Below are 64,659 nucleotides of genomic sequence, written 5' to 3'. Positions count from 1 at the left end.
GTTTAAAAAGATTAAAACACATATGCATAAGAAACCAAAGGGTTGTGTTTTCAACCAAACTGACTCTAAAGTTTCCATGGAAATATAAACTTAGTGAGAAGCTAGGAAACCCCTGAAATTAAGACAATCAACAAAGGGAAATAGCTCTAAGACTGTTATACTGTGATTTACAGTAAGAAATATACATTTGTTTTTCTCCCCAGTTTATGGTGCAGAGCTCCTAAAACCCTTGGAATTTCCTGAGCATAAGAGTGATCAAGGTGTCTTTGTTGTGTCAGTGAGGTGACTTTTGGGAAGGATGGGGGCTGGTTGCCAGGAGAACCAACCACTGATTAGAGGGTTGGAAATTTCAGTCTCAACCCTCGACATCTGGGGACAGGAGAGGAGCTGGATGCTGAATCAAATGCCAAAGGCCAGTGATTAAATCAAATCAATCACGCTTATGTAAGACACCTTCATAAAAATCCAAAAGGATGGGGTTTGGAGAGCTTCCGGTTTGGTGAACCCATGGAGATTAGGGAACAATGGCCAGCTCTGAGGCAGTAGGGAAGCTTTGAGCCCCTTCATCATGCCTTGCTCTATTCATTGCTTCCATTTGGCTGTTCCCGAGTTATATCCTTTTACAATAAACCAGTGAGTAAAATGTTTCTCTTGTAACTAGTAAGTAATGTAACTACTAATGATTCTCTTGAGTTCCATGAGTGGCTCTGGCAAAACATTCAAATCCAAGGAGGGGATCATGGTACCCCAATTTACAGCCAGTTGATCAGAAGCACAGATGACATCTGGACTGTGATTGTCATCTGAATGGGGGGAGGCAGTCTTGTGGGACCTGTGGGTTCTGATGCTATCTCCAGGTAGGTAGTGTCAGACTTGAATCATAGGACACCCAGCTGGTCTTGGAGAATTTCTTGGGGTGGGGGAAAAAGCCCCACACATTGGAATTGGTGTCCCAGAATTATTAATGACATAGATATAAATAATTTAAACTGTGTGACACTGGAACATTGACAGACCAATGGAACAAACAAAAAATTCTGTTTCTGATATTCAGAAATAGATTAATATCTATGTTGGAACATAGTATATATGATAAAGGTAGCATCTCAAAAGGGATGGGAAAAAACAAATGGCTTGGAACAATTATCTCCTCATTAAGAAAAGAACATTGCATCCATACTTCTCCGTTTGAAACATGATGAATTCCCAATATGGGAAAAGATTTACAGGTGTAAAAAAAACATAAAAAACCATAAAAATATAACAAGAAAACTTGGAAAAACTCCTGTATGGCATTGGATAGAGAAGCACCTTTCTGAATATGACTCAGACTTCAGGAGTCACAAAAGAAAAAAAAGTTCTACTACATCAAAACGAAACACAGAGTCACTCAACAAACGTCTGTCTTCCCTCTCCTGGGTGGAGGAGCTGCCTCCTCAGAGCACGAGCCCCAGGCACTGTACCTGACACTTCTAACAGGCTCCACAGATGTCAATTTTTAAAAAATTATGAAATGTATTGAAGTATTTTTCTTTTAACATCTAAAAGATGACAAGAGTCTTTGAAGAATTGTTTAAGTAAAACCCACCCCTAAACTAGTATAATTCTCGAAGGAGATTCACTCATGCCACCTCTGCAGTATGCTTTCCCCATTTTACAGTTTTCCCATGTAAAAGAAAAAAAAAGACAAATATTGCCCATCAGGACTGATGTAGAACCTCTGAGCTATGCCAGTATCTTTCCCCTTGGGTAATTTTTCCAACATTAACTGGTAACAATAGGACTGCAAATAGCCTTCCCCTGGGACTGCAGGGGGAAGCAGGCACCTGACAGACACTGGCAGATGCAGCTTTGGGTGACAGCTACTAAATGCATGATACTTACCTAGGTGGAGTTTACCATCTCTGCAGCTATAAAGAGGTTAGTTCCTTACTTCCAGCTCCACACCCTGACTGATGTTTTGTATGCTTCACTCATTGTATTTCCGTTTTCAAGATGAGGGCATTTCCTTGCACAATAAACAAACATAATGAATAATATCAACACTGCTCCCCGGATCTTATAATCATATACATTAGAAGACTATGTATTAGCTAGACAGACAACAATATGACTACACATTGCATTAGAAAACTCAGTACCACACAGGTTTCTAGAGAGCTCTGGTGACCTCATTCCTTGCCTTCAAAACGTTTGGAAGAAATGTAAGGAAGTAGTGTCAATATATTTAATTATCAATACTGAAATTATTGAATTATTATTTTTTCTAAGAAGCATGCAAAAAGTCCATTTTTATTGATTTATAATGATATTATCGTATGGATTATGACCTTCATAAATAAAGATGGATCCAGGATGGCATGCCTCTCTGAGAGATGGTATGGCACAGAGCAAACCACAGCAAAAAGGTCCAAAAGATTGAAGCAAGACACAGCCTCATTAGTGTAATGAAATTCAACTCAGTTCATTAAGTATGTATTGATTATCAACTAATACCTATAATTAGAGAGATATCAAAATATAGTTTACTTTGGTAAAATTGATCCAAATACATTTATAATCATTTCAAATGCTTTAAGCTTGCCAATTCTCCCTGTACCAAAGACTATTATCTAGTTTCTGGATCACCAATCTTTGCTACTCTTTCAAGAATGGGAACCAAGTAACAATAGCACTTGAGTCCTAATGACAGGCTTAGCCTGAATTATTAATTTGCCAAACCTATTTAAGAAAACTGCAAGAAAACATAAGATTCCTATTATCTTTCAAGAAAAGATCATTTCAACTTAATTTTATATTTGTTGGGTCAAAATCCCCTATATCATTTGGGCCTTTGTGCAGAATGTATACTGACGTATCTTCTTAGGAAGTTTAAAAAAAATCTTTTTTGGTTAATATTGCCAAAGACCTTTAATTTTTTTCCTCTTGAACAAAGCAACTCATCATCCGTGGTTAGACAATTTTCCCCACAACACCCAACACCATTGATGTTGTTATGACTAAACAAATCAGGTTTTTTATTTTATGGCAAAAAAATAAGTGATTTGAAGTAAATATCAATATATTATGAAACATTGTTTACAAAGCTTACTTAGTATTTAATCATATTCATGACCTCCATAGCAACCACCTCATTTAATGATTTATCTATTTTAAAATTAACTTGTGAAGTACTAAAAAGCATGTTTTGTTACTAAAAAATTTAAATGTGACATTAATCACGTTTGGCTTGGCAAACACTTGTAACAATGTAGATTGGAGTCTACCTTGTGTTATAGTCTTAAAATAGGCATAACTGCTTGTAATTTTCATATTTTGCACTTTTAAAAGGATCTGTTATTACTGTTTATCATATCTTGATTCTATACACCAAGGTAAAAACAAGGTTGTAGGTTTCTATTTGCAAAGCACATTAAAAATAAAACATTCTTAACAGGGACAATCTTGTCTCTGAAAAACCAAGTCGGAGACAATTGTTCTATTTCTCGTTTTGTTTTTCAAAATTCTACCATATCATTTATATCATTTGTGCTGTGAGATTTTTTTTTAAAATTAATTAATTTGTGGCTGCGTTGGGTCTTTCTTGCTGCACGGGGGCTTCTCACTGTGGTGGCTTCTCTTGTTGCGGAGCACCAGCTCTAGGTGTGGGGGCTTCAGTAGTTGTGGCACGCGGGCTCAGTAGTTGCAGCACAATGGGCTCCAGGTGCGTGGGCTCAGTAGTTATGGCTCGCAGGCTCTAGAGTGCAGGCTCAGTAGTTATGGTGCACAGGCTTAGTTGCTCTATGGCATGTGGGATCTTCCCGGACTAGGGCTCGAACCCATGGCCCCTGCACTGGCAGGCGGATTCTTAACCACTGAGCCACCAGGAAAGCCCCTCTGCTGTGCGATTTTTTTAACAGGCTCTAGTGAAGTTCATCTAGAGATAAGACTACAAAATTACCACTTAACATCAGTGTTCTTTAAACATCCTGTGTTTTGCACAGTTTAAAAGTTTAGATCTGAAACAATTTCACAGCATCATCCAACGTGGTCCCGCACCGCTGGGGTACTAGTGCGAACGTCTGAGCCGAGGGAGGTTCTAAAGCTCCCCTACCCCAGAGAGGTGTGTATTTAAGCGGTAACTCTACTCAATACTTTATAAATAAGGGATTGATTTTATTTCTCACGTTGTAAAAGAGAATTGGAAACAGGGATCACGGAGGTCAAACTCCAAATCGTCAGAACCACTTCCGGTACCTGCGGGCGGAGGACGCGTCACTTCCGGCAGAGGTTGCGTCACCCAGGGGCGCAACCCGAAAGCCCTCCTCCCCTCAGCGGCTGGCGTCCGGCCGAGCCAGGCGGAACCCAGGCCAGCGGTGGCGTTTCCGGCGGGCAGCGTAAGGTTGGGGTCCCTGGAGTCGGCCGCCTACGGGCGCCCCGCACGGGCTGCGTCCCGCCATGAAGTTTCGGGCTAAGCTCGTGGATGCGGCCTGTCTGAACAACTTCACGCGTGAGTAGGGGCCGTGTCGGCCCAGGGCGGCGGGGAGGAGGGCGGGGGGGGGGGGCGGGAGGCCCGGAAGGGGCAGTGCAAGCGGCCGGGGCCCCGCGAGGAGGATGGGGGCGCGCTGGGCTGGCGGGCCGTTGGAGGATGGGGCGGGCGCAGGTGCCGAGGGTTGTCCCCGCAGTTTGAGTCCTATCTCGTGTCTTTTCTTAACCTGGCCGCTGGCGGCACAGACACCTTTATCTGGCGCAGACCGCCCTTCACAGCCCGGCCCCGTTGGTTCCCCCGCTCCCTGCAGCACCCGGCGGCCCCGAGTGGACGTGGGAGGGATGAAGGTGGCCGGTAGGCGCCAGTTCACTTCCGAATATCGCGGTTTCCTTATTCCAGCCCTGATGGCTGGTGATGTGAACGGCGCAGGGTTTGGTGGGAGGCTGGCGTGACCTCAGCGGCATTAAAGGCTTCCCGGTGGGTACCAGCGTAAACGTGATTTTCCCACCGGCAAGCTCGTCGGGCCGAACTGGGAGTTCTGCGAGCTAAGTTAGCGTCTGGGATACTTGGCGTGCTTCTTAGTAATTCCTTACTCGAATCCTTCGCTGTAGGAGTTAGTAACACGATAGCCAAGCTTGCCAAAACCTGCACTCTGCGTATCAGCCCGGATAAGTTGAACTTCATTCTCTCTGACAAGGTGGCCAATGGAGGGGTGAGCATGTGGTGTGAACTGGAGCAGGTGAGCGGAGGCTCTCTGAGGCCTGCAAACCGCCCCCACCCTCGCCCGCCACGAATGCCAACGGAAAGAGCACAGATGTCCCCCCTTTTTCTTCCCTTAGGAGAACTTCTTCAGCGAATTTCAAATGGAAGGTGTCTCCGCAGAAAACAATGCGATTTATTTAGAGCTAACATCGGAAAATTTATCTCGAGCCTTGAAAACTGCCCAGAATGCCCGAGTCTTGAAAATCAAGCTGACTAATAAACACTTTCCCTGCCTCACAGTTTCTATAGAGCTGGTGAGTACGACGGGAGCGTTTCTGAAACTTCCCAGAGGATTCAAAAGTAGTTATAAGCCTAGGCTTTCTAACAGTATGTGGAAAGCTAATTGGTTTTATTAAAATGAAAGATCTGCACGTCAGTATTTGTTTTCCCTTGGAGTCATGTCCTCCTCATGTTTAAATAGCATTGTGATCCCATAATACTCAACGAGGATACTCCTTTTCCTATGAAATAACACTTCTGCGTCTTTCTTCTCTATCTGCGTATCCCAGCATCTCCATTTCTTTTACTGGTTTTGTCACCTAGTCTAGAAACCATGGTTTCTCTGTTTTCACTTTTGAAGCATTTGTGTGTCCCTCCCGTCTCCCACGCCTCTGTTGCTGACACCTTTAAAATGACCTCTGGTTCTCGAGGAATAATACATCTTTCTTCCATGCTACTACCAGATGAATCCAATGCACAGCTCTCTTCAGGACACGTGTACCCCACAGGCTGTCACTGCTCACAGAATGAAGTTCACGTTTCCAACTTACTGTCCGAAGCCCTTGACACGTGGCCCAACCCATTGTAGAGCCAAATTGTAAACACCTGCCCTCTGAGTGGTTCCCCAGGTGTGTCCCGTTCTTTCCCAACTCCCAGGCTTTGGGGATGCTGTGTCTTCTCCTTGGAGTCTCTCCTCTTACTCTTTGAAGCCTTAACTTCCTTTAGCGCCAGTGCTGCCTCCTCCCTGGCCTTCCCTCATCCTGGCACCTCTCCTCCTTGTGATTTGTGGACTTTATTTTTCGGGTGAGTGTTGTATTCAGTTCAATGCTCTTTATGGAAGAGGATTTCTCAACTTTTTTTTTAAATTGAAGTATAGTTGATTTACAATGTTGTGTTAATTTCTGCTGTACAGCAAAGTGACTCAGTTATATATATGTATGCATTCTTTTTTTTTTAATATTCTTTTCCACTATGGTTTATCTCAGGGTATTGAATATGGTTCCCTGTGCTATACAGTAGGACCTTGTTGTTTATGCATTCTGTATGTAATAGTTGGCATCTGCTAACCCCAAACTCCCAGTCCATCCCTACCCCACCCACTCTCCCCCTTGGCAGCCACAAGCCTGTTCTCTGTCTGTGAGTCTGTTTCTGTTTCGAAGGTAGGTTCATTTGTGTTATGTTTTAGATTCCACATATAAGTGATACCATATGGTATTTGTCTTCCTCTTTCTGACTTCAGTCACTTAGTATGATAATCTCTAGGTCCATCCATGCGGCTGCAATGGCATTATTTCATTCTTTTTTTATGGCCGAGTATTATAACATTGTATGTTTATATATACCACGTGTTCTTTATCCATTCATCTGTCGATGGACATTTAGGTTGTTTCCATGTCCTGGCTATTGTAAATAGTGCTGCTATGAACATATGGGTGCATGCATCTTTTTGGATTATAGTTTTGTCTGGATATATTTCCGGCAGTGGGATTGCTGGGTCATATGGTAATTCTGTTTTTAGTATTGTGAGGAACCTCCATACTGTTCTCCATAGTGGCTGCACCAAAACTTACATTCCCACCAACAGTAGAGGAGGGTTCCCTTTTCTCCCCACCCTCTCCAGTGTTTGTTATTTGTAGATTTTTAAATTATGGCCATCCTGACTGGTGTGAGGTGGTACCTCATTGTAGTATATTTTGAAAATTAATCCCTTGTCGGTCACATCATTTGCATATATTTTATCGTATTCTGTGGGTTGTCTTTTGGTTTTATTTATGGTTTCCTTTGCTGTGCAAAAGCTTGTAAGTTTGATTAGATCCAATTTGTTTGTTTTTGTTTCTATTTCTATCGCCTTGGGAGACTGACCTAAGAAAATGTTGCTATGATTTATGTCGGAGAATGTTTTGCATATGCTCTTTCCTAGGAGTTTTATGGTGTCAATGTCTTACTTCTAAGTCTTTAAGCCATTTTGAGTTTATTTTTGTGTATGCTGTGAGGGTGTGTTCTAACTTCATTGATTTACATGCAGCTGTCCAAGTTTCCCAGCACCACTTGCTGAAGGAGCTTTTTCCCATGGTATATTCTTGCCTCCTTTGTCACAAAGATTAATTGACTCTAGGTGTGTGGGTTTATTTTTGGGCTCTCTGTTCTGTTCCATTGATCCATATGGCTGGTTTTTTGTGTCAGTACCATGCTGTTTTGATTACTGTAGCTTTGTAGTATTGTCTGAAGTCTGGGAGGGTTATGCCTCCTGTTTCGTTGTTCTTCCTCAGGATTGCTTTGGCAATTCTGGGTCTTTTATGGTTCCATATGAATTTTAAGGTTATTTATTCTAGTTCTGTGAAAAATGTCATGGGTAATTTGATAGGGATTGCATTAAATCTGTAGATTGCTTTGCTTAGTATGGCCATTTTAACAATATTAATTCTTCCAATCCAAGAGCATGAGATATCTTTCCATTTCTTTGAATCATCTTTAATTACCTTTATTAATGTTTCATAGTTCTCAGCATGTAAGTCTTTCACCTCCTTGGTAAGGTTTATTCCTAAGTATTTTATTGTATTTTTCTTTGATGCAATTTTAAAAGGTTTTTTTTTTTTTTTTTTTTTTGCTTTTTTACTTTCTCTTTCTGATATTTCATTGTTAGTGTAAAGAAATGCAACAGATTTCTGTATGTTAATCTTGTATCCTGCTACCTTGCTGAATTCATTTATCAGTTCTAGTAGTTTTTGTGTCAAGTCTTTAGGATTTTCTATGTGTAGCATCATGTCATCTACATATAATGACAGTTTTGCCTTTTCCCTTCCAATTTGGATACCTTTTATTTCTTTCTCTTGTTTGATTGCTGTGGCTAACACTTCCAGTAATATGTTGAATAGAAGTGGTGAGAGTGGGCATCCTTGTATTTATCCATATTTTAGTGGATAGGCTTTCAGCTTTTCATTGTTATTATATTGGCTATGGGTATGTCATAAATAGCTTTTGTTATGTTGAGGTATGTTCCCTCTATACCCACTTTGGTAAGAGTTTTTATTATGAATGGATGTTGAATTTTGTCAGATGCTTTTTCTGCATCCATTGAGATCATCATGTGGTTTTTGTCTTTTCTTTTGTTCTTTTTTAAATTTAAAATTTTTTTTAATTTTTTGGCTGTGCTGTGTAGCATGCGGTACTTAGTTCCCTGACCAGGATCAAACCCATGCCCCTACAGTGGAAGCGTGGAGTCTTAACCACTGGACCGCCAGGGAAGTCCCAGTCTTTTCTTTTGTTGATGTGGTGTATAACATCAGTTTGCGTATGTTGAACCATTCTTGTTAACTTGGGATGAATCCCACTTGGTCACGGTGTCTGATTTTTTTACATGTTGTTGGATTCGGTTTGCTAATATTTTGTTGAGAATTTTTGCATCTATGTTCATCAGAGATATCGGCCTGTAATTTTCATTTTTGCTGGTATCTTTGTCTGGTTTTGGTATTGGGTCAATGGTGGCTTAATATAATGTCTTTGGGAGTGTTCCCTCCTCTTTAGTCTTTTGGAAGAGTTTGAGAAGCATCTGTAAAAGTTCTTTGTATGTTTTGTAGAATTTGCCTGTGAAGCCATCTGGTCCTTGACTTTTGCTTGTAGGGAATTTTTTTTTTATTACAGATTTTATTTCACTTCTAGTGATCAGTCTGTTCAAATTATCGATTTCTTCTTGATTTGACTTTTGGTGGGCTGTATGTTTCCCGAAACTTGTCCATTTCCTCTAGGTTGTCCAATTTGTTCAAATATAATTGTTCATAGCAGTCTCATGTTTTTTTCTGCAGTATCAGTTGATAGTTCTCCTTTTTCATTTCTTATTTTGTTTGGTTTCTCTCTCTTTTCTTCTTGGTGATCCTGGCCAGATGTTTGTCAATTTTGTTTACCCTTTCAAAGAACCAGCTCTTGGCTTTATTGATTTTTTTCTATTTTTTTACTCTCTATTTTATTTATTTCTCCTGTGATCTTTATTATTTCCTTCCTTCTGCTGACTTTAGGTGGTGTTCTTTTTTTGATTCTTTTAGGCAGTAGGTTAGGTTGTTAATTTGAGATTTTTCTTGTTTTTTGAGGAAGGCCTGTATTGCTATGAACTTCCAAGAACTGCTTTTGCTGCATCCTTAGATTTTGTATGGTTGCGTTTTCATTGTCATTTGTCACAAGGTATTTTTAAATTTCATTCTTGATTTCCTTCTTGACCCATTGGTTTCGTAGTAGCATGTTGTTTAGTCTCCATGTAATTGTTTTTTTCTCATTTCTTTTGCTGTGGTTGATTTCTATTTTCATGCCATTGTGGTCATAAAAGATGCTTGAAATAATGTCTATACTCTTAAATTTGTTGAGGTTTGTTTTGTGCCCTAGTATGTTGTCAGTCATAAAGAATGTTCCATGTGCACTTGAAAAGAATGTGTTTTCTTTTTTTTTTTTAATGTAATGTCCCAAAACCAACAATTAAGTGTAGCTGTTCTGTTGTATCATTTAGGATCTCTGTTGCCTTATTGATTTTCTGTCTCAAAGAGCTGTCCACTGATGCAAGTCAGGTGTTAAAGTCTCCTACTATTATTGTATTCCTGTCAGTTTCTTCCTTTATGTTTGTTAGTGTTTGTTTTATGTATTTGGGTGCTCTGATATTAGTTGCATATATGTTGACGAGTATAAAGTCCTCCTCTTGTATTGATCCTTTTATCATTATATACTGTGCTTATTTATCCTTCTTTATGGCCTTTGTTTTAAAGTCTGTTTTGTCTGATACGAGTGGTGCAACTGCCACTTTCTTGTCAATTCTGTTTCCATGAAATATCTTTTTCCATTCCCTCACTTTCAGTCTTTGTGTTTCTTTTGCCCTAAAGTGGGTCTCTAGTGTTCGGTTTTTTTTGGCCACACCATGCCGTGCTGTGTGCAGGATTTTAGTTCCTAACCAGGGATCGAACCTGTGCCCTGTAGTGGAAGCACAGAGCCTTAACCACTGGACTGCCAGGGAAGTCCCTGAAGTGGGTCTCTTTTAGGCAGCATATTGCAGGCTCTTTTTTATCCAGTCCGCCACTCTGTCTTTTGATTGGAGCATTTAGTCCATTGACATTTGAGGAAATTATTGATAAATATGTATTTATTGCCATTTTAAACCTTGTTTTCCAATTGATTTTATGTTTCTTCTTTGTTCCTTTATTTCTCTTCTTGATTTTCTTTTTGTGGTTTGATTCCTTTTATGCTTGTGTTCTGTTCTTTTTGGTTTTTGTGAATCTATCGTATGTTGTTGATTTTTGGTTACCCTGTTTTTCAAGTATGTTAACCCCTTTCTATATCTACTTGCTTTAGACTGATAGTTATTGTAGGGTCAAACACATTTTAAAAAAAATCTACATTTTCTAATTCTCCTCCCCTGCGTTTTATAAATTTGATGTCCTGTTTTACATCTTCATGTTTATTCTTTTGTAATTTGTTGTGGTTATCGCTTTCACAGATAGATTTAAAAAATTTTTTTTCTTTTTAATTTGTATGTTGGCTTAAGTGATTTACTTTCCATTTGTTATTCCCTCTTTCCTATAGCTTGTTGCTTCTTTTCTATTTAGAGAAGACCTTTCAATATTTCTTTTAGGCTAGGTTTAGTATCACTGTATTCTTTTAGATTTTGCTTGTCTGAGAAATTTTTTCTCCTCCTATTCTAAATGATAATCTTGCTGGGTAGAGTATTCTAGGTTGCAGATTTTTTTCCCTTTCAAGACTTTGAATATATTTTGCCACTCCCTTCTGGCCTGCAACATTTCCGGAGTGAAATCAGCTGATAGCCTTACGGGGGTTCCCTTGTAATACTCCTTGTTTTTCTCTTTCTGTCTTTAGAATCCTCTCTTTAACTTTTGCCATTTTTTTTTTTTTTTGCAGTACGCGGGCCTCTCACTGTTGTGGCCTCTCCCGTTGCAGAGCACAGGCTCCAGATGCGCAGGCTCAGTGGCCATGGCTCACGGGCCCAGCCGCTATGCGGCATGTGGGATCCTCCCAGACCGGGGCACGAACCCGTGTCCCCTGCATTGGCAGGCGGACTCTCAACCACTGTGCCACCAGGGAAGCCCAACTTTTGCCATTTTAATTGTGTCTTGGTGTACGTCTGTTTGGGTTCACCTTACTTGGGACCCTCTGTACTTTCTGTACCTGGATATATGTTTCCTTCTTTAGGTTTGGGAAGCTTTCAGCCATAATTTCTTCCAAACATTTTTGATCCACTTTTCTTTCTTCTCCTTCTGGAATCAGTATTATGCATTGATTGGCATGCTTTATATTATCCCATAGATCTCTTATCTTGCTTTCATTTTTTTTTTCTTTTGGCCTTCTGTCTGCTGTTGTGATTGAGTGATTTCCATTATTCTGTCTTCCAGCTCACTTATTCATTCTTCTATGTTACTCATTCTGTTATTCGTTGCCTTGAGCTCAGCTTTCATCTCGGCAAATTAAGTTTGTAATTTTTCTTGGCTCCTCCTTGTTGTCTCTAGTTCTTTTTTACAGTACTCTGCACTTCTGTCAAAAGCCTTTCTTAATACCTTCACTATTATCATCACCACCTTTCTGAACTTTTTCTCTGTTAGACTGAAGAAGTCTGTTTCATTGTTTGTTCCTTTGGGGAATTCTCTCTTTGTCTTTTAACTGGAAGTGGTTCCTCAGCTTCTTCATTTTACTTGTATTTCTCTTTCTCTGAGCTTAGGAGAAACAGTTACCAACTGTGGTCTTAGAAGGCTGTTTACATGCGGGAGTATCCCTATGTAGCTTGTGTAGGTTCAGTAGTTTTGGTGTGAGGGCTGCTTTTAGTATGGATGCCTTTCACCGCTCCTCAGCCTGTGTTGGCCACTACCCCCTCGATAGGGAGTGTGCAGACGCGGTGGCTTTTGCATGTTCCCGGAGCCGCAGCAGTGAGGGCAGCTGGTGCCCCCTCCTGGAGTTCTCAGCGGTGGCGGCGGCTGGCACCTGCCCACCCAGAGCCCACAACAGAAGCTCACGTGTCTTCCCAGAGCCTGCAGCGGCTTGCACGTGCTCCTGGAGCCTGCGATGGCAGTGGCAGCTGGCGCCCACTCCTGACGCTCTCAGCAGCAGCGGTGGCTCACGCCCATCCCTGGGATGCATATAGGTGGTGTTGTGTTGCCTGAAAGTGCGTGTGCATGTGGAAGGAGGCTCCTGTGGCGGCCCCGCCTCTCCCTTCACACATCCTCCAACAGTGGCACGTTGCCTCTCTGGCGGGCCCAGGTACGTCCTTGGTCGTGGCCACACCACACTCCAGCCCCTTCAGGCAGCCCACCCCAGTCCTCTCCCTGGGTCTGAGCTCCGAAGCCTGCGCTTCAGCACCCAGCCCCCACCCGCCCCGGTGGACACGTGTCTCAGGCTGGGCAGTGCAGGGCAGTGGCATCTCCCGTGTGTGTAGGTCTCTCTCCATTCTGCCTTCTGTAAACTGGTTGCTGGATTCTCCTCCAAGGTTCTACAGCTCCTCCTCTGTCCAGGCTGATCTCCCTGCCTATGAGGGGACATCCAGGGTGTGGGCACCTTTCCTCTTTCACAGCTCCCTCCCTGGGGTGCAGGCCCCATCCCAATTCCCCTCTCTGTTTTGTTCTTTTTTCTTTTGTCCTACCCAGTTGCGTGGAGGTTCTCTCGCCCTTTCTGAAGCCTGAGGTCCTCTGCCAGGTTTCAGTAGGTGTCCTGTGAGCACCGTTCTGCATGTGGATGTAGTTCTGATGCATCTTGGGGGGTGGTGAGCCCGCATGCTGCTCCTCCACTGTCTTGATCACTCTCTTCCTCAACCTTCCTTCCTTTTTCTCAGCTCTTTGCAGTCACGCAGTTCTCAGAGCTAATCTGTATTTCACCTCACAATATAAGTGTGGTGTGGTTCTAAAGTTACTTAGGGAAAAGTAAGAGAGTAACATATCATGCTTTTCTTTCTTAAAGTGCAGAATATGTTGGTCTGTGGAGTCTCAGAGGAGCCCATGCACATAGACAGGTCGAGTTTTATCCTTCCAGCAGCACACGAGTGTCCTGTGCACACAGAACGGTCTCTTGGTCGCTTCTGCATAGCAGGTCAGCTTGTGCTTCACGACTTTACACTGCTCTTCTCCCTGCCTGGGAGAACACTGTCTCCCTCGTCTCTATTTTCCCATGACTGGCAGCTCGTCCTTGTTCTGGTCCTATCTGAAACGTCACCTCTCGGAGAAGCTTTTCCTGACTTCCCACTCTAAGACCCTCCTCACACGCTCACCTGGTTGCTGTTTTGCTTTCTTCAAATCTGTAGTGATTATATGTAGTGCACCCAGCTTGTATAGTTTGTGTTTCCTTCCTTACCCACCTGTACCTCTGGAACAGAGGGAACCTTATCTTATTCTTGTTCACCACACTTCCCAGCTCCTAACAGGACCCCAAGCTGGATGCGCACACCATAAATATTCGTTGAATTGAGAACATTCCACTTAGATTTGGTATCAACTTTTTTAGTCTTTCAGTTCTTTTTTTTAAGTGTTGACGGGATGATACAAATAATTTTTAATTTTTCTGTTGGCAGTTATCCGTGTCAAGCAGTAGTCGTGTTGTGACACATGACATCCCTGTAAAGGTTATTCCTCGAAAACTGTGGAAGGACTTACAAGAACCGACGGTCCCGGACGCTGACGTGAGTGATGCCTGGCGTCCTGTCACTCACCACGTATTAAATGGTGTGATTTGAATTCTCTGACCTTAGATAAAGTCTTGCCGTAGGTTTTATTTGAAAGTTGTATAGTGCCTGAAAAGAGATAGTCTTTTTTTTTTTTTGCGGTACGCGGGCCTCTCACTGTTGCGGCCTCTCCCGTTGTGGAGCACAGGCTCCGGACGCGCAGGCTCAGTGGCCATGGCTCATGGGCCCAGCTGCTCCGCGGCATGTGGGATCTTCCCGGACCGGGGCACGAACCCGTGTCCCCTGCATCGGCAGGTGGACTCTCAACCACTGCGCCACCAGGGAAGCCCAAGAGATAGTCATTTTTAAAGGACACTCCCAGAAAAAAAAAAATTTGCAGTATTTGTCTTTAGTTGTTCACATAAAACATCCTAAAGTAGCGTTTTACATAATAGGAATGCCACATTCTTTACAGTTAGGAGAGAGAAAGTCTTGCCCAATAGTAATGCTTAAGTAAAACTAAGGTAGTATTTTGGAGGACCATCGCATGTATCGGGAGTAGCGGTCCTAGGCGCCAGCTTGGGTTTCACAGAATGTGGTTTTTTCCTTTGTCTCGTAAGGAGTGATGCCCAGGGTGTGTGGGAGAGCCTGCTTTAGTTCTCCTGACAGGAGTCCCAGAGCCACTGGAAGTAAAGATGATGCCCAAGGGTCAAACTCTTGCTCACGATGTATTGAAGAAGAGACCATGAAAATACAGCGAATGGAATATTTACTTGGCTTTTGCTAGAAGACATCTTTGCTGGGAAAAAGCCAGCATCGTACCAAGTACTGCTGCAACCCAGTCTGGGCACTGCTGCAGAGACTGGCCCCCAGTGTTTCTGCAAAGGGTAGGAGGCGGACCTTGAGCCTGGGTGTGAACCCCTGGAGGACGGCCTCCCCCGGTGCTGAGCCTTAGTCCCCTGGGGCACGTGCAAGGCATCTTGGCTGCAGGGCTGCAGTCTTGGAAGCAGGGAATGCCTACAGGGACATGGTCACTGATGTCACCAGAGGCAGGCATGAGTGAGTGAAGTTGTAAACTTGTTTTTCTTTTTATATTTTAAAAAGGACCTGTATTCAGGCAATTTAAAAACAAGATTCCAGAGCTTTTAAGCGTACACACATTGCGAACAGGTAATGAGCACCTGTCAGTACTTGACCATGTTATGTCAATGTGTTAATACTCCTGATTTTTCTCATTTGCTTTATAGGTTAGTATTTATTTACCAGTCTTGAAGACTATGAAGAGCATTGTGGAGAAGATGAAAAACATCAGCAATCACCTTGTAAGTCCTAACTGCTTGGAAAAGAGCTCCCAAGTGTGTGGTTTCGGCTGCGTGTCCTGGGAGGAGCCTCGTCTGATGGAGTCTTGGTGCCCTGCCATTCACCATGTGGTGTCCGCGTGGGGCGTCCCTCACCCCCCGGCTCTGGGGGCCTGGCTGGTTGTTGAGAGCCTGCAGTTTTACAGGTGCCTGTAGCAACCTGCTCAGGTCTTCTCAACTTTCCTCACTCGCATTTGCCCTAGTCCCTCATATCTATATTAATAGTATGTTAAGGATATATTCAACAGTTCTGGCTTTCTTTCCATGTGTTCTGGACAGCATATTACATGTTTTATCTGATAATGTACATATTTTCTTATGATCACTGATGCTGGCCTCTCTACTTGCCAGATGTCTCTGTGAGCCCAGGACGGAGATCCCCCAGGACACACCCCTTTTCCTGTAGGCAGCTCTTAGGTCAGGTCGAGGGTCATGTTTACTTCCCTGTTTTCTTCTGTGAAGGTTTTCTGCCAATGTCATGAAACGCTATATGTGACAGTGACAGTGTTGGGGGATCGTGTGGGTCATTCTCCTTCCCTCCCAGGGTTCTCCTGAGTTCTTCACTCACCCCCAAAACTCATTCGATTGTGTCCCTGGATGTTTCATTATAGAAACCCCTGTCCACCTGGTGAAACCCTTGCTCTTCGGTGTCTGCAGGCCGGTTACCTGCCGCATGGCTGCCCCCTCCCTGCAGGACCCCTCTAGACTCTTGTCCATCCCCACAGCACCGGTTCTTCCCAGGCCCCGTCTCTGCCGTTCACACTTGGCTGCTTCTCTCCCGTTGTCCCCTGGAAAGCACTTAGCCCTTCTCACTGCTCGTCAGAATTCCCAGACCTTCTACCACCACACTGGCTGTAAGCCCCTCCTCTGCCGAGCTGCTCTGTTCAGCACTACATAAGTTACCTGCTAGCACCTGGGAACCCCTCCTAAAGTGGCAGCTTTCCCTGAAAAGGGAAATTGTCTTAACCGTCTCTGCGTGACAGCCACCCACTGTGGGGTTGCTAGTTAGCACGTGGGTAATAGGTGTTTGCGCACGGACCTGGAATGAAACTTAGCTTCAAGAGATCTTCGGAATTACAAAAGTTTCCTGAAGCCTAGAAAACGTTGATGGGCTGTTTTATCGCCGCAGGTGTGCTCGCTTGAGAGTAATTTTCTTCCATGACTTCATCTTTATAGATTTCACTTTAATTTAGGATGGCTTCGGATGAAGCAGTGTGTCCTGGGCAGACATGGGTGTTCTGCTCTGCCTGCCTTGATGTTGATCCAGTTGTCAGGCTGGGAGCTTCCTCTGAGGATAACCTGGGGACCTCCAGAGAGGTTTGAGAGGCCCAGGAGAGAAAAGGCAGGGCGAGTAAGTCAAGGATCCGATTGTTTGTTCTTTTGGTCCAAGGGAAATGAGTCAGCAAAGTCGCTTAGATAAAATCATCAGAGGTGTTTTCCTCTTCCCTGGAGTGTTTAAAAGCCAGAATTTTGTGGAAGTGGCTACTGCACTGTGAAATACTAAGGGGAAAGTTATCAAGCATATGGAAATTTGGAGTAGCCAAATGCATAACGAGATCTACTTGAGTAATCAGAATTCTGTGTCTGAAGATTACAGGCAAGAGAACTAAGGAAAATGACTAGGACTTAACACATTAAAAATATCCCTGTCCCGTCAGATGCCCCAGCGGCCCTTGACGAGATGCCATCCTTACCTTACTTCCTTTAATGAGAGACGTGGCCAGTGGGGGTGGGTTGCGTGTACGACTCAGGTAGGAACAGAAAAAACAGGCATGGACTGACAGGAGTCTCCGCCAGGTTTTAAGGCATTGGGATCCCCTCCAACCAAATGCCAGTTCTGGTTCAGGAGGTCTGCGGTGGGGTCAGCCCGAGTTTCTGACGGGTGCGCAGGGATGCTGTTGCTGTGGTGGACACGTGGGTCGGCGGCGCTTGGTGGTCGGAGCGGTGCTCTGTTGCTTACACCTTACACGTTGTCTCAGCCTCACGGGAGCCGAGTCCTTGCAGCCACCCTGGGCCCCCCGCTGAGCGGTGCGCCCCGGTGCTGGGTGTTATCCAGCACGGGAATGGCAGCCTAACTGTCACAGTGGCTCTGTGACTTTTTGTGAATCGAGATCATTTATGTTAGGTTCCCAGTGCGTTTAGCCACTCTTCCGTAAATGGTGGGTAATTGTCATTTGGGGAATCTCCGAAAGAGGTAGGACTTTGTCCAAGTCCCTAAGAAGCAAAGTATGTTGATGTGGCTCTGGCCATCGCTCACAAAATAAACACGGCGACCAGTGTTCAGAGTGTCGCTCCTGAACTCCCTTGGCAAGTTCTGTTTGAACGCTGCCCACACCAGGCACCGGGTGTGGTCAGAGGCGTGGAGCTACTGTTTGATCACTCAGGCGGTGGGGATGTGAAGAAAGTTGTGAGTGTTTGAAGTCTGGAGTGAATCTAGAACCTTGCAAGCTGCCTTCTTGAATAAATCTGTATTTATATAAAACCTGTTTTTCAAAAGCGGGGAGAATCTACAGGTAGACAGTGAGTGTGTGCTTACTCAAAGCAGACGGGCCTGTGTTATGTGTTAGCTTTAGAGTCCCAGTAAGCACAAGGATTGTTTTACATAGTCAAGTATTGTGTCCGGATAAGAGAGCAGGCTTAGAAACATCACCGTGTGTTTCTGGGTAGTGAAAGAATAATGAATTCTTCTCATTCAGAGGTACGTTTACTAGATGATGCAGCAAGGAAATGTAGAGGCTGTTTTCTGTGTAACGTCAAAGCCTTAGAAATGAGAGCTCACTCAAGTTAAAAACATTTTTTGATTTTGTCACTAGGATGGAAACTATTCAGAGTTCACTGATTTTAAGGAACAAGAATAAGGTCTACTAGGTGACACTCGGAAGTAAATCTGTGTGAGATTTAGCTGCAGCTGAGCCCTGCGGAGCAGGCCGTGCTCCGCTCACCCACGGCCTCTGCCCCTCTTGCCGCGCCTCTGGAATGGCTCCTCGGCCAGATGACCACCATCACCTGCGGCGGCTCGGTGGCCTCTTGCATTGTTGGTTGAGCAAAATGCTGGCTTGCATGCTGCTGCACGGGCTTTCCGAAGACCTGCCAGGCTTTAGAGATGGCCAGATACCGACGGTAAAAGGCGAAATGCAGCGTGCCCTGGGCAGATTGCCCAAATCTTGGTACCTGTATCACGTCGTGGTACCTGTATCTTTCTCTGAACTTCATTTCTAGATTCTGTCCCGTTTATAGACCCTGTTGGTTGGTGGAGGGCAGAGCTTGAAAGGAAAGGGCCCCTCTGATCTTGGGAGAAGTTCCAGGCACTGTTGGGGCGGGGAGAGGTGTGGCCAGTAGGGGCCACGGCAATTGGTCACCAAGCCCAGCTGTCCTCTGAGTGTGGAAAGCCCAGCTACCACGGGTCCCTGCAGCTTGTTGGAGTCCTGGACGCCTGACGGCATCTTCGGGCCTTTCTGAATTTGGAAATCTCACTTCCCAATGTCTGAGTTTATTTTTCAGGTAGATGGTTATGTTCTCCTGATATTCTGAAGGCTTTCTGATTATGTGGAATTGGCAGTTGTAATAGATGGTTTGGTCCATTTATAAAGATAAGGCAGATGGGGCTTCCCTGGTGGCGCAGTGGTTGAGAGTCCTCCTGCCGACGCAGGGGATGCGGGTTCGTGCACCAGTCCGGGAAGATCCCACATGCCGCGGAGTGGCTGGGCCCGTGAGCCATGGCCTCTGAGCCTGCGTGTCCGGAGCCTGTGCCCCGCAACGGGAGAGGCCACAACAGTGAGAGGCCCACGTACTGCAAAATAAATAAATAAATAAAATAAGGCACGTGGTGAGCTTCTAACTTCACGTTCTCTTCCGGTTCTCCTCCCTCCGTTTTGCAGGAGTCACACAGTGTCTGTGTTGTCAGAGCTGCTAGCAGGGACCCCCAGCCCCACCTGTTCTCAGGTCTTCCCATGGCGCTCTGCACGCAGAGGGGCTGCTCTCCGGGGATTTCTGAGTCTCTGGCTCTCAGACCTTGTCTTCTTGCTGATGCCATGTGGGGCTTGGTGCTGTCAGGAGTGCCCTGGGTCTGGGGGGGCTACCTTGTCACCTGGTTTGTTGGAAGCTGATGTTCACTTTTTTTTTTCCTTTTTCCTTTTCGTAACACTGTAAAATACTCAATTTGCAGATTATTGAAGCAAACCTAAATGGAGAATTGAACTTGAAAATAGAAACTGAACTAGTATGTGTTACAACTCATTTTAAAGATCTTGGAAATCCTCCATTAGGTAAGTTTCCTGCTGGGTTATGTTTTGCTTTTGATAAATTGTTTCAGATGACATACCATACCGAGGTCTGTAGATGGAAAATGGTTGAACTTTGGGTGCCTGTGTTTCATGCTTGGGAAGGGAACAAATAATGGGGCTGGATCACTTGTTACTGCACTGTGGTGGGCAGGTGAGCCTCCTGGGCATGAGGAGCTGTGCCTCCACCAGTGGCTGAAGGGTGAGCCCTGGGGCTCCCTCGTTCCTCATCCATAAAACCTGGGCTTGGGCTCAGTCTCCAAGAGCCCTTCCAGCTCTTCACATCCTGTGCCTTCTCCCAAAGATTGTAGTTTCTCACGTGGGGTGGAGTTAGACATGTAGATGACACTCATTTTCTCCTACTTTTTTTGTGTGTGTATTAAAAAGTAAAAAGTTTTTCTTTCTTTCTTTCATTTTTTTCTTACATCTTTATTGGAGTATAATTGCTTTACAATGGTGTGTTAGTTTCTGCTTTATAACAAAGTGAATCAGTTATACATATGTTCCTATATCTCTTCCCTCTTGAATCTCCCTCCCACCCCCCTCCCTATCCCACCCCTCTAGGTAGTCACAAAGCACCGAGCTGATCTCCCTGTGCTATGCGGCTGCTTCTCACTAGCTATCCATTTTACATTTGGTAGTGTATATATGTCCATGCCACTGTCTCACTTTGTCACAGCTTACCCTTCCCCCTCCCTATATCCTCAAGTCCATCTTCTAGTAGGTCTGTGTCTTTATTACTCTTACCCCTAGGTTCTTCATGACCTTTTTTTGTTTCTTAGATTACATATATATGTGTTAGCATACGGTATTTGTCTTCTCTTTCTGACTTACTTCACTCTGTGTGACAGACTCTACATCCATCCACCTCACTACAAATAACTCAATTTCATTGCTTTTTATGGCTGAGTAATATTCCATTGTATATATGTGCCACATCTTCTTTTATTCATCCGATGATGGACACTTAGGTTGTTTCCATCTCCTGGCTATTATAAATAGAGCTGCAATGAACATTTTGGTACATGACTCTTTATGAATTATGGTTTTCTCAGGGTATATGCCCAGGAGTGGGATTGCTGGGTCATATGGTAGTTCTATTTGTAGTTTTTTAAGGAACTTCCATACTGTTCTCCATAGTGGCTGTACCAGTTCACATTCCCACCAGCAGTGCAAGAGTGTTCCCTTTTCTCCACACCCTCTCCAGCATTTATTGTTTCCAGATTTTTTGATGATGGCCATTCTGACTGGTGTGAGATGATATCTCATTGTAGTTTGGATTTACATTTCTCTAATGATTAATGATGTTGACCATTCTTTCATGTGTTTGTTGGCAATCTGAATATTTTCTTTGGAGAAATGTCTATTTAGGTCTTCTGCCCATTTTTGGATTGGGTTGTTTGCTTTTTTGTTATTGAGCTGCATGAGCTGCTTGTAAATTTTGGAGATTAATCCTTTGTCCATTGCTTTATTTGCAAATATTTTCTCCCATTCTGAGGGTTGTCGTTTGGTCTTGTTTATGGTTTCCTTTGCTGTGCAAAAGCTTTTAAGTTTCATTAGGTCCCATGTTTTTATTTTTGTTTTACTTCCATTTCTCTAGGAGGTGGGTGAAAAAGGATCTTGCTGTGATTTATGTCACAGACTGTTCTGCCTATGTTTTCCTCAAAGAGTTTGCTAGTTTCTGGCCTTAAATTTAGGTCTTTAATCCATTTTGAGTTTACTTTTGTGTATGGTGTTAGGGAGTGTTCTAATCTCATACTTTTACATGTACCTGTCCAGTTTTCCCAGCACCACTTACTGAAGAGGCTGTCCTTTCTCCACTGTACATTTCTGCCTCCTTTATCAAAGATAAGGTGACAATATGTGTGTGGGTTTATCTCTGGGCTTTCTATCCTGTTCCATTGATCAATATTTCTCTTTTTGTGCCAGTGCCATACTGTCTTGATTACTGTAGCTTTGTAGTATAGTCTGAAGTCAGGGAGCCTGATTCCTCCAGCTCCATTTTTTGTTCTCAAGATTGCTTTGGCTATACGGGTTTTGTTGTGTTTCCATACAAATTGTGAAATTTTTTGTTCTAGTTTTGTGAAAAATGCCAGTGGTAGTTTGATAGGGTTTGCATTGAATCTGTAGATTGCTTTGGGTAGTAGAGTCACTTTCACAATGTTCATTCTTCTAATCCAAGAACATGGTATATCTCTCCATCTATTTGTATTATCTTTAATTTCTTTCATCAGTGTCTTATAATTTTCTGCATACAGGTCTTTTGTCTCCTTAGGTCAGTTTATTCCTAGATATTTTATTGTTTTTGTTGCCGTGGTAAATGGGAGTGTTTTCTTGATTTCACTTTCAGATTTTTCATCATTACTGTATAGGAATGCCAGAGATTTCTGTGCATTAATTTTGTATCCTGCTACTTTACCAAATTCAATGATTAACTGTAGTAGTTTTCTGGTAGCATCTTTAGGATTCTCTGTGTATAGTATCATGTCATCTGCAAACAGTGACAGCTTTACTTCTTCTTTTCTGATTTGGATTCCTTTTAATTCCTTTTCTTCTCTGATTGCTGTGGCTATAACTTCCAAAACTATGTTGAATAAGAGTGGTGAGAGTGGGCAACCTTGTCTTGTTCCTGATCTTAGTGGAAATGCTTTCAGTTTTTCACCATTGAGGACGATGTTGGCTGTGGTTTTGTCATGTACGGCCTTTATTATGTTGAGGAAAGTTCCCTCTATGCCTACTTTCTGGAGGGTTTTTTATCATAAATGGGTGTTGAATTTTGTTGAAAGCTTTCTCTGCATCTATTGAGATGACCATATGGTTTTTCTCCTTCAATTTGTTAATATGGTGTATAACATTGATTGATTTGCATATATTGAAGAATTCTTGCATTCCTGGAATAAACCCCACTTGATCATAGTGTATGATCCTTTTAATTTGCTGTTGGATTCTGTTTGCTAGTATTTTGTTGAGGATTTTTGCATCTATGTTCATCAGTGCTATTGGCCTGTAATTTTCTTTGTGACATCCTTGTCTGGTTTTGGTATCAGGGTGATGGTGGCCTGGTAGAATGAGTTTGGGAGTGTTCCTCCCTCTGCTATATTTTGGCAGAGTTTGAGAAGGATAGGTGTTAGCTCTTCTCTAAATGTTTGATAGAATTCGCATGTGAAGCCATGTGGTCCTGGGCTTTTGTTTGTTGGAAGATTTTAAATCATAGTTGCAATTTCAGTGCTTGTGATTGGTCTGTTCGTATTTTCTATTTCTTCCTGATTCAGTCTTGGCAGCATTGTGCATTTCTACAAATTTGTCCATTTCTTCCAGGTTGTCCATTTTATTGGCATAGAGTTGCTTGTAGTAATCTCTCACGATCCTTTTTATTTCTGCAGTGTCAGTTGTTACTTCTCCTTTTTCATTTCTAATTCTATTGATTTGAGTCTTCTCCCTATTTTTCTTGATGAGTCTGGCTAATGGTTTATCAATTTTGTTTATCTTCTCAAGGAACCAGCTTTTAGTTTTATTGATTTTTTGCTATCATTTCCTTCATTTCTTTTTCATTTATTTCTGATCTGATCTTTCTGATTCCTTTCTTTCTGCTAACTTTGAGGATTTTTTTTCGTTCTTCTTTCTCTAATTGTTTTAGGTGCAAGGTTAGGTTGTTTATTTGAGATGTTTCCTGTTTCTTAAGGTAGGATTGTATTTCTATAAACTTCCCTCTTAGAACTGCTTTTGCTGCATCCCATAGGTTTTGGGTCATCCTGTCTCCATTGTCATTTGTTTCTAGGTATTTTTTGATTTCCTCTTGGATTTCTTCAGTGATCACTTCGTTATTAAGTAGTGTATTGTTTAGCCTCCGTGTGTTTGTATTTTTTACAGATCTTTTCTTGTAATTCTTATCTATTCTCATAGCATTGTGGTCGGAAAAGATACTTGATACAATTTCAATATTCTTAAATTTACAAAGGCTTGATTTGTGACCCAAGATATGATCTATCCTGGAGAATGTTCCATGAGCACTTAAGAAAAATGTGTATTCTGTTGTTTTTGGATGGAGTGTCCTATAAATATCAATTAAGTCCATCTTGTTTAATGTATCATTTAAAACTTGTGTTTCATTATTTATTTTCATTTTGGATGATCTGTCCATTGGTGAAAATGGTATGTTAAAGTCCCCTACTATAAATGTGTTACTGTCGATTTCCCCTTTTATGGCTGTTAGTATTTTTCTTATGTATTGAGGTGCTCCTATGTTGGGTGCATAAATATTTACAGTTGTTATATCTTCTTCTTTGATCAATCCCTTGATCATTATGTAGTGTCCTTCTGTGTCTCTTCTAATAGTCTTTATTTTAAAGTCTATTTTTTCTGTTATGAGAATTGCCACTCCAGCTTTCTTTTGATTTCCATTTGCATGGAATATCTTTTTCCATCCCCTCACTTTCAGTCTGTATGTGTCTCTAGGTCTGTCATGGGTCTTTTTTAGACAGCATATATATGGGTCTTGTTTTTGTATACATTCAGCCAGTCTGTGTCTTTTGGTGGGAGCATTTAATCCATTTACATGTAAGGTAATTATCGATATGTATGTTCCCTTGACCATTTTCTTAATTATTTTGGGTTTGTTATTGTATGTCTTTTTCCTTCTCTTGTATTTCTTGCCTAGAGAAGATCCTTTAGCATTTGTTATAAATCTGGTTTGGTGGTGCTGAACTCTCAGCTTTTGCTTGTCTGTAAAGATTTTAATTTCTCCATCAAATCTGAATGAAATCCTTGCTGGGTAGAGTAATATTGGTTGTAGGTTTTTCTCCTTCATCACTTTAAATATGTCCTGCCAGTCCCTTCTCGCTTGCAGAGTTTCTGCTGAAAGATCAGCTGTTAACCTTATGGGGATTCCCTTGTGTGTTATTTGATGTTTTTCCCTTGCTGCTTTTAATATGTTTTCTTTGTATTTACTTTTTGATAGTTTGATTAATATGTGTCTTGGTGTGTTTCTTTTTAGATTTATCCTGTATGGGACTCTCTCTGCTTCCTAGACTTGATTAACTATTTCCTTTCCCATATTAGGGAAGTTTTCAACTAAAATCTTCTTCAAATATTTTCTTAGTCCCTTTCTTTTTCTCTTCTTCTTCTGGAACCCCTATAATTCCAATGTTGGTACGTTTAATGTTGTCCCCGAGGTCTCTGAGACTGTCCTCAGTTCTTTTCATTCTTTTTTCTTTATTCTGCTCTGCAGTAGTTATTTCCACTATTTTCACTTCCAGGTCACTTATCCGTTCTTCTGCCTCAGTTATTCTGCTATTGATCCCTTCTAGAGTATTTTTAATTTCATTTGTTGTGTTGTTCATCATTGCTTGTTTCCTCTTTAGTTCTTCTAGGTCCTTGTTAAATGTTTCTTGCATTTTCTCCATTCTATTTCCAATATTTTGGATCATCTTTACTATCATTATTCTGAATTCTTTTTCAGGTAGACTGCCTGTTTTCTCTTCATTTGTTAGGTTTGGTGGGTTTTTATCTTGCTCCTTCATCTGCTGTGTGTTTTTCTGTCTCTCATTTTGCTTATCTTACTGTGTTTGGGGTCTCCTTTTTGCAGGCTGCAGGTTCGTAGTTTCTGTTGTTTTTGGTGTCCGTCCCCAGTGGCTAAAGTTGGTTCAGTGGGTTGTGTGGGCTTCCTGGTGGAGTGGACTAGTGCCTGTGTTCTGTTGGATGAGGCTGGATTTTGTCTTTCTGGTGGGCAGGTCCACGTCTGGTGGTGTGTTTTGGGGTGTCTGTGGACTTATTATGATTTTAGGCAGCCTCTCTGCTAATGCGTGGGGTTGTGTTCCTGTCTTGCTAGTTATTTGGCATAGGGTGTCCAGCACTGTAGCTTGCTGGTTGTTGAGTGAAGCTGGATGCTGGTGTTGAGATGGAGATCTCTGGGAGATTTTCGCCGTTTGATATTACGTGGAGCTGGGAGGTCTCTTGTGGACCAGTGTCCTGAAGTTGGCTCTCCCACCTCAGAGGCACAGCACTGACTCCTGGCTGCAGCACCAAGAGCCTTTCATCCACATGGCTCAGAATAAAAGGTAGAAAAAGTAGAAAGAAAGAAAGGAAGGGAGGGAGGAAGGGAATAAAAGAAAATAAAATAAAGTAGGGTAAAATAAAACAAAGTTATTAAAATAAAAATAATTATTAAGAAAAAAATTTTTTAAAAAAGTAAATAAAACAAAACAAAGCAAAAAAACCCCGACGGATAGAACCTTAGGACAAATGGTGAAAGCAAAGGTATACAGAGAAAATCTCACACAGAAGCATATACATACACACTCACAAAAAGAGGAAAAGGGGAAAAAATAATAAATCTTGCTCTCAAAGTCCACCTCCTCAATTTGGGATGGTTTGTTGTCTATTCAGGTATTCCACAGATGCAGGGTACATCAAGTTGATTGTGGCGATTTAATCAGCTGCTCCTGAGGCTGCTGGGAGAGATTTCCCTTTCTCTTCTTTGCTTGCACAGCTCCGGGGGCTCAGCTTTGTATTTGGCCCCGCCTCTGCGTGTAGGTTGCCAGAGGGCGTCTGTTCTTTGCTCAGACAGGACGGGGTTAAAGGAGCAGCTGATTCGGGGTCTCTGGCTCACTGAGGCTGGGGGAATGGGAGGGACATGATGCGGGGCGAGCCTGTGGCGGCAGAGGCCAGCTTGACGTTGCACCAGCTTTAGGTGCACCGTGAGTTATCTCTGGGAAGTTGTCCCTGGATCCTGGGACCCTGGCAGTGGCGGGGTGCACAGGCTCCCCGGAACGGAGGTGTGGATAGTGACCTGTGCTCGCACACAGGCTTCTTGGTGGCGGCAGCAGCAGCCTTAGTGTCTCATGCCCATCTCTGGGGTCCGTGCTGTTAGCTGCAGTTCGCTCCCCTCTCTGGAGCTCCTTTAAGCAGCGCTCTTAATCTGCTCTCCTCACGCACCAGGAAACAAAGAGGGAAGCAAAAGTCTGTTGTCTCTTTGGCAGATCCAGACTTTTCCCCAGACTCCCTCCGGGCTAGCCGTGGTGCACTAACTCTGTGCAGGCTGTGTTCATGCCGCCAACCCCAGTCCCTGTTACGTTATTTATAATAGCAAATCACCTGCTAATGTTGGAGGGTCTCCTGCAGAGGTGGGGGGTGGCTGTGCCTCACCATGGGGACAAGGACATTGAGAGGAGAAGTTCTGGGAAGTACTCCTTGGCGTGAGCCCTCTCATTTTTTTTTTTTAATTGTTGGAATATAGTTGCCTTACAGTGTTGTGTTAGTTTCAGGTGTATGGCAGAGTGATTCAGTTATATATATGTGTGTGTGTGTGTGTGTACATATATATATATATATATGTACACACACACACACACATATTTCTTTTTCTGATTCTTGTCCCGTATAGGTTATTACAGAGTACTGAGTGTAGTTTCCTGTGCTATACAGTAGGTCCTTGTCATTTATTTTATATATACTGGTTTATATACATTAATCCCAAACTCCTGGTTTATCCATCCCCTTCACCTATTCACTTCTGTTTTAGGGAGTGTCCTAATTTCATTCTTTTACACGTGGTTGTCCAGTTTTCCCAGCAGCATTTATCGAAGAGACTGTCTTTTCTCCATTGTATATTTTGGGATTCTTTATAAAAGATTAATTAACCACAGGTATGTGGGTTTATTTCTGGACTTTCCATCCTCTTCCATTGATCTGTGTTTCTGTTTTTGTGCCAGTACCTTACTGTTTTGATGACTGTAGCTTTGTACTATAGTCTGAAGTCAGAGAGCCTGATTCCTCCAGGTCCATTTTTGTTTCTCAAGATTGCTTTGGCTATTTGGGGTCTTATTTGTTCCCATCCAAATTTTAAAATGTTTTTTTCTAGTTCTGTGAAAAATGTCATTGGTAATTTGATGGGGATTGCATTGAGTCTGTAGATTGCCTTAGGTGGTATAGTCATTTTAATTCTTCCAGTCCAGGAGCATGGTATATTTTTCTATCTGCTTGTGTCATCTCTGATTTCTTTCATCAACGTCTTATAGTTTTTGGAGTGCAGGTTTTTGCCTCCTTAGGTAGGTTTATTCCTAGGTATTTTATTCTTTTTGATGCAATGATAAATGGGATTGTTCCCTTAATTTTTCTTTCTGATCTTTCATTGTTAATGTGTAGAAATGCAACAGATTTCTGTGTATTAATCTTGTGTCCTGCAACTTTACTGAATTCATTGATGAGCTCTAGTAGTTTTCTGGTAGCATCTTTAGGATTTTCTATGTATAGAATCATGTTATATGCAAACAGTGACAGTTTTACTTTTTTTCCAATTTGGATTCCTTTTATTTCTTTTTCTTCTCTGATTGTTCTGGCTAGGTCTTCCAAAAGTATGTTGAAAAAACGTGGCAGAAGTGGACATCCATATCTTGTTCCTGATCTTAGAGGAAATGCTGTCAGCTTTTCACCATTGACTATGATGTTAGCTGTGGGTTTGTCATATATGGCCTTTATTATGTTAAGGTAGGTTTCCTCTGTGCCCACTTTCTGGAGAGTTTTTATCATAAATGGTGTTGAATTTTGTCAGAAGCTTTTTCTGCTTCTGTTGATGCATGTTGGGATGATCATATGGTTTCTTTATTTTTTGTTAATGTGGTATATCACACTGATTGTTTTGTGGATATTGAAAATTCTTTGCATCCCTGGGATAAATCCCACTTGGTCATAGTGTATGATCCTTTTAATGTGTTTTTGGATTCTTTTTGCTAGTATTTTGCTGAGGATTTTTGTGTCTATGTTCATCAGTGATATTGGCCTGTAATTTTCTTTTTTTGGTATCTTTGGTTTTGCTATCAGGGTAATGGTGGCCTCATAGAATGAGCTTGGGAGTGTTCCTTCCTTTGCGAATTTTTGGAAGAGTTTCAGAAGTATAGGTGTTAACTCTCCTCCTCTTTGTGTTTGATAGAACACACCTGTGGTCCTGGACTTTTGTTCATTGGAAGATTTTTAGTCACAGTTTCAAATTCAGTACTCCTGATTTGTCTGTTCATATTTTCTGTTTCTTCCTGGTTCAGTCTTGGGAGATTGTACCTTTCTAAGAATTTTTCCATTTCTTCTAGGTGGTCCATTTTATTGGCGTATAGTTGCTTGTAGTAGTCTCTTACGATCCTTTGTATTTCTTTGGTGTCTGTTGTAACTTCTCCTTTTCCATTTCTAATATTATTGATTTGGATCATCTCCCTTTTTTTCTTGATGAGTTTGGCTAAAGGTTTATCACTTTTGTTTATCTTTTCAAAGAACCAGCTTTTAGTTTCATCTTTTCTACTTCCTTCATCTGTAGTTCATTTATTTGTGCTGTGATCTTTATGATTTCTTTCCTTCTACTAACTTTGGGTTTTGTTTGTTCTTTCTCTATTTGCTTGTTTTCATATCCACTCAGCCAGTCTGTGTCTTTTAATTGGAGCATTTAATCCATTTACATTCAAGGTAATTACTGGTATGTATGTTCTTATTGCCATTTTGTTAATTGTTTTGTGTTTGTTTTTGTCGGTTTTTTTTCTTCCCTTCCTCTTTTGTTCTCATGTGATTTGATGGCTGCCCTTAGTGTTGTGTTTGGATTCCTTTTTCTTTTTTGTGTGTATATGTATTGTAGATTTTTGGTTTGCAGTTTCCATGATGTTTTGATATGGCAGGCTACATTTATACAAAACTGTACTCTGTCTTCTTATGATTGCTGGTTTTCATGTCATATTTGTGTGTGGATGATTTCCTACTTTTACTGTATGCTTGCCTTTACCAGCGAGCTTTACCATTCCTCATTTTCTCATTTCTAGTTGTGACCTTTTCTTTTTCCCCTAGAGAACTTCATTTAGCATTTGTTGCAAAGCTGGTTTGGTGATGCTGAATTCTTTAAGCTTTTGCTTGTCTGTAAAGCTTTTGATTTCTCCACTGAATCTGAACAAGAGCCTTGCTGGGTATTCTTGGTTATAGGTTTTCCCTTTCATCACTTGAAATATATTGTGCCACTCCCTTTCTGGGCCGCAGAGTTTCTGGTGAGAAATAAACTGATAACCTTATGGGGATTCCCTTGTATGTTATTTGTTGCTTTTCCCTTGTTGCTTTTAATATTTTTTTCTTTGTCTTTTATTTCTGTCAACTTGATTACAGTGTGTCTCGGCAAGTTCCTCCTTGGGTTTGTCTTGTATGGGACTCTGCGCTTCCTGGACTTGGGTGACTGTTTCCTTTGCCAGGTTAGGGAAGTTTTCAGCTATTATCTCTTCAAATACTTTCTCAGACCCTTTCTCTCTCGCTTCTCCTTCTAGGACACTTATAATGGGAATGTTGGTGTTTTTAACATTGTCCCAGAGGTCTCTTAAATTGTCCTCATTTCTTTTCATTCTTTTTTCTTTATTCTCTTGTGCAGCAGTGATTTCCCACCATTCTGTCTCCCAGTTCACTTATCTGTTCTTCTGCCTCATTTACTCTGCTATTGGTTCCTTCTAGTGTATTTTTCATTTCAGTTATTCAATTGTTCTACTCTGTTGTTTATATCTTTTAGCTGTTTGTTAAACATTTCTTGTCTCTTCTCGGTGTGTGCTGCCATTCTTTTTCAGAGATCTTGAAACACCTTTACTGTCATCACTCTGATTTCTTTTTCAGGTAGATTGTCTATCTCCACTTAACGTAGTTGTTCTTCTGGGGTTTTATCTTGTTCCTTCATCTGGAACATATTCCTCTGCTGTCCCATTTTGTCTAACTTTTTGTGTTTGCGATCCCACAGGCTGCGGGATTGTAGTTCCTCTTGCTTCTGATTTCTGCCCCCTGGTGGGTGAAGCTGGTCTAGAGGCTTGTGCAGGTTTCCTGGTGGGAGGGATTGGTGCTTGCCCACTATCAGGTGGAGCTGGGTCTTGTCCATCTGGTGCGCAGGGACTTGTGGAGGGGTGTGTTTTGAGGTGGCTGTTGACTTAAGATGACTAGGCAGCGTGTCTGCTGATGGGCGGGGCCATTCCCCCATCCTGTTGCTTGTTTGTGTTGAGGTGTCCCAGCACTGGAGCCTAAGGCTGTTGGGTGGGGCCGGGTCTTGGTGCCTCCAGGAGAGCTCACGCAGATGAGTACTCAGTGTTACCTCTGCCACCAGTGTCCTTTTCTCCGCAAAAGTGAGCCACAGCCGCCCCCCACTTCCTCGGGAGACCCTCCAAGGCCAGCGGGTAGGTCTGGCCCAGGCTGATATGAAGTCACTGCATTTTCCCCTGGGTCCTGGTGTGCATGAGACTATGTGTGCACCCTTCAAGGATGGAGTCTCTGTTTCCCCAGTCCTGTGGAGCTCTTGTACTCAAGCCCCACTGGCCTTCAAAGCCAGGTGCTCTGGGGGCTCCTCCTCCCGATGCTGGGCCCCCAGGCTGGGGAGCCTGATGTGGGGCTCAGAATTCTCCCTCCTCTGGGAGAACCTCTGGGATAATAGTTATTTTCCAGTTTGTGTGTCGCCCACCCAGCCGTTGTAGGATTTGATTGTATTGTGAATGTGCCCCTCCTACCATCTCCTTGCGGCTTTTTCTTTGTCCTTGGATGTAGAATATCATTTTGGTAGGTTCTATTCTTTTTCTGTTGATGGTTTTTCAGCAGTTAGTTGTGATTTTGGTGTTTTCGTGAGAGGAGGTAAGGAGGTGTGCTCAAGTCCTACTCCACTATCTTATCTCCAACCCCACCCACTTTTCCTACTTTACTGTCTTTGGTACTTACAGAACTATATTAGCAAATATTAGCTTTTCGTGCATCATCAAATTTCTTGTCCCATACAAGGTGGTAAGGGACTAGGAATCAGTTCAGCAAGCAGTGGATGAGGGGGTGGTTGAGCAGATCGGCTCAGGAGTCAGAGCCCTGTGCTGTGGAGCTCACGGTGGTGGGCAGGCTGTGGGAGGGAAGCTCCAGCAGGGAGCGAGGCAGAGGCCCTGGGGACGGTGCTCACTCTGTGAAGGCTGTTTTAGTCACTCGTGTGTTCCAAAGTAGATCTAGTAAGGCTCCTGCCACTTTTAGAATTAAAATTCGTTACTACAAGTTTGCTTATTAGAGACACGTTGTAGCTTACCGTTGCGAGGGAATTTTACTTCCTAGTGGTGGGCATGCTTCTGGAGCAAAGTGAAATCCATGTGAATAAAGCTTTGACGACAGTTGTATGAAATGACTTATTTTGGTGTTCCTCATTTTGTTTATTTTAATAAGTAACAAAGAGGGTCTTTGATACCTTCCCAGAGATGAAAGGATGTTTTCTTCCCATTCATTCCACTTTATAATGAGAGGCCTTGCTTTAGATGTATATGGTCTTTTTTCTTTTTGGGGTTTTTATTTGGCCATGCCATGAGGTATGCGGGATCTTAGTTCCCCGACCAGGGATTGAACATGGGCCCTCAGCAGTGAAAGTGCAGGGTCCTAACCACTGGACCACCTGGGAAGTCCTGTATATGTTTCTAAGAGAAACTGTTTTCTTTGACCTTAAGAAGGAGATTGGGTCATATTTCAGGTCCCTATAATCGAAGATTCCCTGTACATTAGCGTAGTATTTTTGTGGGGCTGTGACTCTTGTGGGATCTTAGTTCCCTGACCAGGGATTGAACCCTGGCCCTCAGCAGTGAAAGCATGGAGTCCTAACCACTGGACCGCCAGGGAATTCCTGTAGCATAGCATCTTAAAAGAGTCAGTACTTAATAAATGTTTGTTTAGTGAGTGATTGCATTTATATCATGCAGTATTTCTCTAGGCTGCTAAAGTGAGTGGTCATGTAAATCATTTATTTAAATGATTTATTGATAAACAGTCATCGTACGATCTCTGGGTTCCCTGTTCCACTTGAAGATAATTGTATCTTAAAATATTCTGTCATTTTAGCTTCTGAAAATGCTTCTCAAGATAGAAACTCAGAACAAATGGCTGAAGTGCACATAGACATTAGGAAGCTCCTACAGTTCCTTGCTGGACAACAAGTAAATCCTACAAAGGCCACATGCAGTAAGTTTGCATTTTGATTCGTTTTTCACACTTCAAGTACTTTAATCAACTGTAGTCTTAAGCGTTGTGTGCAGTTTCGTAAATGCAGGGAACAGCTCAGTCACTGGTGGACTCCAGTTTTCTGGGGTGGTCGGGTATTTGGGTTTTCCCGGCCAATGGGTGTGGGCTGCTTTGCCTGGCGTCATGTGTGAGTCTGCACCTGGAGAGAAGCTGCATGTGGGCAGGGACATCCAGCCCAGTCTTGCTGTGTTTCTCTAACCTTACGTATGTGGAGTCTCTGATACCGCTGGGCTTGGATTTAAGTTTCCATCTCAAAGCATTTCTTTCCTTCCTGTGTCTGAGCCTGACTTGTTGCAGTAGTCCGGTGTCTTGCCATCTGTGCTTCCTCTTGACTCCTGACTTTTAACAGTGGTTGGCTCTGCTGCCCGCCTCTGGGGAGCTCTCCCCGCCACCCTCAGTCTCCACCGCCACCTCTGTGTGTGCAGCACGTCTTCTGAAGTGTCCTTCTGCTGGTCCCCTGTGTCCCTTCCCAACCTCCCATTCTCTTGGGACTGGTCTCTCAGCAGCCTGGGCATGTGCTCTTTGTTTGCCTTTCTCCTGCTGCCTGGCTCGTTCTAGCTTCAGCCAGCTTTCCTCAGGTGTGGCCTTCCCCATGGCTCCCCCTGCAGCTCCTGCCGTCGGTGGTGTGGCCCTGGCAGCTGGGCTGCTTTCATGCTGCGGCCACTCCTCTTCCTCTTGTCTGGCTTCTCTTTTTGGTCTTGGGCCCCATGCCTCGGTGCTCACCTTAGGCTGCATGGTGCCTGCCCTTGCAGGCTGCCTCCTGCTCTCTAACAAGGCCCTGCATGCTTGGCTCTTCTCAGCACACTCAGGGCACCTGCTGATGGGAAGCTGCTTTTTTCCTGGAAGGATGATGACTTGGGTACATGTGGCTTCTGGGAAGTCTGCCCTGTGGGTTTTTCCTTGGAGACCTTGGCCTGTTCCTCGGCAGCAGGTGAGCCAGCCTGGGCCAGGCCCCTGGTTTGGCATCGGCTGGGCCAGTTGAGACCAGTCACCTTGAGAGGGCCTGGGTGCTCCAGGAGAGGCTCGGGGGAGAAGCTGCTACAGTGTTCAGGGTTGAAAGTGTGTGTGTGGAATGGGTCTCGACGGTAATGGATTTCCTCTCTGCCTAGATATTGTGAAGAACAAGATTGTTCATTTTGACCTGCTCCATGAAGACGTCTCCCTGCAGTATTTCATCCCAGCGTTGTCGTAACCCCACCTATGGGATCGGGGAGCTCAGGGACTTTGGTCTGGACCCGAAGAGGCCATAGGGCGATGTGTTCTAAGTCATTTGTGTCTGTCCCCACAGCAGTGAAATCCTATGTATTTTTACTTTTCTTTCCCTTCTATAATATTTTAACTAGAAATTGAATTAATGAAACACAGTTGGATAAACATTTCTTCATATTATTTCTTTATTCTGTCTGCTTTGTTTTGCCTTTAAGACGTTGAAAACAAAAGTTAAAATTTATTTATTCATACTTTAAACTTTCTTATTAAAGTTGTAAAAATCCTCCTGTGTTTCGAATTGGTGTAGTAATCAAAATTGGCAAAGATAATGTTTGCTGAGCCTGGTACTTTTCCCCAAGGCACTGTCTCCAGCTCAGTATGTCACTGTGGGAACAGACCTGGGGCACTTAAGTTTCCGTGTGCTTGGAGCTCAAGAAGGTGAGGACGGCCCTCCTGCTACCTCTGTCCCACAGAGCGGACCCCGCAGAGCATCTTGGGGTCGGGCTGCACTTGGTGCGGCCTTGTCATGACGCCCATGGAGACTGGAGTTGGCCCCTGTGATGCCGTGAGGTGGTCCTGCTGCCCCAGCTCCCAGTGTCTCCCTGAGGCCGGTGTGGTCTCAGTTGTCATTTCACAGTTCTTTCTTCCACAGTGCATTGAGTCTGCCATTCTGGAAAGGGGAGAAGCAAACGAGACTTCCGTCAGGGTCAGTAGTCAGTGAGGACCCACATTTGTGTTTGGACGTCACAGCTGGTGCAGGTCCTGGCAGGCCTGCATTCTTACCCTCCCAAAGGCATCCTGCATCATAATTCCCGTCATGATTGAGTTGCACTTGTCCTGTGTGGGTGGACATCATAAACACCATCTCAGCATCACCCTGCAGAACTGAGAAATGAGGCAGTTGCTTAGGATAAGAGGAAGAAATGGAACATCAGCAAAACTGAAAAATTATTTTATGTCTTTTTCCTATTGTTTGGTAAAAACCAATGTATTTGGATGACTTCCAGTGCTCACTAATGTTAGTTCCAATGGGATGTAATATTTTGTTAAGCTAACACTTTAAAATCAGAATCAGGATATTTGAATTTTGAAGCCTGTCTCCTGTCTGTGGCTTATAGCAAATTAATTCCAGTTGCGGTGATAAAATTTAAAACTCATTACGTACAATGAAGCAACACTTGTAAGTAGTTTTATAAAACGGAGATTTCTGTTAAAATGTGGTAGCGACTCACCAATCTGGAAAACTAGCTATTTCTGATTGTTTAAATGATGATTTATAACGTATAATGAAGATAATCTAGGACTCTTTAGCCTAAGTTAATAGTAACGGAGCACATTTCCTCATCTGCATTACACAACATGCCTTCAAGTTTTGTCTCTCAAGAATTTAACATGCATCCTTTGGCCTCCCACTGCCTGGGGCCAGATATCATGGTGGTCCTGAGGAGGACGCGTGGGCAGGACCTGTCCCAATCAGAGCAGTACGGACCCTGCGGAGCTCAAGCGACCTGCCCTGCGCCACACCGCTGGTGGCAGGGGTGAGATTCGAACACAGGGATTCTGATTTCCCTTTCCCTCGCTTCTGCTACGTGACCAGAATAGAGAATAATAACGTTTCGGAGTTAACAGTAACCAACCATTTTGGGAATCTGGAAAGAACATCTTAGTTTTTTGTTTTTTTTTTAACATCTTTATTGGAGTATGATGGCTTTACATTGTTGTGTTAGTTTCTGCTGTATAACAAAGTGAATCAGCTATACATATACATATATCCCTATATCCCCTCCTTGTGTCTCCCTCCCACCCTCCCTATCCCACCCCTCTAGGTGGTCACAAAGCACTGAGCTGATCTCCCGGTGCTATGCGGCTGCTTCCCACTAGCTATCTGTTTTACGTTTGGTAGTGTATATATGTCCATGCCACTCTCTCACTTTGTCCCAGCTTACCCTTCCCCCTCCCCGTGTCCTCAAGTCCATGCTCTAGTAGGTGTGTGTCTTTATTCCCATCTTGCCCCTAGGTTCTTCATGACCATTTTTCTTTCTTTCTTTTCTTAGATTCCATATATATGTGTTAGCATATGATATTTGTTTTTCTCTTTCTGACTTACTTCACTCTGTATGACAGACTCTAGGTCCATCCACCTCACTACAGATAACTCAATTTTATCTCTTTTTCTGGCTGAGTAATATTCCATTGTATACATGTGCCACATCTTTATCCATTCATCTGTTGATGGACACTTAGGTAGTTTCCATGTCCTGGCTATTGTAAATACAGCTGCAGTGAACATTTTGGTACATGGCTCTTTTTGAATTATGGTTTTCTCAGGGTATATGCCCAATAGTGGGATTGCTGGGTTGTATGGTAGTTCTATTTTTAGTTTTTTAAGGAACCTCCATACTGTTCTCTATAGTGGCTGCACCAATTTACATTCCCACCAACAGTGCAAGAGGGTTCCCTTTTCTCCACACCCTCTTCAGCATTTATTGTTTCTAGATTTTTTGATGATGGCCATTCTGACCAGTGTGAGGTGACACCTCATTGTAACTTTGATTTGCATTTCTCTAATGATTAGTGATGCTGAGCATCCTTTCATGTGTTTGTTGGCAATCTGTATACCTTCTTTGGAGAAATGTCCGTTTAGGTCAGCTGCCCATTTTTGGATTGTGTTGTTTGTTTTTTTGATATTGAGCTGCATGAGCTGCTTGCATATTTTGGAGATTAATCCTTTGTCCGTTGTTCATTTGCACATATTTTCTTCCATTTTGAGGGTTGTCTTTTTGTCTTGTTTATGGTTGCGTTTGCTGGGCAAAAGCTTTTAAGTTTCATTAGGTCCCATTTGTTTATTTTTGTTTTTATTTCCATTTCTCTAGGAGGTGGGTCAAAAAGGATCTTGCTGTGATTTATGTCATAGAGTGAAGAATGTCTTAGTTTTAAATCTGCTATGATAAAGTAAGTTTACATACAATTTTTTTTTTTTTTTTTTTTGCGGTACGTGGGCCTCTCACTGCTGTGGCCTCTCCCGTTGTGGAGCACAGGCTCTGGATGTGCAGGCTCAGTGGCCATGGCTCACGGGCCCAGCCTATCCACGGCATGTGGGATCCTCCCAGACTGGGGCACGAACCCGTGTTCCCTGCATCGGCAAGCGGACTCTCAACCACTGCGCCACCAGGGAAGCCCTACATGCAATTTTTAAAATGTCATAAAACCAGATATAATTTCCCTCAGCTCTGCATAGTGTTCATTTAGGGAGACCTGATTTGGACTGTTTTATGGATGGCTCAGGTTTTCTCTGCATGGACGTGGCCGAAGGGGGCCTTCCTTGGAGTGGCGAAGCCGGGTCTCCTTCTGACTGTCCGCAAGTCTGGCAGCTCAGTGTCTGCCTTAGCCGTTGCTCCCGCAGAGCTGCTCAGAGCTGCTGAGTGAGGGTGGCCCCACCTCCCATGGGGGAGGTAGCAGACGTGGCGACCTGGCGAGACAACGGTGCTGCTGTACAGAACAAGTATCCCAGGGCAGAATATCACTAGGTCAGGAAATAGCAGTTTAGTCCGTTTAGAAGAAAGAATATAATTTGAGAAATTAACTTATTTCAAGACTGACATCTCCCGATGTTGAGGTCTCTTCTTAACCTGCTCTCTGGGTTTTAGAGACATGCTTTGGCTGGCTGCGATTGTGGAAGGAGCTGCCGTGTGGAGGGCTGTCCTGGGTGGTCCTGCTCAGGCCCACGTTGCTTTGGGAACATGTCTGGGCTAAGTTTGGGGGCCATCCTATATTGGGTCCGGGATGTCTAAGAATCCAAGCACCTCGTCCACCTCCCTGCGGAGCCCACCTGCCCACCGTGATCCCCAGGGCCTGGTGGAAGCGGCCTGGAACGTGGCCTCAGCATCGGTCCTGGGCTGGAATTCTGGCTCTGCCCCCGGAGCGGGAGGTGTTTGATGGCTTCGTGTCCTTGGCGGATGCTATCTGATGAGCAAGAGTGTCGTTTTGAAGAGATGCGGTTGTGTCCCTTTATGTGGATTCTAGTGGGGATTCGAAAGGAAGCTTGGGCGTTTCTGTGCTTTTACAGCTTCTTCTCAGTGCAGGGGATAAGAACCACCTGTTGTGAGGTGATCAGGGAGATAACGTCGTCCCCTCAGACACTGCTATGGGAGTGTGACTTGATAGCACTTTTTTTGGAGTCCAGTTTGGCATTTACTATATATGGAAAGCCTTAAAATGGTATGTACCGTTTGATTAAATACTCATTAAATACTCCTTATAGGAATTTACATACATATTCAAAGGTGTTTTTTATACTATTACACTGAAAAATACATGAAATAGGGGATTGGTTAAACAGTCTCTATTTCATACTCTGAAAGTAATGTTACAGGGACTTCCCTGGTGGTCCAGTGGTTAAGACTCTGCACGTCCAATGCTGGAGACGTAGGCTTGATGCACGGTCGGGAACTAAGATCCCACATGCCACGCAGTGTGACCAAAAAAATAAAAGTAGTGTTACAGAAAAAAATATACTGATATGGCAAAATGTTTATGACTTAAAGTTACAAAAGCAGACCAGGCATTAGTGTGTACCATCTGATCCCAGTTTGAAGAATACTAATGTACATGTGTATGTATGAGAAAAAGATTGGGGAGATAGGCACCAGTACTTAAACTTGGTTATTTCTGGATGTTTTATTTCAATTTTTGTAAATTAAGTATTTTCTAAAACCTTTATAATCTGCTTTGTGACAAAAACATTTTTAAGGGACTGAGTAATAATATTTATTATTTGAATGCAGTGCATAATCAACTGGCAGTTACAGTTTCCTGAATATTGGACTTTAGACTTAATTTTCATGGCACGTCCTTATTCACAAGTAGAAAACTAAACTTTTGTTTGTCATGTTGAAATTACCACGGGTTTGAAATACTGAGTCTGGATCAATATGGTAAGATCGCATCACAGAATAATCTCTTATCGTGGGCCCATCACGCATGAGGCTGAGTAAGTGTATGTAAGAAAGTCTTTGTAAGAGTTCAAGTTCCAGGCCAGGGGATTTGGGGAGACAGACTCCTGATGACATGAAAGAAGACCCCAGGGATAGCAGGGGAATAGGAGCCGCCCTGCTGAGAGCCAGGACTCTCTGTTGTCGCTGTCCCCGGAGTGAGCCGTGTTCTGACCATGCTCAGCGCAGAGGGAGCCCTGTGTCCACAGCCCGGACCTAGGGGAGACGCCGGCCCTTCCTGGCATCTGCATCCTGGGCTTACTAGAGAACAGCCTCTGGAGCAGTGACTGACGCGCTCCCCCGGTGGCGTGTAGAGGAAGTGCAGTTCTCGGCACTTTTCTAAACTGGGGATCTGGTCAGAACACGAGAAACGGTACTGTTCCTGTCAGTCTGCTGCTGCCCAGCCCTGTGTTTTAAACGGCTTCAACATTTAGGCACTTGGAAAGCACCTAGGAGCCTTCCTTAGGGAGGGAAACCTTCCTTAGGGTGAGGAACCCCAGGTCAGGCTTTCTGGGTGGAAGAGAAACCAAGGAACAGACAGTGACACCCCGACTGGGCCTGGGGCTCCCTCGTGAGCTGTGCTCTCTTTTGTTCCTTCCTCCCTGCTTGAGTAAACCCGGCAGAGGGGCAGGAGGAGGCGGGGTGCAGGGCCTCACTCACCTCACCCCAGGGGGCCGAGCCCCTCCTGTGCAGGCTTCCGCAGCAGCCCTGCCTCGGGGCTTCACCGTTTCTGCGGCAAGCGGACCTCCCAAATCAAGAACATCATGCTCAGCGTGATGTGGGGTGTTCCTAATGCCGCAGGCCGACCTCCCTTCACAGCGGGCGCGTCTGAAGTGACCCGGAAACCAATGGCTCGATTTCAGCTCCGGCCACCTGCTGGGGACCGTGGCCTCATCCTGAGTCTGCACGACAAACACAGAGTTTGACTTGCATCCCATGGTTAGATTGATTTAAATGCGAAGGTTTCTAGAGATGATTCCATTCATATTTTATGATATTAGTTACATCAAATAATGTATTTGGTGTGGCTTTAGATGTGGATTTGGTTTTTCTAATTCCTTCTCATTTTGCTTATCTTACTGTGTTTGGGGTCTCCTTTTTGCACGCTGCAGGTTCGTAGTTCCCGTTGTTTTTGGTGTCTGTCCCCAGTGGCTAAGGTTGGTTCAGTGGGTTGTGTAGGCTTCCTGGTGGAGGGGACTAGTGCCTGTGTTCTGGTGGATGAGGCTGGATCTTGTCTTTCTCGTGGGCAGGTCCACATCTGGTGGTGTGCTTTGGGGTGTCTGTGGACTTACTATGATTTTAGGCAACCTCTCTGCTAATGGGTGGGGTTGTGTTCCTGTTTTGCTAGTTGTTTGGCATAGGGTGTCCAGCACTGTAGCTTGCTGGTTGTTGAGTGAAGCTGGATGCTGGTGTTGAGATGGAGATCTCTGGGAGATTTTTGCCGTTTGATATTATGTGGAGCTGAGAGGTCTCTTGTGGACCAGTGTCCTGAAGTTGGCTCTCCCACCTCAGAGGCACAGCACTGACTCCTGGCTGCAGCACCAAGAGCCTTTCATCCACATGGCTCAGAATAAAAGGGAGAGAAAGTATAAAGAAAGAATTAGTAGAAGTAGAAAGAAAGAAAGAAAGGAGGGAGGGAGGGAGGGAGGAAGGAAGGAGGGAAGGAACGAAAAAAAGAAAGAAAGAAGACAAAGTAAAAGTAAGATAAAATATAATAAAGTTATTAAAATAAAAAAATAATTATTAAGAAGAAAAAGAAGCGGGCGGGTAGAACACTAGGACAGATGGTGGAAGCAAAGCTATACAGACATAAGCTCACACTGAAGCATGAACATACACACTCACAAAAAGAGGAAAAGGGGAAAAAATCATAAATCTTGCTCTCAAAGTCTACCTCCTCAATTTGTGATGATTCATTGTCTAAAGGAGGGAAGCAAGGAAAGAAAGAAAGAAAGAAAAGAAAGTAAAATAAAATAAAGTTATTAAAGTAAAAAATTAAGAAAAATTAAAAAAACATGATTAGTGAGTGTAATCCATTTAAATTTAAACTAATGATTGATTGTAGTTATAGTTATTCTTAATACTTTTGTCTTTTAAACTTTTAACTAGGGTTAAAAGTGATTTGTGGACTACCATTACAGTATTGCATTGTTTTTTATTTGTCTCTATATTTACCAGTAAAATTTATACTTTCTTATGCTTTTGTGTGGTTGTTTAGTGTCCTTTTGCTTCAAGGACGCTTTGTTGCAGTAGCTTATTAAAAGAAAAAGCCAAAAATGAAAGAGTTAATCCTTTAATCGCATACTGTGATGTGTACTATTGATGTGTAACCAGTAGTACAGAAATGCAGAAAATGCCAACTGCTTCTATTTAATTTGGCCCCCTAGAACAGCACACTAGTTGAGGGTCATATGGATCAGCACAGACATGAGGGCCATCTCATTGTGGAGGGGGGCCCCAAAAATATGGCCCAGCAGTTTTATAGACACTAGGGTAATGGAGAGGCTGAGGTTGAAGGACTAGGAGTGGAAAAGTACTCAGAGTCAATAAAAAATGGCTTCAGGCTTTCCCCTATCTCCTTCCCCCATATGGAAGCCTCAGGAGAAATGCCTAAGGAAAACATAAGTGCAAAGCCTCAGAGGAAGCAACCTGGGAATGGAGGTATCAGGGCTGGAAATGAAAATATGGAAAGAGGGACTTCCCTGGTGGTGCAGTGGTTGAGAATCCGCCTGCCAAAGCAGGGGACATGAGTTCGATCCCTGGCCCAGGAAGATCCCACATGCCTCAGAACAACTAAGCCCATGCGCCACAACGACTGAGCCTGCGCTCTAGAGCCTGCGAGCCTCAACTACTGAAACCCGTGTGCTTAGGCTACATGCTCCACAATAACAGAAGCCCTCGCTTGCCACAAATAGAGAAAGCCTGTGTGCAGCAACGAAGACCCAGTGCAGCCATAAATAAATACATACATACATACATACATACATAAATACATACATACATAAATAAATTTAGAAAATATGGGAAGAGCATGTCTGGCCAGAGGGTCCTGAGGGCAGCTTCCACCATGAGGCCAGTTAGATAAAAGCCTTTGTAATTACCTGTGGTGAGGCCTAAAACGTCACACACGGTGCATTCATCCATCCGGCTGCTATAACAGAATATCTTAGACTGGTTGTTTTACACAGCAAACATTTATTTTTCACAGCTCTGGAGGCTAGAAGTTCAAGATCAAGGTGCTACAGAGTCAGTTACTAGTAAGAGCTGCTTCCTGGTTCATTGACAGTCATCTTCTCATTCTGTCCTCACATGGTAGAGAGGGGCTATGAGCTCTTCCTCTTCTCACAAGGTCTCTTCTTCCTCCTCCTCATCACTAATTTGCACGTGGGGGCTCCACCCTCATGACCTCATCTAAAACTAATTTTTTGGGGCCTCCCTGGTGGCGCAGTGGTTGAGAATCTGCCTGCCAATGCAGGGGACACGGGTTCGAGCCCTGGTCTGGGAGGATCCCACATGCCGCGGAGCAACTAGGCCCTTGAGCCACAACTACTGCGCCTGCGCATCTGGAGCCTGTGTTCTGCAGCAAGAGAGGCCGCGATAGTGAGAGGCCCGCGCGCCGCGATGAAGAGTGGCCCCCACTTGCCACAACTAGAGAAAGCCCTCGCACAGAAATGAAGACCCAACACAGCAAAAATAAATTCATTAATTAATAAACTCCTACCCCCAACATCTTCAAAAAAAAAAAAAAAACACGAATAAAACTAATTTTTTGTAAATTTGTTTGTAGAGGTAAGTTGAGGCCTAAAACATCTTCTTTAGGTCTTTGGCGGGGGGCACCATCAATCTGGAATCTTCTTAATCCAACTTTGGAGACTTGAGATTATTGTGGGAAACAAGAAGGGTCAAGTTGAGTTGCAGTCTTCACGAGAGCATAGTTATTTCTGGTTCACCTTTACTTTGATAATGTGGTTGTTCAGCATCCCACTCCAAATTGCTGGAAAGGGGATCACAGACATTCCAGCCTTACTGGGTCTGATTCAAACATTTGTCCCCCTCGCTCTATGCCTCTGTCAAAATTGAAGGTCAGTCTCTCATCAGCTTCTCCTATATTTACAAAGGCAGTTTCGAAATGTCAGATTCAACTCTCTGGATTTCTAGTCTACCTGAGATCTTGGCCTAGTAATTCTTCATTACAATGTTAATTCTAAAACACATTCCTGCAGATGTTTTAATATAAATACAGATGGAGAAAATGAAAGAGAAAGAGGTATCTCACTTTGCATGGTTCCAGTGTGCAAAATGTTCAATAACTGTAGCTTAGTTAAATGGCACCAGTACCCTAACAATGTGGTTCATATTTCAGTTTCCACAAATTATCATCTGTAATTGCATGAAGTACAAAGCTTGCTGCTGCCTGTTCAGTCTGCAGTCTCTACATAACTAACAAATGTGTAACATGATCAGTGAGCAGTCCTCTTTCAGAGCCTTTTGTTGATTGCTAGGTGTGTATCTGTTTTCCAGGTGGAATTGTGTTGCCACCTTGTCTCCACCATAAAATGAAGCTGAAAAGAATTGCCCAAGAAAAAGGGAAGGGAAGCAAAGAAACAAAAAATAATGACACTAGATGTGGTTAGGAGACAGCTAAGCATGCATATGGCAGTGCTGCCACCACGCATGAGGCTATAGATGTGCCATCAGAAGTACTGACTGCAAGAGAGCTCAACAACATGAAAAAGGACAGGCTGAAGACGTCTCAGGGAGGTGACATTGCTGAAAACTTTCCCATTCAAGGAGCACTGACAGATATTTCAGGACATGGAAAGCCCAAAGGGTAAAATGTTGATCTTAACTTAGGAACGTGTGTTCATCAAGCCATAGAAAAAGGTATTGCATAAGTAAGGCAAGCACTGTACAAACTACTGTTAATATATTTTTTATAAATTAATAAGATGATTTCATTGAAATGTTTTCAATTATACTATAATAAGTAAACAATATTTTTGGTATTTTTATAGTCTATACATTTTTAATTGCAAGTAAGAGGGTTTTTAATGTTTTGACAAAAGTTTTGAATATCATTGAACAATTATATTTTTCCCATTGATTAACACAATTGCTTTTTTGAGCTTTAGCTTTCATGGTCATTTTATGGTCCTGAACTACCCTGCAAAGTGAGGACTGTGTGTAATTGTGTCAATTTAGAAAGTTGATTCTTGATTACATCATAATATACAATTCTTCATTGTTTACGTACAAAACTGTTGAGAGTTGGGAAGGTTACTAGAATCTAGATAACTGTGTCAAATACACTTCGAAAACAGTTTTCACATTTTTTTTCTTTTAATCTGATTATTTTCTAAGAAGGACAGAAAGTAGAGACTGACAGGTACTTGGATTCACATAATTTTTTCATTAGTAAGAACTACAGGGAATAAAACTAATCTCTCTTCTCTGAGGGAGATCCATAGGCAAAGCTCTATAAACATTAACTTCTTTTTACTCTTCTTCCAGTGATCTATTCATGGGTCCTTAGATGGTTTCTGTATCTTGGCTATTGTCATTAAGGATGCCATGAATATAGGAGTGCATGTATTTTTTTCGTGTTTTTGTTTTCTTTGGAAAAGTATCCAGATATCTACCTGGATCATAAGGTAGATTTAAATTTTTTTTTATTTTTTAGTGTTTTGAAGGACCAGTATACTGTTTTCCATAGTGGCTGTAACAATGGACATTCCCAGAAACAGTGCACAAGTGTTCCTTTTCTCCACATCCTCACCTGCCAACCCATCTTACTTGTTGTCTTTTGTAGGATAGCCATTCTGTCAGGTGTGAGGTGATATCTCACCGTGGATTTGATGTGCATCTCTCCGATGATGAGTGATACTGAACATCTTTCCATGTGCTCGTTGGCCTTCTGTATGTGATTTTTGGGAAACAAACACACAAACAAAAAAACAAAAACAAAATCAAAAAAACAAAAAAAAACTGTCCGTTTGGGTCTTCTGCCATTTTTTTTTCCATTGGATTTTTTGGGTTTTGGAGGTTGGGTTGTGTGTTCTTGGTCTGTTTTGGATAAGAACCCCTTATTGGATATATGTTTTGCAAATCTTCTCTCCCATTCAGCATGCTGCCTTTTCATTTTGTTTATGTTTTTTTTTCTCTGTGCCATAGCTTGTCAGTTGGATGGAGTTCCATGGGTGGGTTTATTTGGGGTTTTGTTTCCCTTGCCTTAAGATACAGATCCAAAGAAAATCTCGCTCAGATTGATGTCAAAAAGTGCGCATACTCATCCCTTGTCGGACACATCATTTGCAAACAGCTCGTGAGGCTTAATATCATCAAAACAAACAACCCAATCAAAAAATGGGCAGAAGGACTAAATAGACATTTCTCCAAGGAAGACATAACAGAAGACCAAAAGACACATGAAAAGATGTTCAACATCACTGATGATTAGAGAATGCAAATCGAAACTACAATGAGATATTACCTCACACCAGTCAAAATGGCTAACATCAAGAAATCCACAAACAACAAATGCTAGAGAGGGTGTGGGGAGAAGGGAACCCTCCTTCACTGTTGGTGGGAATGTAAATTGGAATAGCAACTGTGGAGAACAGTTTGGATGTTCTTTAAAAAACTAAAAATAGAGCTACCATATGATCCTGCAATCCCATGCCTGGGCATATATCCAGAGAAAAACATGGTCCAAAAGGATACATACACCCCAATATTCATTGCAGCACTGTTTACAATAGCCAAGACATAGAAGCAACCTAAACATCCATCGACAGAGGAATGGATAAAGAAGTTGTGATACATATATACAATGGAATATTACTCAGCCATTAAAAAGAATGAAATAATGCCATTTGCAGCAACATGGATGGACCTAGAGATTCTCATACTAAGTGAAGTAAGTCAAAGAGAAATATCATATATCAATTATATGCGGAACCAAAAAAAAGGATACAAATGAACTTATTTACAAAACAGACTCACAGACTCAGAGAACGAATTTACCGTTACTAGGGGGGAAGGATGGGGGGAGGGATAGTTAGGGATATTAGGATTGACAAAAGTTGTATATCACTGTATTGTACACCTGTAACATATAATATTGTACATCAACTATACATCAATAAAAAAGAAGAGAAAAATAGTGCACATACTGCTTGTGTTTTCTTCTGAGACTTATGGTTTCAGGTCTCAGGAAAAGTCTTTGATCCCTGTTGAGTTTATTTATTTTTAACATCTTTATTGGAGTATAATTGCTTTACAATGTAGTGTTTCTGCTGTATAACAAAGTGAATCAGCTATACATATTATCTCCATATCTCCTCCCTCTTGCGTCTCCCTTCCATCCCTGTTGAGTTTATTTTTGTAGATGGTGTGACGAATGAGAATGTGGAGTGCGTGATCCATTTGGGGTCCCTGTTTGTCAGAGGTGTGAGGTATAGGTCTGTTCAGATCTCCTGCTCATTTTTTTTCCCCCCATCAGGTTGTTTAGTTTTTGGAGATTGAGTTGTGTAAGTTCTTGGTTTGTTTTAGATAGGAACCCCTTATCAGATACATATTTTTTCCATATTTATTTATTTTAAAAAATACATTTATTTGTTTATATTTTTGGCTGTGTTGGGTCTTCATTGCTGTGCGTGGTCTTTCTCTGTTTGTGGCGAGCGGGGTCTACTCTTCATTGCGGTGCACGGGCTTCTCACTAAGGTGGCTTCTCTTGTTGCAGAGCACAGGCTCTAGGTGCACGGGCTTCAGTATTTGTGGCTCATGGGCTCTAGAGCACAGGCTCAGTAGTTGTGGCGCATGGGCTTAGTTGCTCCGTGGCATGTGGGATCTTCCCAGGCCATCGAACCCGTGCCCCCTGCATTGGCAGGTGGATTCTTAACAACTGTGCCACCAGGGAGGCCCTATTTTTTAATGGCAGTCATTGGAAGTTTAGATAGGAACCTCTTATCAGATATATATTTTTTTCCATTTTTATTTTTTTACTTTTTAATGGCAGACATTGGAAGTTCTACAACTTGAGTTTGGCTGGTTTTGTTTTGTTTTTTATTGGACTACAGTTTATCATCATCATTTAACATATTTCAAGCGCACACAACACACAGTGTTGTATTATATAGATGTACTGGAACTCGGTTTATAGTGGATAGCTGTTGACACACACACACTGTTTTCTCCCTGTTATTGTGGTAAGTCGTGTTGAAATCCATGTTCTCATGACCACAGGTGTATTTTCCCCAGTGTCCCCCACACACCCACTTGCTGTCTTTGGACTTTGTCACGGTCTATGCAGGGAGAGATTTTATTTCCACTTGTATGGTTTTGAGCGTATCGTCTTTTCGTTTCTAGCTTCTGGGCTTTCCGTCTGCCTTCGAAGGACCTTGTCTCCGTTGGAAAGTATGGAATCAAAACTGACTCATGCATTGTTGTTCTTTGAGCACTTGTTTGGTTTCTGTTTCACAGTCCCCATCTTCCTTCCCTCTCCGGAGCCAGGGAATCGCGTGGGGAGTGTGTCTCCACGGGGGCAGACGCCAGCCAGTATCTTCCCAGCCTCCTCCCCCTGCCCCCTCTCCCCCTGTATGCTGCCGGGGTCGGATCGTGCAGTGATGTGCCATGCCAAACCTAGAACTAACTCCCACGACGATGCCTCAGGGCCGGGGCGGACGCCCTCCACCCGCCCCGGGACAAGCTATGGCTTTGGGGCGGCCAGCGCTGCGTCCTCGACCCCGGGCGTTCAGGATCTGTCCCGTTTACGTTTGCGCCGGTTGTCTGGCGCCATCTGGCGGTCTCTTTTATATCGTCTCTTCCCTCTGGAGCTCTGGCGATCTTTGCGATGGATGGGAGTCGGCCTCCGAGACCGAGACCGAAGAAGAGTTCCTGGAGGCCAGCGGCGCTGGCAGCAACTGTCCTGGTCGCACAGGGACGTGGGCGTGTCATGCTCTCGCCGGAGACTGGGAGTGCAGGCTTATGGGGGAGTGATGGGCGCCGCGCTCCTGCCTGGTTGTGGGGCCACCTGGCCGGGTCTACCAGTATCCACCAGCGCCCCTCAGGCAGCATGGACCCACCCTACGATACCCAGGCCACTGAGGGGGTAAGGGAGAGTGTCCCGCCCTCAGATGCCTGAGGCCCGGGTGTTCTGTGTCAACCTTATTAATTTCCCCACTCCCTCTACACTTCCTGCTCCTGAGGCAAAAACCTTTGTGTGGCCCGTGGAGTATGCAGTGGGCTCAGTGGTGGGCACGTTTGAGTCCTGGTGGTTGGATTCTTTATGATGGGTTTGTCAGAGCCGCCCTCAGTAGGTGGGGACGGCCCCGGGCCATGAGAGAACCTGGATAGGGTAGCAAGAGCCTGGGCTCAGTCACACTTGGGGCCCAGTCGTCAGAGGTGTCTTTGCAGAATTTTCCCCAAGCACCCATCTAGAGACTTGGATGGACCGGTACCTGCCTACTTGGGCAAACTGGAGAGGGCATACCTGGCCCATTTTGTTTCCCTTATGTCCTCCTTCCCCCACCCCTACCCCCTTTGTCACCACAGTACTCTGAGATGGCCCTGAGAGCTCTGGAGCTGGCAGTGACGGGGTTGTGCTGGGGACCAGTAGCTGGACTGAGGTTCCGGAGGCCCCCCTGCAGTTTGTGAATAGGCCTCATTGCTGGACGTGGTCATTTTTTCACCTAATGTGGACATTTTTTGCCACCAGATAAGTTCAGTCTTCTTCAGTACCTGTTGCTAGGGACATTGGCCTTCTGGATGTACATGGGGCTCTGGGTTTGACCACAACTTTACACCTGGCTCTGCCCTTGTTTCTTGAGCTGTCTGCCTGGGCTTGTGCATTGGCTCTCTTAGGTGCTTTTCCAGCTGACCCAACCCTGCGTCATACTCAGTCTCTGATATCTGGCAACCCAAGGGCAGTGAGGCCAGGCAGTGTGGGTCCTCTACCCTGTTGTGACTGTGAGAACTCCATCTCATAGGTGTCAGGCCATGTATCAGATGTAAATTTTCAGGATTGTTGGGTACTGTCACCTGAGAAAATGTGGCTGGTGAGGCTGAAGCAGGCTCTGCTGGTGACGGTCTCCCTGGGTCTCCCCGTTGGGGATTCCGTGCACCTGGATTGGTGGTGGGGTCACACTCTCCAGGGCTGGGCCTAAGTTGAACAAGATGAGTACTGGAATTCCAAAGCAAAGGAGGCCACATTTTCTGTCTTGCCCTTGGGCCCCTGGCCTCTCCCCACTGCCTGTTGGTGGTGTGTGGAAGGCAGGAGTGCAGAATCTAGCCTGACCTCAGTCTCTTGTCCTCTGCTTCAGGGCATCAGTGGAGCTGGGGTCCTTTGACACAACAGATGATTTTTTGCACCTTCCTGGTGTGCGTCTTGCAAGTGGCCTTCCCTGTCCTGGGGAGAGCCCTCCCACTGCTGTGCAGCATGCCCCCCTTGGTGTGTGAACCTGTGTCACCTGTTCTCTGTGGTGATCCTGGAGTTGTCCAGGTTGTACCTCAGGTGCTAAAAGCCAAGCAGTGCTGTTTCCCATTTGTATCACAACTGTGGTGGTGTGTCCTGTGAGTAGCATTCTTGGGGGCCTAGGTAAGGGGGGCACACAAGTGGGACAGGTACCTCATCGTGGTCATCCTCACTGTGCTGGGGGGACTGACTTGGCAAGGTGAATGCCATGAGTACCTTTGCCAGGATACGTGACCAATAGTGGCAGGCTGGGCAATGCAGAGGGGGTTCAGTCAGACTTCAGAAAAGCCCCCTCATGTGACAAACAGGTGAGCCTGAGGCAGCACAGAGGCCTCCCCATAAATACTCAGGTTGAGCCTTCGCTTACTCACACCCCAAGCACCCCAGGTGCAGCCCGGTCCTGCCATCTCTTGAAGCGCTTCTGCTGGCCTGTGAGATGAGAATTGAGTGTAGGAGAAAATGTGCCCTTGCTGAGAAAGTCTCTAGTGATCAGAGAGGCAGCCTTGGAGTGCTAGACAACCGCCCCGCCGGCTTCTGCCTTCCAAAGTATACAGTAGCCACTGCTGCAACTGGCACAACATGTGGGCAGAGCCCCTCACCTTCCTGTGAAGTGTATGCTGGCCCTGTGGTGGGGCTGAGCACGGCGCTTTGTCTAAACTAAACTGTGCGTCCCCACTCTGAGTCAGGGCAGGGTTCTGAGAGCTTGGCATCCAGTGTAGGGCTGTGTGTCTGTATGTATGTGTGTTTCCCCCATGCTGTGCTGGTGTTGGGGGGGGGGTGGAATGCTGCATCCTGACTCCCCTGTCCCACTGCTGTGAGCAGCTGTCCTGCCTGTTCCTGTCCAGAGTCACAGCCTGTGGTTGTGCATGGATTGGGCTGTGCCCTGCTGGAGGCCTGTGACAGTGAGACCTGGTGTTGTGCCCTGGTAGCTGACTTGTGTCCAGGTTGTTTAGATGGCCCCAGACTCCTTGCAGCAGCACTCAGCCTACCTACTCCACTGCTTTCCCAGTGCCTATCTTCAATGCCAGCCTTCTCTCCGTCTGTCCACTCTGCCAGCCTCAGTTCTGTGGCCTGGTGCATCTTGCTTCCTGGGCCCACCATGGCCCCCCTCCATGTCCATTGCTGCCCTGGACAGCTGGCAGCATTATGGGTGAAGGACTGCTGTCCCTGACTTGCCTGGCTCTTGTGGGCTCTCCTGAATGTGCGTGCAAGCTGGGTTCCAGCTAGTTTTTGTGATTGGCCACTATAGCTGCACTGCCCCCTGTCCACACAAGAGCAAGGATGTGCTGGCTAGACTTGAGGAGACTGCCTGGTGCCCCAGACCCACTCCATGCCACAGTGGGGGCTGTTCCTGGGGATGCACCAAGGCCTTTTTGTTTGCTTGTGGGTGGGGAGCCATCCTTGTCCTGGGCAGGGCGTTGGCCTCCCTCACCTTGAGGAGAGTGCTGCCACCCGCTGCTGGATTCCCAGTGCCCTGTGTTCCACATGCTTGATGTGCTTTAGAGCTGGCTATCTCCCTCTGGTTCTTTGCAGTGTGCCCATCTACCTGGTTGTTTCTGCCAGTAGCATATGCTGCTCTCAAAGATGAAGGCATGAATGCTGAGGTATGCATGGGTGTGAAACTGAATGGCCCATTAAATCAGGTATGGTTCCTTTGGTCACTCGCTCCTCTCCTACTTGGATAACTGAGGCAATTTCAGAGCTAATACATGCCAATGGATGCTGATCACCTTCATGGGGGAATGCATGCATTTATCAGACCAAACCACCACACTCAGCCTCCCCATGACCCTCCCTGGGGGGCAGGTGCCATTGGCTTTGGTGACACTAGGTAACTCGTGCCAATCACACCCTCCACCATGGTGGTGACTCATTCAGGCACCTGCCTGATCAACATTTGATGGTAGTTGTCATACCTACCATGGTTACAATGGGTGGTGGGGAATCAGGGTTTGAGTCTGGAGAGGGAGCCTGATAAATGGCCACCACATCCAAGAAAGGTAGCAGGTGTGCAACTGGCACACCCCTGGCCCAGGAAAGTAGAGATAAAACAGGACTCTTTCAAGGCCTATAAATGGAACGAGTCCAGTTTAAATCCTTCCACAAGGATCCCTTGGAGGGCAAGCAGTAATTCCAGCGCTAATGCTGCAGTTGAAAAGCTTGTAGCTGGATCTTGGGAACGGGCAGTGGTGCACCACACAGAGTCATTGCCCACCCCTGCCCCTTGCCTCTCGCTGCTCCCTCAATATTCCTAGCTGAGTGTCTGTGGGACCAGAAGCATTTACTTTGAAAAAAACTTGAGTGTTCAAAGCAGGTCTGATCCCCTGGAATGCTAGAGCTAGGAACAATGGACTGGGACTGTGGTCTTATTTTGTTGGTTTTCAAAACAGGCCATGATTAAGAGACACGTGGGATGCTCACATTGTGCCACTATAGGTGAAATTCGTGGACTGGTGCAAGATGTACCAGAGTGAAAGCATTTGCCAAGTGTTTTCATTAAGCATGAATGAAAGTCGGAGGTTCAAAGAGGACCAGATAGTCGTAGTTCTGACCATAAGTGATGCTGAGTGGTGATGTGGTGGCATTATTCCCATGATGTGCCGGGCAGCTTCTGGAAAACCAAAGTTTCTGGGTTCTGGGGGGAGTATGGTTGCAAAGCTGAAACTTAAAATGATGAGAGAATACCACGAGGAGTGGAGCCTGTGTCTTAATTTGACTCAACACGGGGAGAGACGGGGTGGTGTGAAGGGACTGGGGAGAAGGCTTCTTGCCTTTCCCTGCCGGTCTCCCCCTGTTCCTCCTGGACCCCCTGTCCATGAGGCATGTCTGGCATGTCTCTCCTGGGACGTGGGTGGAGGTTTTGGGGGCTGTGCCCCCTGTACCTTTGTCTCTAGCCTGGTCACCCCTGTGAGCTGTGACCACCCACGTGGTGACTTCAGTACTTCTTGCGTTGTGTGGTGCAGTGGTGGAGGTCTCGCAGGGCCTTGACTGCCATGGGGCTGCCACTGCCTGCTGCTGCCCACGCTGGGCTGGTTCCCTGGTCATCAGCTCTGATCCTGCCCCCCGTTTCTCCTTGCCCTCTGAACCTTGGGCCTGCGCCTGTCTGTCTGTATTCCCCTCGTGCCCTGCTCACTTGTGTGCCACTTCCTGTTTTATAGCTCCCACTCTCTGTTGTAAGACCTGGGGGTGGGTGCAGGGAGGCCTGGGAGTTGAGGGGAAAGGAGCGTACGGGCATTAGTGTGTTGGGGTGGCACTGGAGAGCAGCAGGACTTGGGAAGGGGTTGGATAGTGCCTGGTGGGTCCCTGTCACAGGCCTGCAGTGCTGAGGTCTGCTTCCCTTGGGTGGCCACAGGAGTGTGGCTGTCAGTGGTGAGACAGAGGCGGTGGGGTGCCGCCAGCCCTGCCTTGCCTGTCTTCCTCTTTCTAGGGACCTTGCATTACCCAGGTGTGGAGGGAGGTTTAAAAGCCCTTGAGGGTCACCCTCCTGCCTTGGTGTCAGGGAAGTCTGGCCCAAGGGTGTTGGGAAGCCTGTCCCTTTTCCCACAGACCATGCCTCCACACGGGGCGCCACACTGTGACCGCTGGGAGAGATCTACACTGCATCTTTGGGCCACACTGTGTGCACACATGCTCTCTGTCTGGGGACGCTGGTGGGGACCCCAGGGTGCTGGTGGGGCATCAGAGTCTACCCCAGGGGTTGGGCTGGGTTCCCTGTCCTGAAACCTCTGCCCTCTGCTCTGACTTTTGTCAGGCGTGGCTGGCAGAGGCACCCCTCCAGGGGATATGCCATTCTTGGGTAGGCTTCCCCTCTGGGGGGACCCTGCCAAAATAAAAAGGGCTTGTAAAATCAGCACTGGATCACTTGGCTCCTGTGTTCATTAAAATGTGGCAGCTTTGAGAATTAATGTGCATTGCAGGATAAAATCAATGGTCGTTGACACTTCAGACACACTGGTGGCCTGGGTTCTTTACCTGCCTGAACATCCCGTGATCAGTTACCCTCTCATGCTGTGTGCCTTTGTGGGGTTGTGGGGGTGGTGGTGACTGGAGGGTTTCTGTGCCCTCAGTCTCCATAAGTACAGCCATAGTGCCCCCAACCCATGCCCAGTTTCCCTTTGGCGTGACACTACTGCCTGCTTGGTATTGTGCCATGTGGGAGGTAAGGGTGATAAAGCCCTGGGGTGCCTGCAAAGAGAAGAGAGCTCATACTGGCCCTGTCTGCCATGCATCCGGTCAGCCCTGACCAGGTCTTCTGTGCATACAGAGTCCCTGCGTTCCCCCGCTCTTTGGTGAGCCCTGTTTGGGTGGGTGTCTCATGTTGATGTTGTGCATGGCTGTGCCCCAGGGCTGTGTGGCTGGCAGTGATGGGGGATGCCTCTCTGTCCATCACCACATGCTGTTCCCTCGGTTGTGGCCATACCACACTTCATGCTTGCCAGCCCAGGACCGGGGGTGTCTGGTGTTCATTGCTCATTGGGGTGTCTTACAGCTGCAAGGGGGACATGTAGGAGGGTTGGGTGGTGTGGGAAGAGGGTCTGGCAGTTGGGGTCTACCACTGGGTTTCCCTCCCTGCTGCAATGTCTCAGGCCACGTGTGACACCGCCCCCTCCCCCCCCGACCTGTGTTTGAGTGAAGGCCAAGGTGTTTGATTGTGGCTTGACCTGGTATGCCACCAGATGTGGAGGTCCTCCTCTGAAGCCTGTACCAGCCTCTCTGTCCCTCTTGTGGGCTCTCTTAGTCATGCATGGATTAGTGACTGGGAGCCCCTTCTGTCCATGTGTGCACCAGGTGTGCGTGTACCCACCTTCCATCCTCTCTGCCCTCTGAGATGTGACCTCAGGTCAGATGTAGAGACTTGCTGAATTTAGTGACATTGGTCAGGGGAGGAAAGGAACGTAACCAGACTTCCCTCAGTAATGGCAAGTGGGACCCCGAAACGTGGTGGGCAGAAGGTCCACAGTCTAGTATTGCCCATGGGGGCCTCAAGGGCTTCTGATTGTGGCCCGGCCTCTGGATTGGGTAAGGGTGGAAGTGGCCACTAAGTGTCCCAGGCCTGTGTCTTCCTGGAATCAGGTTGCCTTGGGCATGCAGCCCAAAGTGGGAGTTAAGTTCTTTCTAAGGCTAAATGCTGGCAGGATACCAATAGTCAAGTACTGTAAGAAAAAGATGAAAACTTTGTAGAAGGATCAAGAATGCAGCAAAGCCATTATGATGTAAACAGGTGGAGTCTGCACAGATGATTCAACCTAGTGGTATCTCTGGCTGTGTCGGTGGTCCAGCACATCTTTCCTGGTCCCTGTTCCCAATGATCCCTCCTCCTATTTCCTCCCCTAGAGTTTGGGGTTTATGGCAGTAGGTGGTTGGGGCCAAGGGTGGGGTCAGTGGGGAGCCATCCCCCTGAGGGTGACTGGCCACATTCAGGTGCATTTCTACTGCAGAAGTGCAATACATTTGGCTCTGGGACAGCTTGGAAGGCCACTGGGAAAGTTGTTTGGGGGGTGAATCTTTTCCTCTTTCTCAAGAGGAGCAAGGGTGGCAGGCCCATTCCCTGAGTATTACAGGCCCACTGGCAGTGGCTGAGGGAGCTAATCTTATCCCTTCCTAGTGACTGTGCCTGCCTGTTTCACAAAGGGAGCTGGGCCACCTCTCACTAGAATGACTGTTCTTATATATATGCCGTCCTATATATGCCTTCCTAGAAACTGACCAAAGTGAGAGTGAAGGGCACACACGGGGTCAGCCGCAATATTGGAAAACCTGCCTGACCTGTCTTGAGAGACAAACCACAGAGTGTGTAACACATGTATGAATAAGGGTGTAGGTGAAAGCCGAGAAGGCACAATGAAGGGAAAGGCTGCTCGGTGGTTGAGGTGGGATCCTGAATGTACAGCAGAGGTCCAGGTCAAAAACCCAAGCTGGCAAGGTGAAGCGTGAGCGCACACGTAAAGATAACTGAAGATGATGAGCGATACCTTGGCAGGGTGAAGCGAGAGGAAAGCCTGGTGGAGGACCATAGCATTCCTGACATACCAACTGGTCCTCCAACCTCAGTAAAGGGGAGAATGGCAAATCGAACCACCTAATAGCTGGTCCTCAAAGTTTCCATCAGGAAAGCTAGTGCTCTCACTAAGGCCCATGGAAGCTTTACTGGAAATAAGAAAAAGGATTTTCAATCTACTCTCAAACTTCAATGGCTTAAGCTGGCTCACTGGAATGCCAGTAAAAGTCAAGGCCTTGTAAGGTCCCAGGTGCTGTGCTCCAATGCTAGCCATCTTCCTCTTGTGACTGATCTCCAGCCTGACCAAAGAGGGAAGTCTTGGATACAGGAGAAATTCCGTGGCACCATTGGCATCTCAAGCTTCTTGTTCCCTGATCCTTTCCCTGGCAACTCATTCAAATGGACCTCTCACCACATAACACATTCTGACAACGTTTACACAAGGGATGCACTACCTTAACAAGATTTGAGTCCATGATGTCTCAGGCACCCAGAAGGGAAGCATCAAGAGAAAGAACTTCACATTGCTTAAGCCAGATTGCAGCTGGATGTGGACCCTAAGAGGAAATGAATCAAGGCACTCAAATGCAACTGAATCCATCCTACTTTCTGGAATGCCCGGTTCTCAGGCCAGTCATTCTCTGGCCGTTATCCTAGGGTAGGGGTTTTGTTGCAAGAGTGCTTGTAGAGTGTTCCTCTGACTCAGCTTCAGAACAAGCTTCCTTCTCTTGTGATCCTCTTGAGAGGAGGCAAGGGGAAACTATGGTGGGGGGGGGGGTGACTCCATAGAGATGTGAAACTATGGTGCCCTCTCAGCTGTGGCCATTGTGACCTGTGGAAGACCGCTGGGTCCAGAGCTGACTCTGCATATGGAACAAAGTTGGGTACAGTGAAAGCCATGCTGAATGGGACCATGGTTGTTGAAGCTATGCTTACTATTAGACAAGATGATCATTGAGGTTATGGGTCAGGTTATCCCTACCACTCACTGATAATCCACAGAAATCCGTGCCAAAACAGAAACAGCAACAAAAAAGGAAAGCCCAGAGAAACAGGGCAACAAGATAGAAGGAGGTTTCCATCTTATGGATGCCTGGGAAGCACCCTTGATGGCTTCTACAAGACTTACTTTGATCTCTATGCTAATGAGAGAAGCCTGTCTTATGGCATATCATACGTACAGGGCACATCTGCTTTCACGATTTGAAAGGAAAGGAGACAAAATAAAACCAAAAACAGAACAAAATACAGAACGTGTTATTCAGTTATTTTGAAGATCCATGTTCAAGGTAAGGACCAATGTGGTACCATTTCTGATGGTACCCCCTGCTGTACTCCTCGGAATCGGACTTTCACTTTGTAGGCATCAAGGTCATGCTGACTTGCTGTGGGTACGTGCTGTTCCTTCTCCTTGAAAGCCCTGAAGTCCTGGACGCTTTCCCAGTTGATGTTTGGTCTTTGTGGTGATAAGGAATAGCAGTGTGTTGGTTTCAGGTGGTCCGAAGGGAGCCGAGCGGGATGACCAAGGTGGGTGTTGTTTCAGGCATGTCCCTGAATCCCTGAGACCTTTAATTTCCTGAACTCTATCCAACTCTGGGACCAACACCACCCTTATCCCAAGGAATACCTGTTAGCAGCTGCCAACCCATGGTCTCAAGGTCTTCACTGGAAGGGGCCAGGCAAGGGTTTCAGGCCCCAACCAAGACTTCCTTAACAGGGGCCCTTCCTTCTCTTGCCAACTCCAATGATAATTCTTGGAAATAACTCACGGAGCCACGGAGTGAAGTATCTTATTGCAGACATTGCTTTTCTAAGTCTCCCCCACCTGCCCACATTGTACTCCAGGGGAAGACAATTCACGTGCTTCTGGAATTTGTGTCTCTTGGGCTCTAGTTTTCAGTTTCACTGAAGGAACACTCTCTTCCCATCTTCATACGAATTGGATGTTGTGCATTTCCAGCGATACAATAGAAATTAGCCAGTTCAAATGGAAAACAAACCAAAAGAAAACAAATCAATAGAGGAGCTATTGAGGGGCAGCAGGGTTACCAGCTTAGATAAAGTGCTGAAGCCACTGTCCACCGTGTTGCTGGGCTGATTCCTGAAACACGGCCCTGGTGAGATCTGACCCTGCAGCCTCAGTGCTCATTTATGTCTTGATGATCAACCCTTGGGAGGGCATCAAGGCATTTGGATGACCCCAACCACAGAGCCCAGAGGCTGAAATCAACATACAGCTTGATGAGCTGGGTGAATCCACGATTCACACAGATGGCACAAAAACTGCTGGCCGACTGTTCAGGGGCCAGACGCACAGGACTTATAAAGGACACAGGGTACCCTGCTCCTACTTATGTAATTAGCTGCCCACGGAGGGTAAACCCTTCCTTCAAAATTGAGGACCTGGAAGGAGTCCTGTGAAGCAAGGGGGCAGTGGGATGAAAGGCAAATTCAGAGGTTCACAGGAATTTTTGGATCTGCTGCTATTGTCAGTCCTTGTCCCTGGTGATTGGGTTCCGTTTTCACACATTTTCACATTCCAAAATTCGCTTGCCAGAAAATAATGGAAATTCTTTTTATTTATGGGTAACTCTGAAACAGCTTGATAAGGTATGTCGTCCTCCATGCTCTTTATTTCATGGAGACGTCCATGCAACGACAAGAAAATCAACATCGTGATTCAGTAGTGGCACTGAAAGTGTCATGATGCCATCCTGCAGCGATTCTTTAAAGGCCAAATAGTTTTTGGTTCATTCTTACCTAAAACTTCCACTTTTGACAGTATGATAAAGGAAATGTAATCACACACAGAGGTGAAAAATAAAAGAGTTCAAACACCCAGCTACAAAGCTACTAGCCTGTAGGAGGAGGAGACAAGTTTTCCTATGTAAACCAGTAAATGACACTAGACTCCCCTGGGTGTGACCTTGATGGGAAAGCCTGTTTTTCAAGAAGTGAGCATATACAGTCATTGATGTTCAGATGCCTGTACCAGATTATTAAATGAAGGCATCCCGTGATTGTACAATTGCCGTTTTGGAGAATAAAAATTCTATAACTCTTTGCTATCTGTGGAGATTGTAGTGTGGTCCTGAGAGTTTACGACCTCGGTGATGTGGCTGGTTGCAGGAGTATACGAAGCTAAGGGAGGCCCTGGGAAATATACTCCAAGTGATGTTTAAATAGTCCATATTATATTCTGTATATTTTACCATGAAAACCGTTGTGGAATTCAGAAAAAAAAAATAGACCTACTGTAAAAAAATATATAGTTCTTTCCGAAAATACATATATGGCTAAAAATAGACCCAGATGTCCGGACAAGCCGACCATGAAACTGCACTCGCATCCTTTGATGTAAGGTGTGAAAACGAGGTGAGAGAGAAGGTCCCTTGGGTGCGAAAGACTCACGGAGATCACGTGATCTTAAAGCCCTCTGTAGGTCTGCAGTCAGGAAGGTTCCCCACTGAAACTGTCCCTGCCACCCTGGAAGCTGCACCTCCTTCAGGGGAGTTTTCCAGCACCCACCTTGCTCAGGACCTCATGACGGGTAGGAGACTCAGGGCTGAATTTCAGGTTGGTTTCTTATAAATTTGCTCTTCAGCTTATGCATCTGAGTAATAGAAGAGTACTCCAGTTAGTTCGTGACTTGTGTATGGGAAATGGACTATGGGTGTTGCTTTTTTTTTTTTTTTTTAAATATATTTACCTGTTTTTGAAGTCTTACGTATGCCTTATTGTTATAATGGAAGAATGGTTTTATATACACGATGCTTATCTGAATGTCTCTCTTCCATACACACGCTCCACCCATCATTCATACTTACGACCTGACAGCATGCTCTTCAAGACATTTACTCGTTGTGTCCACCCCCCCAGACACTTCCATGAAGTTATGCCCAGTTCTGTCCTGTGTATCTTTAGCTTGTTTTTGGAAGCTTGTTTTCTTTATTGAATTTAAATTCATGGTTTCTTTTCTTGGCGTTTCTCCTACCAGTGAAGGTGCATGTATGTGTCTTCGTCCATTCAAGGTTCCTCGTTTTTCTGAAATCAGGCTAGATTCCATCCTGCTTATGGTTCAGTATAATGAACATGGCTACTTTATTACTAGTTCTTCATTTATGCATTTATCCATGGATGGGCAGCCATACGAAGGGTTGTATCGCCTAATTTTTCTTCTAGATATGGTACTGATTCTGGTCCTGTTTGCAGCCTTAAGTTTCTTTCATGTGTGTTTCGGGTAGTTGCAGGAGTGTGACCCAAATCCTTCCTATTTACAGGTAATTGGGAAATCATTCTCCATGGCATTGCCTTCATGAATCATGGCCGTGAAATGACGTTGAAATCAGCAACTACAATTCATAACTGGCACTGGAAGAGCCATGATGCAATGCTGGAGAAAATATTTTCTATAAACTTTGAAAGGCCAAAAACACAGTTTATTCATTCCTACCTGAAACCTCTTCATTCGACCATACGATAAAGGAAATGAACTTGCAAAGAAAGGCAAAAGATCAGTTGAAAGAGTTCAAGTACATGGCTGTGAAGCTCTACTAGTCTATAGTGGAGGAGAAAAGCTTTCCTTAAGCACGCCTGTAAATGACAGTAGACTACTCTGATGTCATATGGGAAGACTTATTTTTCAAGAAGGAAGCATACTCTCTTTGATTTCCAAAAGCCCTTGCCAGAACATTAAATGAAGCCATCCCATGTTTTTATGATTCCCGTTTTTGTGAATAAAAATGCTATTCAATTAGATGGTGGTGTGGTCGTTACAGTGTAGGAACTCAGTGATGTTGCTGGTTGCAGGAGTATATGAAGATAACGGAAGCCATGTGAAACACACTTCAAGTGACATAAGTAGTAAATATCATATTATGTATATTTTTACCATGATAAACGTTGTGGAATTCAGAAAAAAAAAAGGCGTATGTAAAAAGTAATTAGTTGCGCTTTCCGGAAATAAATGTACTGGGGAAATGAGACACAGTTGTCTGGCTAAGCCTAAAGGTCATGAAAACACTGCAACACAAATTGCAGTCCCATCCTTTGATGTAAGGTGTGAAGAAAGGTGAGAGATGAGGTTCCTTGGGTGAGAAATTCTCAAGGAGATCACGTGACCTTAAAGCCCTGTAAAAATCAGCTAGGCAAGGAGTGTCCCCGTTAATCCTGCTTGAGTCCTTTGGTTGCTACACCATTTCCAGTGGAGGTGGTAGAGCACCCACTTCTCTGAGAACCTGTTGACACATAGGAGAAGCCGAGGTGCATTTAAGGTTGGTTTCTTCTAAATAAGGTGGTTCCCCTTATTCCTCAGAGAAGTAGAACAGTACTCAAAATAAGTAGTGAGGTGTCTTGAGGCAATGGAGTAACGCCTTTTGATATTATGTTTTTACCTAGGAATCCCTGGAACAGTCATCTAGAGGTTTCATTTTTACAACACTGTATTTGAAATTCTTTTTTTCATATACATGCTCACCAAAAACAAAACAAGCAAACAAAAGCACTTTGTTTCTTTCTGATATCATACTGTTATTCTCCAGTTTCTCATAGGGCACTTCCTTTGAAAATCTTCCCAGTAGAAATGCAGAGTTCAGCCCTGTGAATCTTTAAACTTGTGTTTTTGTAGTTTGATTTTTTTCATGACTACTTTTTTCTTTTCTTTCTTTCTTTCTTTCTTTCTTTCTTTCTTTCTTTCTTTCTTTCTTTCTTTTCTTTCTTTCTTTTCTTTCTTTTCTTTCTTTCTTTCTTTCTTGTGGTCCCCATACCATTTAAATAATAGATAATTTGTCTTCTGCTTCTGACTTATTTTGGGACCATACTACATTCTAAGTCCATCATTTTTTGGAATCCAGAGAGACTTCATCTTTGTCCTGGCTGCATAGTTTTCCTTTGAAGATGTATTTGTTAATTTTTTAAAAAAATCCATTTATCCTCAGATGGACAGTTTTGTCAAGGACCATAGGAACTGGCTTTTATTTTAGGAATGTTACAGATTCAGGTCCTTGATTCGGGTTTTCATTGGTATGGAGTTGAGTTTTGTGTGTGGTGCAAGTTAAAGAACAACATTCTTTCCTTTTAAAGGGGATTCTCAAACGGATAACTGATAAAATACAAAGTACACCCTGTCTTACAGCTGCTAGGTGGACATGTGGGAGGGTTGGGTGGTGGGTTAAAAGGGTCTGGCAATTGGGGTCTACCACTGGGTTTTCCTCCCTGCTGCAAAGATTCAGGCCAAGTGCGGCATCATGTGACCCCCTTACCCTTCAGCTGCCCGTGCCCCCAGAATTGAGAGAAAGCCTAAAGCCTAGATTTCCTTGTGTATGTTTCCCACATCTCTCATCATCTCCTGGACCTCACTGCATCCAACCCCTAAAGCATTTCCTTTCCTGGGCTTTGAGTTCCTGATAACTCATATACTAAGTTTGACTGCTGAGACAGGGTCTACTTGTTAGTCCTCAACAATTTGGGGCTTTTTCAAGTGTAATCTGAAGCCTGCCCCCTTGCTCATGTACCATGGAGAGACTCGAGAAGGGGTAGACCACGCTATATTGCTAGGAAGTAGGTGTCACAAGCCAAGGAACTTATTTCCAATGTTTGTCCTGGGTGGCCGCAAGATGAGTAGGTCTTCCCCCACCAGTCCAGCATCATCTTAAAGAAAGTTTCTATAGAGACCTGAAGAGGGTCCGGTCACCTATACTGCACAAAGGTGTGCACCTATCCTGTCCACCTCATTGTCTCAGAGCTGTATTGTTAAGCCTGTCTGTCCTGGGGAAGCAATTCCAAAAGCTCTGGAGGGGGTTGAGGTGCCTTCAGGGGCCTGGGTCCATCTCTTGGTTCTACCAAGGTCAGGGTCTCTCAAGGAACTGAAAAGACACATGGCCGGTGGCTGAGGGGACCCCATCCCCAGCCAATACAATGTATTCAAAAGTAACGTTCCCTGACAAAACCTTTCAAAGAGGAGGAAGACCTAATCGTTTCATATTTGGCTGGCAGGGAACCAGACTACCTGTAGGTGCTTGCTCCTTGTCTGGACTGCTCTAGTTGGAGAAAGACCCCAAAACAGATGAGTGCAATGAAGAAGGGTCATGGCACAACCACCTGGGAGAAGGGAAAGATGACTCTAGTGAGAGGAGAAGTACAGGGATAACCATCCAAGGTAGACTGAGTGCTCTGTGAAATGAAAACAGAAAGAAGACCTGAAGGGCCAATCTACATGAGAAGGTAGTGTGGTTTCGAAAAGAAAGAAAGGCACAGGAACGACAAGCAAGAGCAGCAGTCAGAGCAGCTCAGACGACAGATGGCGGCCAGCTGGGCTCGAAAGGAATGCTGGGCACTCAAAGCACAGCCAGCCCTGAATCTTCATTATGTTCAGGCTCTGGGAAATTGAAAAAGATGAAGGGAAGAACACACACAGACACATAACCACCTTTCATGTATTTTTTCGCCACCCAGCTTTATAAATCTGAGTCATGTAGACGAACATGAGGGTAGTGAGCTTATTCAGGAGCAATCGGGAGTGGGACTGATGGCACCAGTTTGTTAAAATAATGCTGGGGTGTGTGTGTTTATTGGCTTTTTGTTGATCCCTGTGTTTAGATTTTCTACACACAGTAAAGGTGGTTGTCAGGTGGTACCAGTGGATGGATGCTCCTGGGACTGTTAGCTCTCTGCAAGTCCCAGGAGAATGTCTTGAGGTTGTCCAGATTGTGGTCTCTTCTCCTCAGTTGCCAGAGTTCAGAGGGTGATGGGACCATCTTGTTGGATTAGGGTGGTTTTCCCCAGAAGGTGGAATTTGGGCTGATAAAATCTGCTAAAACATCAGATTTGGTGGCTCCTCCTACCAAGGCACTTTTTGTCAGACCTCCATCGGCTTCCTCATAGACAGCCCAGGTGGTGGAAGGTTGCTTGGGAGAGTGGTGGTTTTGCTCTGCGTGGCCGCCAGGGTATTCTGGGAGACCGCAGCTGTGTTTCTGCACAGGCCACCAGTGGACTGTCTGTGGGGGCTCTACTCTCTGTCTCTGGGCTCTGAGGTTTCTCTGGAATAGGTGGCACTGGACCCCAGAGGGGCTAAGCCACAGCTCCTAGCTCTAGCTACAGTCTGTGCACGTGTCACTGCCCAGGGGCAACTGAGTGTTTCCTGGAACATGCCGATCCAGTCTTCCTCCTGCCTTCTTGAAAGTGCCATCCTTTCCACAAGGTATCCCTTTCCAAATATCCAGTCCTACTTGTCCTAAGGTTACCATGTCCAGACTCTTTTCCCAGAAGTATCATCTCACCCTGTGTGGCCCTTGAAACAGACTTCCTTTCTGTCGAAGGAAAATAGAGATCTGTCCTTTGCTATAGAGCTAGCTATGGAGAAAGGGGAGCCTAGGAAAAGGGAGTGACTGGGAGGGATTTGAGGACTAGATGTATCCACAGAGATACACCCTATAGACCCAGACACCTGGATGTAGTTGTAGCTAGAGACTTAGATACCTTGGTGTATACACCTTCAAGTGGCAAGTATCAGATTGTTTTCCCACTTACTCCTGCTGACACACACATGCTGGACATGGGGCATGGATTGAGTGAGTAGAGAAATCACTCACAGCGTGTACAAGGGAAATACCTTGGAAAACATTTTTGAAAAGAGCAGTGGGAGGGATCACGTGCCACAGGTTGTCACGGAAAGACTGTTTTAGTGATTCCACTAGGGTGTGTTTGTGGCTAGAAGCTACTAGACTGGACATGGGCATCTGGACCAACTTCCCAAGCTGTCCCAGCAATGAGAGGGATTTCACCTCTCTGAGGAATGGCAGGAAAGATGGGGCAGAATACAAGGGGACCAAAACACAACCAAAAACTTGTATTGAGTGCCAAGATTTACTTATTGGGGTGCTGGAATGTCAGGTACAATACAGTGGGGGAGATCATCCTGTTTATCACTGGAATGCTAGAACTCTTGAAGGTTTGAGGGAGGTGCCCCGCCTGGTGCCCATGCTTTTTGATGCTCCGTGTGGACCTTGGCCATGCTCGTTGAGCCAGCGAGCTTGCCACTGACAAGTCTTTTCTTGGTCTTGCTGCAGGACAGTATCATGAGTGTTGCTCGTTGCTTCTTGTTCTCCTTTCTCTCCTTGACAGCTCTGCATCCCAGGGAAGAAGCTGAAAGGGGTGGGTTTGGGGGAAAGCTCTCCTTCTTCCTCCTGAGCCTGAGGCCCAGGGAGACTGACAGGATGTAGAGCAGGGCCTGGAATTGCTCCTTGCTGAGT

General features: G+C 44.7%; 1 protein-coding gene across 2 annotated transcripts; it reads left to right on the top strand.

The window, feature by feature from the left end:
* The first annotated feature begins 4,336 nt into the window (after positions 1–4,336).
* Positions 4,337–33,979, top strand: HUS1 (HUS1 checkpoint clamp component). Of its 2 annotated transcripts, XM_065884139.1 has the most exons (8): positions 4,438–4,489; positions 5,080–5,207; positions 5,308–5,484; positions 13,992–14,099; positions 15,329–15,403; positions 19,605–19,704; positions 32,563–32,682; positions 33,852–33,934. In XM_065884139.1, the coding sequence occupies exons 1-8, from the start codon at positions 4,438–4,440 to the stop codon at positions 33,932–33,934; spliced, it is 843 nt and encodes a 280-aa protein (XP_065740211.1). The 2 variants fall into 2 exon arrangements, with proteins under 2 accessions (XP_065740212.1, XP_065740211.1); XM_065884140.1 differs by lacking the exons at positions 19,605–19,704; positions 32,563–32,682 and having other exon boundaries at positions 4,337–4,489; positions 33,852–33,979.
* The last annotated feature ends 30,680 nt before the right edge of the window (positions 33,980–64,659 follow it).

Source organism: Phocoena phocoena, chromosome 9, assembly GCF_963924675.1.
Source record: "Phocoena phocoena chromosome 9, mPhoPho1.1, whole genome shotgun sequence".
NCBI lineage: Eukaryota > Metazoa > Chordata > Mammalia > Artiodactyla > Phocoenidae > Phocoena > Phocoena phocoena.
Note: the sequence above shows the minus strand (reverse complement) of the source record. Positions and strands in the feature narration are given on the sequence as shown.

Coding starts and splice junctions, on each gene's coding strand:
- HUS1 (XM_065884139.1), top strand. CDS start 4,438: ATGAAGTTTCGGGCTAAGCTCGTGGATGCGGCCTGTCTGAACAACTTC. Junction 15,404..19,604: donor AAAACATCAGCAATCACCTT/GTAAGTCCTAAC, acceptor CTCAATTTGCAG/ATTATTGAAGCAAACCTAAA. Junction 19,705..32,562: donor TCTTGGAAATCCTCCATTAG/GTAAGTTTCCTG, acceptor CTGTCATTTTAG/CTTCTGAAAATGCTTCTCAA.